The sequence below is a fragment of the Dreissena polymorpha genome, chromosome 8 (assembly GCF_020536995.1).
Source record: "Dreissena polymorpha isolate Duluth1 chromosome 8, UMN_Dpol_1.0, whole genome shotgun sequence".
Lineage (NCBI taxonomy): Eukaryota > Metazoa > Mollusca > Bivalvia > Myida > Dreissenidae > Dreissena > Dreissena polymorpha.
In genome coordinates this window covers 55177385-55249473 of record NC_068362.1, presented here as the reverse complement: position 1 = coordinate 55249473, position 72089 = coordinate 55177385, and the positions used below count along the sequence as shown (strand labels likewise).

General features: G+C 33.6%; 1 protein-coding gene across 1 annotated transcript; it reads right to left on the bottom strand.

The window, feature by feature from the left end:
- Positions 1–38016: 38016 nt before the first annotated feature.
- Positions 38017–41473, bottom strand: LOC127840543 (translation initiation factor IF-2-like). The gene is made up of 3 exons (XM_052368957.1): positions 41466–41473; positions 39530–39899; positions 38017–38655 (listed from the first exon to the last, which is right to left on the bottom strand). Exons 1-3 carry the CDS (start codon positions 41471–41473, stop codon positions 38017–38019), a joined length of 1017 nt encoding a protein of 338 aa, XP_052224917.1.
- Between the last annotated feature and the right edge of the window lie 30616 nt (positions 41474–72089).

Sequence of the window (72089 nt, the reverse complement as noted above, 5' to 3'; positions counted from 1 at the left end):
ACGAGTCCAGGAATTTTGTTAGTAAGCGAGCCTTTGACGAGCTTACTTACGAATTTCCTGGACGAGTTTTATAAAATATGGTATAATATGACAACGAGTGTCAGATCTTTTTTATCACATGCTTTTAAATGAGCAAATTAAATCAATATTTACGCAAACATAACGATAAATCCCTTATGTTGTTTACATTTCGTGACGCCATTTGACGTTGCAACGTCATTTCAGCAAAATAACAAAATGCGATTGGTCAATAAACGAAAACTAAGCCAATGAAAAGGCTTAAAAATGTTGTATTACACATGTGTAATATACAAAAATATGTAATGGTTGTATTACATTGGAAACAGGGTATAGCATGTGATATATACATATATATATATATATATATATATATATATATATATATATATATATATATATATATATATATATATATATATATATATATATAACTTCTACGAACGTCTAACCAAATATTAAACGGGTACGTATTTAGAAATATACCGCTCGTTTAGCTCGATAGTTTGTAATTATTCTTGAGTGTATTTACGTATTGGTAAATAAGTGGCCTGTTAAGAAAATGATATCTACACACGAACGGCTTACATAGTACATGCAGGTAGGGTCCCTCTTAACGTTATGTACGTATGCATGGTTCAAATATTGCAAATCTTTACACTTGCAATCATTGTGGTGTAAATGGTGCTTAAAATATATGATTGATTAAAAATACCACTTTACATCTTAACCAGGCAGGCATATATACGCCACGTTAACACAATCAATGTAGTGAATACTTTAACGTTATTAATTAGTTGAATTCATATTGGCTTTCTTATTGAGCTGAAGACATCCGTTTTGGCCTGAAGCCGCAGGCCGAAAGAAAAGACGACTGTTTGAAGCTCAATAACAAAGCCAATATGAATTCAACTAATTAATTACAATTTTATTAATTAACTTTATAATATGATTCAGCAAGAAAACTTTCTCTTTCGAATTACAGGTTTTTTGCTATGTAATTAAGTATGAAAGTTTGAAAAATAGCAAAATTTCTGTTCTATACAACTTTTTCCCTGTTTTATATCCCATGCAAAATGCTTTGAAAATGTTATGTACACCAAAATACTTTTTGGGACGATTTAACTTTACCGGTACCAACAAAAGAATGGAAAAGCGTATAATTTTATCGTTGCACTGCGCAACACCTAACGCAACACCTAATAATCATTTTTTTATCCTATATATTACTTTAGTATCAGGGGCAACCGCCTACCAACTTCCGCTTTGTCGATCATAGTGGATAACAACTGCATACCGGTTAAGTTCAATCTAGCCTACCTTTTAACAGATATCTTGTTAATTTAAAACGAAAATTAAATATTGTTGCAAGCGGAAACAAATGTTCGATGCATTAAATATCACAATAATAAGTATTATTTCATTAATATTGTAACATGAAGGCGGTATTACTGATTAAGCATAGAAACAATAGCATTTACACGTAGTATATGACGACAGATGCTTTTTAGATATTTCATGATGCAGGAACACTAGTAACAATTTTGCGAAGTTAAGCAAAATTTGCCTGAATAACATTCCAGCCAGACTGGATTCACTACCGTTGTTTTTTATACAACTCAGAAAGACAATAAGGATTGAAAACGTACTTATTGCCATTAGGAATTGCATTTGTAATGTGTAAATCCTCAATGATTTTGAATTAGGTTTTCTTTCGGCGCTAATTGTAGCTTGAAAATATTCAAAGTTGTTATTTATGTACGCTAAAATATTGAACCATACGGTTGTGGTTTCACTGCACTATTGTTATTGTCGAAAAAGGGGGCTGAAAATATTAGGGACTGAGTTCTTTAAGTATACTTTTTAAGGTTTAAACTTGAGCACCAAAACTTTAGCATACAACTTCAAAATGGCGTCCACAATTGTAGATTATCATATAAGGCCGAGTTTTTCTTGGTTTCTGATTTGCTGAATCTCGTATTGGCCGACCTTTTTCCGTATTGGTCGTGTTTTTCTAAATTGGCCGCCTTTTTCTTGTATAAGGCGAGTTTCGATCTTTATTGGCGAGGCTCAACTTGTATTGGGCGAACAAATTGAACGTCTAATATATTCATAAAGTTAATTAATAAAGAATTGTATCAGCAGTTTCAACTGTATACGTTTCTGTTAGTATGACACACCTAAATATGTATTTAATATCCCCACGCTTTTCAAAAAGCGTGGGGATATTGTGGTTATCTCCGCCGTCCGTCTGTCTGTCCGTCTGTCTGTCTGTCCGTCCTGGCCACTATCTCCTCCTACACTATACGCACAAGGACCTTGAAACTTACACACATGGTAGCTATGAGAATATGTTCGACCCTGCACTATTCGGAATTTTGATCTGACCCCTGGGTCAAAAGTTATGGGGGTTTGGGTGGGGCCAGGTCAGAGATTTTCACTTATTTTGATGCCCCCGGTATGGTGCATTGGCCATAACTTTTGCATAATTGAAGATAGCAACTTGATATTTGTCATGCATGTGTATCTCATGGAGCTGCACATTTTGAGTGGCTAAAGGTTAAGCTAAAGGTCATCCTTCAAGGTCAAAGGTTAAAAAAACAAATCCAAGGGAAGTAATAAGCTTTAAAGGTAGGTAGATTAATAACCTGCCAAATGATATACACAATTTAAATAAATTAAAGCGGTGCATAGAGTTACACAGTAGTGGCGCAGAGATGTATTTAGTTATCAATTGTTTGTGTTAACTCATCTGTGAAATGGTTTAGCTCATCCATCTAATGTTTATACAAGGGATTATAAAATATTGGCGCAAAGGGACACCTGTATATGACAGAAGAGATAGAATGCAGTCAAGCATAAAAAGCATGAGAAACTCACGGAATAGAGCCTCAAGAATCTATAACAGGGCTGAAACTTTCACTTTGTTCAATTACAATTTTAGACTCATTACTGAATATCCGTCAAAATGTTCAAGTGGGAAAAATGTGAGAAACAATTTAAAGCAAGATGGACTTTGAACAGGCACTTCAAAGACAGACATGAAATTCAACATTTTCATTGTTGTGTACAACATTGCGTTTCTGAGACGCTACTATTTACTCAACCATTAAACCTCAAAACATAACTTTTCCAAAACAGAAGCAAGAAGATTGGCTATAAGAGAGCATGTTCAGCCATCTCATAAGTCATTCCAGTTAGTATGACATGTAAATAATTGACTACAGTGAATATATTTCATTATTAGATTTTTTAGGAGAGCAGGATAAGGAGAAATTAGGGTATAGATTTCACTCATTTTTTAAGTTATTTTACATTAACTTCTTCATTTCTACACCGAATTACTTCAAATTTATACTGAACATCTCTTATGACAATACGGTCAATCTCAACTATGCATGGCCCCATTACCAACCCTGGGGCACCCCTGAGTCAAACATGCGGCGTGGGGATACGCGTCGGCCTCTGCCGCGCCATTTCTAGTTACATTAGCTTTTAAATATACAAAAGTATGTAATTCTAATTATATCCATGTTTTAACTGTGCTCGTAAGTGTATACTAGAAATCTAAAAAACATATTTCAAACCAATAACTGGATTTTACCATGTTAAAAGTGCCATCAAATTTAAGACATAAATGAGGTCGATGCTTTTTTATTTAATAAGCTTATTGAATATTGCTCACACCAACGGATATATCACGTAGACATGCAGAGTACATTTAAAAAGTAATATGATATTAAAATATATAAATATTTAATTGAACTTCACATACACTTACACAAATATGCGCATGAAAGGTAATGCGCAGTTGTAAAATGCCTTTGGATATTTTATGATTAACTTCATCAATGAACAAATAACCCAAAGTAACTGATGCGTGCTTATTGATCATATCTGCCTAAATATTATGTTAAAATCTAAGGAAACTGTCCAGATATCAAAGTTATCGCACCTTAAACCACAACATAAACGCACAACACAAATATCGGCATAAGTTATCACACACAAAACAAAATGTATCCTATAACAATAGCACGCGCCTTGCACATATCACTTGACACCATACAACGCAATGTATATACATCGAATTACAATTGTCAATGCTCGACAAACGATCTACATGGGAACAAAAGAGTGTTAAACAAATGAGAGTAACATCTAAGCACATATTATTACAAAATTCATGAACGTTAATATGTTTAGCATGAAACTTTAATAAATAAATCGCGCGGATCTATTTTATATTTAGTGGCATACACAAGTTTACTTCGACACACAAAAAATAATGTTTGAATTTATTTGTACTAACATAATTATATTAAAAGCATTAACAAACATTATAATACCCCATTTATAAAATTACTAGAAAATGTCACTATAAACGTTTGGAACATGTTTCCAAAAATACAACTGTATTTACGCGGAATCTATTTAATGATATTATGCTTATAATACGAACCTAATGAAGTTTATCCGTACTCATTTGTTTATAAGCGGCGGTATTCTTCCAACCGCGTAACAGTAAGCACCTTTACTGATTAATGTTTGTTCTGGCTGAAGATAAGGCATCTGCGACATAGGCAATCATGGGACTCATCCCTCCATGAATAAAATAGGTAGGCTGTTAGACATCGCAATACGCATGTGTATATTTGAATTAAGGGGAATAATTGGAGTATATACGCGATATTGTCGATTCTAAACATTAAAATGGCCATCCTTCATTTAATCAAGCATGTGTATCAAGTTTCCGTTATTGCTGTATATGTATTAGTGTTGCCATCGTTCACTCCATTGCCCAGCTTCGTATAAAATTGTTTGTGTTTAGTTATCATTTATGTTATATTACATCGTACACATAGCGATGGCGAGTTGTACAGATATACATCGACAAGAAATGCGCTTTTCCGAACAAATATGATACTAAGTACAGCTGTCATTAGTGGTTCATATTACAAGTGTATGCATTGTTAAACAAGCGTAACTGTATCGGCAAGGCCCAATTGCCGCACATTGTGTTAAACTTATTAAATGCTCGTCGACAGTGAAATACAACCTACAGACATGTGGTCCCTCGATACAGTTATAAATGTAGCAGTATGCACTTCGATTTCATCACTATTGCCAGACCCTAAAAGCCTTTTTTTCATTTAATTCGAGCTGTTATGTGTATATTTTAGAATTGTGCAAAGCAAATTGAAATCTAACTTTGTCGCATTTGGTCGCAATGTACAATGATTGCGTTTAATGCTACACAATATTGAAACTATTTGTTCAATACGGCTTAGAGAAATCGAACATATATGATGCTATTTAATGGGTTAATTTGTGTCCAGCAAATCGTTAATGGGTGACAAATGGCCTGCTTTATCTTAAATTTCGCGTAATTTATGTTCGTAGAGCGTCACTCTAGACAAGTCTATCGCAGTCTGATCAGGAGTTACTCATCCACTATCAAGTCCCTAACGCTGTCTTATTGCATTAGCGCTCATGGCTGCTCCACACAAGACTGAGTTAAATGTGCAGACTGGTCCTCAGTTTCAAAGACCGCATATGACAAAGAACGCATTTTCTGATGACGTGGGCAGATATACTTATACAGTTTGTGACGTTATAATAATTATAATAGCATGTGAGAAAGTCGATACATAGAGCTGCGAAACTCAAATAGCGCCATATGGAAATCTGCAAGAAATTATCCAAAATCATGAAAAGGCCGGACATGCAGCGCATGCAAACATTCTTTGTAACAACTGTACATGCATTCACCAATCAGATGTCTTCGAATAAACGTTCATTATTCAAATGTAAAAAAGTGTTTACACTTCTAATTTCACAAGAGATATCGACATATTCTTACTGAAATGCCATTGTCAGAATTACGACATTTTACCTTCAAGCTCAGAGAACCAGACGCTCATTTTTTGCTTTCAATGGCTAATCAAAAGTGGAGCGAAGAAACTGTACACGTTATATGAATTTGGTTGTGGTTATTTATATGTACATAAGTGTCCAATAATTTAAGATATTTATTGATTATTTATATTATATAAAGACGTTTTTGTCAGAAATAGACATGCAAATTCAATTCGATTCAAATATATACTGTGTAAAAAGACAGAAAACTGTACAAGTAATAATAATGATTATATATAAGTTGATATTAGATGCGCTTTAATGCAGAGCAAATATTAAGTTAATATATGTAACGAATTATTTTTAATATAAGCATAAGCAAATGTATAATTATTTCATAGAAAACATAATACAAAATAACTTTTAAAAAGTGTCGGTTGCTTTAATGGAAACTGTATTCATACTTGTTGTCTGTGAGTGTGATATTTTAATTTTGAACTTGCGTTCGATCAAGCGCGTGTATTGGAAAAAAACTTACAGGCGAATTCTTTTTGCGCAATCACACAAAGTAAAGGTATTATGCATGGAATGATGCATAATGTATAACTTTTTTATGCAAAAGCACACATTAATGAACACTCGTTCCAAGAAAACCATTCGATATGGAAATAAGACGTGCTATATATTCGGAAAGATTAAATTTTGATCGAATTTATTTGACATTCTTCTGCCTACAGACCTTGAGCAGAAAATAGGCTCTGCTCTTAACCAGTAGGGGGTAATTATGATACTATGTTTTATGAAAGAGCCAGATGTAAGGTTTCGTCTGTTTATTGGTTGATTTTGTTAACGTCGTTTTTTATCAGAACGCCATGCAGTTCTAGTTAAAGTGTAACTTCTACTTGCACTGAAGTATTTCCAAATCACTTGCCGCATGTATTAACCTTTGTTAGACAATATGTTTTACCAAAACAACAGAAAGTGAATTCTTATATCAAGGTTACAGCTCCAAGTAAAATGTATCACGCTCAGTATGTACTCAAGTACACATTTAATCAATGCCACTTCTATATTGAGTCAACTTGCACTTTAATATATAAATTAGATGAAATGTACTATTTTCCTGAAGCATTTGATCGCTAAAATGTCAATTATTAAAGTTAACAAGCGAGCTGCAATGCATACTATTTCATTCAACGACAACATTCAAAAATATGTGTGAGAATTTAAATTTCAACTGAGATATTCTGAATATCAAATTGCTATCACATTAAATGAGAACAGACCACTTCTTATAATGCTCAACAATATATTTTTTCTATAGGCTATAGATCCATATTCATATTCATATTCATATTATTATTAGTAGAAGTATTATTATCGTTGTTTTTTTCGCATTGAGAAACTTTTATCCGGCTTAAGAAATTGTGAAAAATCCCTTGGAAAAATATCCCATGGGAACAAAAAATCCCATTGAAAAAAAATGTTTATTTTTTCAAACACGATTAAACGCATTAAATTAACGTAGATTGTTCATCATTTAATAAATATAATGGTTTTGGGAGTTTCATGAATCAATCCCTCAAAATAAGAAAAACAATCCATTGTATTTTTTTCCCATTTTAAAAAATGGGATTTTTGTATTACTAAATATGTATATATATATATATATAATTCGCATAAAACCAATATAAAGTCCCTTAATTACGTTAAAATACTTGGGAACGCAAAAAAACACGTATTTTTAAATATAAAAAATCCCGTGGGATTTTCTCCGATATGCAAATTATGGGAGAAAAAATCCCATTGGAAAAAATCCCATTGGAAAATAAAAAAACAAAAACATGGGAACATGCAAAAATCCCATGGGCACCCAAACTCTGCTAATAAATGTCATAGTGAAGAAAACGCATTTGTGTTGTTTTATCATTAATGGTTGTTTTATTGGTAACATTCGTTGTAGTAGTAGTTCTTTAATAAACATTATAATGATTATACATTTGCATGGCGCTTGGTTAAATATGGTATTGTGTATCATCTAACCATTTGAGCTAATTAAATACATATTATAATACCTTATAATAAATAACAAAGTCATGTGTATTACGGGGTTATGCATGTTGACACCTTTTGGAAATACGAAAATATGTGAACATTTAAGTTAACCGTCGAGTATATGCTTCCCTTATTACTAATTTACATCGTTTCTGACGAAGAATGTTCTTATCGTGTGAATACTATGTTTGAAACTATTTTTTTTTTCTTTTTACTTAAAACCTATAACATACTTTACACAATTGACTACGAAAACATACAGAGAGTAAGCTTGATAGCGAAGAAATCTTCTACAGAGAATTCAACTTTGTTTCTTTAATTCTTTCAAATATGGTTAAATGCTATTTTTCCTATTGTAATCAACTGATGACAGGTTAGATAATTCGTTTTCTGCATGCGACAAAGCAGTCTGTCAACTGATAGATTAATCGAAACGGCATCGGCATCAATCAAAATTGTAAGAGAAGACATCCGCAATCAGCTAATAATTTATAATCACAAATGATCCATTAACGAGTAGCATCATTTGCAGTGATATCTGTATGAAATTGTCGATACATGGTAATAAATAATGGTGCAATTAAATTAACGTCTTGTTTTAAGGAAATACGCATGCATCGAACATGCTACACACAGAAACAGTATCGAAATCATTTGCAATAATATGCGTATGTTCGTGTCAAATTTTGACAGTAGTATGTGTGTTAAGAAATTGTGGAATATATATGTGTCCTGAAGGAATATTAAATAATTATTGTTCTTTTCATTCTACCAGTATTATTTTGACGTTATCGCAAATGATAACCAGCACCTTACTAATCTATAATCTTTGGACTATTAATGATTGTCTCTTTGGTTATATATCTGAGATGCTATTAACGAAGTAATCTGCTGTAACAATCATAAGACAACATATTTTACTATTTTCTGCCCTCTTGTAGACAGCGAGTGGGGTTTTATGGTCAGTTGCAATGTTTAATGTGTGGTTTCTCGTTTGCTTCACTGTTCAATCGAAATTAATTCGGTCAGATGATTGATTAATCGAAACATTATTGGAAATCAACAGGAGAAGACGCCAGCATAAAACATAAATTGTATCATAGAACAGGTAACCCATTTAGAAGTAACATCCTCTTGATATTATATTAATTGGAGAACTGATGGACGACAAACAATGCGACAAAGTGCTATGGTTTTAATCAACTTTATCATGTTCATTTACTTGATTACGAAATTTATGACGTATCTAGTGTGACGTCATTTCACAGACAAAACATACTATCTAGTTTCTGTTAGGATTTTAGGGACAACAATGTTGACATGTAGGTTTTAACAGTAGATCTTTTTTTTAAAATATTTTTAAAGCATCGAACGAATCATAAATGTATTTCGGTTTGTGTGTTTGTCATTCATAATTGTTAACTTCGATAGGAATAAAATATTTCGCTAAGTCTACGGCAGGATTACGATTTCGTAAATCGAATTTTGGGTCAGAGTGGTTTTCACTGGTTAGCATTCGATACAAACGCTATCAAAAGATAGTTTGGTTTAAAATACATTTCGATAATAGGGATGGAAAAACAGAAAATGGATTTCGACAAAGGAATGGAGGAACAGAAAATGGATGTGTATATCGTTGTAAATTTATTGTTATTAAGCAATGGATTGCAGTTGTCATTAAGGTAAATAATATTTAGTTTTTGTTTTGCTGCTGCATTTTATATTACCAAGAAAAATATAACATTCGCGATTCGTTATTTTATGTCTTCTCATATTTTCAATAGGAAAGTATTAAAAGGAACAGCTTAATGTGGATCTATTTTTCACGTGACACAATCGGTAGTTATTCGGTCGTCTGGAATGTTGTGTACATGTAGGCGGCTCGACAAGAATAATTATATTGTTATGTCAATTCATCATTTGTCTTTGATATAATATGTCAACGGCATGAATCAGGATAAATAGAATACACTGGTTGATGCCGAAATGGAGAAAGTTTTTCCGGTTCGGCCCGAAAAAGAAAAATAGTGCTCGCTAAAGCTCGCCCTATTTTCTTTTTCTAAGCCTCACCTGGATAAACTTTCTCCATCTCGGTACCAAACATGTATTCTCTATTTATCAGTCAGCCGATTAATGGCAACATATTGCGTTCTAACAGGCACAAGTAGTATTTACCTGATGCAAATTACAAAAAAATAAGATCCCGTTCTCTATGAACATAGACCATAAATGTCATTGTAGGACTGCGTTCATCTACATAATTGTCTTTGAACTGATTGTGGCAATCATGTGTTCTGGCATTTGATACATTATGTTTTTTCAACTTTCTTTTTGTAAGAAAAACACCTTAAACTTCATTACTATACACTTCTCATTAAACTCGTTCACTAAGAAGTGGAACATCGTACATGAAAATATTAGACGGAGTGTTATACTTTACCCTTAAACATGAGAACATTATAAAATAGTAAAGAGAAGTGCTTATTAAATTTGCAAATGAAAGTGAATTTGAAAACATTATAAACATTACTAACCATGTGTTTCAAATATCTGTTTTACCAAGGTAAAAACGCTTATATTTGTATCATTTGCAAACAGTTATTAATACTTTAAAATAACGAGGATAATTATATTTTAGATAACAAAACGTTCTCAAAATATAAAATGGCATAATTCATGCGAACATCTAATTTGTTATTAACAAAATATGATATTATTAATTTTCCACATATTACACATATAGCATCGATAAACGAACGGTAAAACAGTTGGTCCAATATATATAAATACGTTGGTCAAAGATTTATAAACTTTTTATGTTATAAACAAACAGCTAACATAGTGCATGAGTATGTGCACTGTCTGTCACAAAATACTTTGATATTCCTCGACATTAAAAATCAGAATAAAAGTTGAGCCGTGGGATTCCAAAATGGGTTGCATTTTATTCACGTCCAACGTAGCTCAAGACCAGCCAGCGCATCCGCATGTCCGCCTGTCCGCTTATGAAACCATGAACGACTTACAATCGGAGCGGTGTTTTTTAAGCATGCTGTATTAAATTGTATTGTTTACTTAAACGAAAACGTTTTTGCTATGTTGTAGTTACATTACAAAGTATTGCCGAAATAGTTAAAAAGCCTACATTGCTGTAAAAAGTGAACCAATAAATTTTTAGAACGTTTCCCAAATTCAAGAAATTATATTAAAATTTAAGTCCTTATTTTAATGTTTACCCATGTGTAAGTTTGCCTCGTCCATCAATGCAAGCAATTTGGGCATACGTATTTTGCGAAACCTATCTGGATACAACATGTTATATGTCTCGTCGATTTCAAAATGTGAGTCGTCGATGCATTGCGGCGAATGTGTTAATTAACTACGACTCGACCTTATGGGTTCGTGTTCCTATGTAGTCATATGTTTTACTTTTTGAATCCGTTCAATATCATCAAATGTATAAAATAAATGTGTATGTCGACTTTGCCAATCATAACATCCATGTGTCGAAATTTATTGCTGACAAAGTATGGTATAAACATACCTATTGATCGAAGTATGTTCTATACGAACTAAGACATTTAGGCAGTATACACGTTTTACAAAAACATACATTAATGATTTATCAACTCAGTTCATCTCGACAACCAGGATTAAGTGCAACTTCTAATTTGCCATCAAGCGTTTTATAACGTTCATGAGATGTATTGTCAACCATCAATATTTTAAAGAAAAGGCTCGGACGAGGTATGAGATAAATACTCGATAACTACAGTATCTATCCAAATTCACTATTCTAACAATCTAATGAGCACGAGCACGCATGATAATTGCATATAAACTGCCGAAGTAAACGCTAAATGTTTGAAAACGTTTGTCGATTATTATTATATGTACAACCGAGACTTAAGTTAACACATACATTTAAACTACAAATTTTATTTTTTGCAAACAGACTGAGTAAAATAAAAAGAGCAAAACGAATAGCACCAGTACTACAGCGAATGAATGTTTTAAATAACCAATTGCTTGCATGTCATGATAAACTCAAAATCAATAAAAAAGAAAGATGTCTACCAATTCAGGTCGTACAACTGATAATTGCGCGTCTGCGTTGTTTTTAAATCGTCCGGGTTCTTATTCTACGATTTATAGATGCGACAAATCCGACATATTCATGGGATTTGGCTTAATAATATAATATGGTATAGAACTATCTTATGTATGCAACGCACTATTATTACACAAACGTACAAAACACTTACGATATGAAAAAAAAAGAAATATATTATACATACTGGCTACACAACAAAAGGAGCTGTAGTTTTTTTAACACAATGTGACAATTTACACACAAAGCAAAGTAATACACACCAGTCCACTTAAAGCACAAAACATATACTGATTGAACAATGATTAATGTAAAATGTTGCTTACTTTGGATTAATTGAATGAAAATTAAACGAACACAGGTGTATGTTTTTTAAGTAACGTGTAACATGTATATATAGTGACTGATATTCATCATTAAGCATTATTTACAATTCAATTACTTAGACCCAATCTTTGATTACTGATTTCCTGCGCGCGACATAACATTCGAGCAGAGGTTAAATTGACATTGGAACGGCGTTTTAAGAGGACGGCAGTAATCAGCAGAAATATCGCAGATCAATACAGGTAACCCATGATATCGTGGGCATGTTTATATTCATCAAATAGTTAGTTGGCGACAAATGATACAGTTAAAATAACGCGCATATAGTAATTATTGAAGGCAACATGCGTCGAGTATCTTCGGGGCATAATTTTGTTCAGCAATTATGATTATTAAAATTCGCCTTGGTCATTTTACATTAAATAATCACGTTAGACCTTTAGCAATGTAGGGAAAAAGTTTGTTAACAGAGGTCATTATATATATATATATATATATATATATATATATATATATATATATATATATATATATATATATATATATATATATATATATGTGTGTGTGTGTGTGTGTGTATTAATCATTAAGCGATTCACTACCAATCAATAATGAAATGGCGTTACCCAGGAGATAAACCGATATCGAACCATTATATATTCGTTTATTATCAGGTTCGTGCATGTAACTTTTATACGAATATTTAAATGTGTATAGATGGTGTTTATCATAACATTTTTAAACATGTTTAAACACTGCATACGTACGCAATCATATTCAAGTAACATAAATTAAACTCGTAACTTGGACTAGTGGGACAATACTCTCATGTAGACACTATTTAAATAGACAATTACACGCACATCTGGAGACATGTACACATGAAACAAGAAGCAAATGCAGTGTTATAATATAGCTTAAACTGGGTGCGTTCGGTTTACTTTACAAAACGACCAAAATTTGCATTTTAAATACATATTTTACCCACGCATACATTAAACGTATGATTTTAATGTTGTCTAGCAATTGTTCTGTCTGAGTCCTGAGTATATATTTGAATGCTTTAACAGTTTGCGTGCTGGTAGTGCCTTAGGATTACTCATATTATAATAAGAGAATACTAACGACTTTTGGACCATAGAGGCAAAGCTTTCAAAAACTGTTTTATCAATATGTGGCGTTATTGTACATCGGGTTGAGGTAAGAACTCATATCAAAGCTATACTCAGGAGATTCAAAAATGGCTTAGACATTTAAGATCGCCCCTAATCTCCATAGGAAATACGTTGCATTATACATATTTGTTGTGTACGTAATAAGTATTCATACATATACGGTGTCAAGAGAAAGAAATCCTAAACCTTTATTTATGCGGTCCAGATTAGGGGTTTACGATTATTTACAGAAGCTTGCAAATATTCCGCCAAAGGAGCTATTCATGGCGAAATGGACACATCTACGATAGGGATTTGCATAGGTATTTGAATAAAATATACATTACAAACTATAGCGAGGATTTGCGTTTTGTAGCGAATTGAATCCGACGCATTTAAGCGATTTATCACGATAAGTTAACGTTCAGAAAACGAACGGCATACACTCGTATACGAATCAATCCGAAAGGTAACTACGATGAGCGAATCTATGCGAATCCATCCGAATAATAGCGCTCCTAATTGTTTTAGTAGTTTGTGCAGACATATGCCTATATTTCATATATATAATGTTGAAGGTATCATTATTTCTTCGTCAAAATAGAAGATATACAAACTGCAGTATATTGCTGCTATGGCTCAGAAGAGAAGATCCTGGAACATTTAAGACATTCCTCCGCATCCCTGCTGAAATGTACGATGACATTTTGGGAAGGGTTTCTCATCGCCGCGTGAAGCATAACACTCGGTACAGGGAGCCCTCGGATCCCGGGCTTAAGTTAGCTGCCACTCTACGTAACCTGGTTTCTGATGTCAAGTACTCAGATTTGCATTATTCCTGGCGGGTCGCTGAGAATACCCTCTCTGTAGCGGTCAGAGACGTGTGTCGTGTTATATGTGAAGAATATGTTGATGAGGTTATGACAGCCCCCTCCACTCCTAAAGAATGGAGACAACTGGCTGATGGTTTCCTCAAGAATTGAAACTTTCCAAGCTGCGTTGCTGCTATTGATGGCGAGTTCGTATGGTGTGTTCTGGGTGGTGAGTATAAAGTCTTCATAAATTTAACTGCATTATTTTGTAATTACATAAATTATATACATATAGTGCTGTTTTCAATGTACAGATGTATACTGACAATTTCTTATCATTTTGTATTTTCAGGATACGGTTTAAGTGAAGATTTATAATGAATCAGAATTTCTGGAGATGGTGAAGGATGGTTCCATTGGATTTCCAGACCCACAGCCCTTTCCAAATGATACCGTCTAAATGCCCTATTTCTTGGTTTGAGATGACGCTTTCAGCCTAAGCGAGAACATACAGAAACCTTATGGACATAGAATCCTGGCAAGAGACGAAAACCCTGAACTACCGGTTATCCAGGGCTAGGAGAGTATCAGCAAATGCATTTTGGATTTGGGCCAACCAATTCCAGGTACAGTAAAGTTCCGCTATTAAGACCATGCAAAATAGTGGTCTCAATAGCGAAGTGGTCTTAATATCGGACCATTTTCCTTCATAAATTAACCATTTGGGACTTAAATATTGTCAAAAACCGCATAAGGTTACTACTACTACTACGACTACTACTACTTCTACTACTACTACTACTACTACTACTACTACTACTACTACTACTACTACTACTACTACTACTACTACTACTACTACTACTACTACTACTACTACTGCTGCTGCTGCTGCTGCTGCTGCTGCTACTACTACTACTACTACTACTACTACTAGAGGATACCAGAAATGTCAATATCAGGGGCCACAACACAGCAACCAAAAAGGGCAAGATTGTGAGGATCACTCTGAAGCACTGGGTCAACTCTCCAGCGGGATGTGTGCCATGGCAAGACAGGATGGTGCCACATTAGAGATTGAAATAAAGTGGAATATAAACATATTAGTGGAATAAATTAATAAAGAATATTGTTGTTTTTGTATTGGCCTTATAAAGGGAAGTAATAGTAATAGGAAGACAAGACATTTAGGCAAAATCTTTAATAAAAAAGACTTAATGCATAATCAACATGCATACATACGATACAAAATAACAAAAACAGTGAACATCTACATAATCTCACTGACAAAGTATTTACTTTACTGAGTACATAATGAAAACATCTCAGGCGTAATTGACATGCGTGTATTTAAAATGAAATTAAAGAAACAAATACAGTAAACATTTAGTGACATGATGTAACTGACAAAGTGTCTAAGGTTCGTCCCTGAGTAAATTATGAGAACATCTTCAGGCGTAATCGACATGCGTACATATACACTAATACTAAAGAAACAAATACAGTGAACAGAAAACCTACACTTCAGTACTGACATAATATTATAACCATGTCAAATAAAGAATACGGAATACTTGAACATACACCTAAAATAGTCATGACAAACGATAGAAATATTATCGAAAAAAGTAGTCCATATCAAAACATCCGGATGCAGAAACACCGTTTCGGAAATATTCGACGGTATGCGCAAGTATGCGCAAGGTTGCGCTTACATTCGTATCTTTACGCTCTTAATAGCTCCTAATCGCTAACCGAAAGTACGAATATTTTTTGCGCGACCTAACGCTTTCTAGCGAATTGCAGTAACTGTTCGTCACACTTCGAAAATCATTCACACCAAATAGTTCCTCTACGTTCAGATTTCGTTATAATATTACACAATGCAACGAATTTTCAAACAATTTCGGCAAGAATTCGCTAGAATTCAAAAATAAACTCTTTTCGCCAGGCTTCGTCATATGGATTCGTCTACGTGTGAGGAGGCTTTAAAATGGATGTTGACTTGATAGTTTTAGGGGTTTTAGAAGTGTTCAAACACTGTGTATACACACTGTCTATGTTTACCTGTACTTGTTTTTATCTGAAAAAATGTTACACTAGTGTGTATGGTCTGGTATGCTACTACATTCAAACGTGATATAAATGTATTCATAACAAACATTTTATTTTTAAAGAATAAAGGAAAAGCAATTTAAACATCCTAGAAGAAAACACTAAATTTCAACTAACAGTGGAAACCTACTAAAACATAATATACAATATTGAGCAAGTACCTAACACAATGAAATGTACCAGTTAGCACATTTTAAAGCTTGAGTGTTGTAAATTTATCGATACAGAAGCGGTCGGATGGGGCAATTAATTAGCGGCTAATATATTTGTGTTCAATTTACCATACTTCATAAGATAACATGCGTAGGCATTTTACATGTGCATCATGGTAATTTTATTCAAATTATTCCATTTTTTTAGGTTAGCCAAACTAGTACTTTTGATTATACAGGGAGTGGGGGCAATATTTTCTAAACTTTAATATAGTCTTATTTTTACATAAGAACCCGACCATGATATGTAAGTATAGTATGATGGTGTATTTATGCCAACTTTAGTCACCATCGAATGACTAAATACAAATGTGTATTACACTTACATGAGTAAACATGCGGGTGAAACCCAGTGGTATATACGGTCGGATGAGTCCACAGAACCGAATTTGGAGTAAGCTAGTATTGATTAAATAATATCAACAACACTAATGTTTTCTTCTTGATGATCTTTGCAAAACTCCGACATTTAACACATAAATATCTTAAAATAATACGAATTGATAAACGCGAGATCGGACTGCATATGTAAATTATGTATTGAATATGAACTGTCGAACAATATAATGTCGCACACACTCGTTAATCTATCTTAATATAGCTAGGAAAGGTAATAACTAAATTTAACACATATTATTTCAAACAATTTCGAAACGAAACAATATTGACAATTACAACTAAAAATTTAATTGGTTTTTAAACAGAACTTAATTCATTTGCATTAAATTAGTAAAAAAATTAAGTTTCACTCAAGCGTATCAATATCACAAAAAAATCCATGTTTGCATGCCACATTGCAAAAAATATCAAATAACAGAAAGGTGCCTACAAATTGTTGCCAGTTCAGCTCATAATTGCAAATCAGATTTATTTGTTAAGCATCAGAAGTTTCAATGGTAACAAATTAATTTTTATTTGTCAATGCATTGTGAATATGCTTATAAAACAAATATATATCTGGTACAATATTGATGTTAAAAAACAATATTCGAAATATTATAACATGTTCTCCATAGCGACACGCATGTAATTGATATAAAACAACTAACCGTGTGAACCATCTTGTCTATATTTAAACAAGTTACATTTGTGAAATATATAGTTTCACCTTTTGTTGTATATGTTTAATTAATTTTGATGGAAGCGAAGTTACAATCGATTAATATTTCTTATGCACGTGCTCTAACGCTCCATTAGTAAACAACAAATAAAAACAGTAACCATTATAAAATGTTAAAGTATAATATGCATACAGCATGCTTATGGATCTGAATTGCAATACCTTTAAACATGGACGCTCTCTTCAGAATTTATGTATCACGGTTCCGCGTATGTATATATTCCCATACAAGAATCAAATGTTCATGGTATCCAACAGACGTTCATGGCTTTTTCGGAACTGTCATTATGTTTTCATATATACTCAATTATCTTTTTTTTATCAAAATGTCATCATTGTCAATTGGCAATTTTCAGACACACTCACTGCTTAAATGTTTTCCAATACTAAATTCTGAAACTATGTAGATACATAGTTTTATTATATTCTTCTTTCCTCTTAAGTAGCCAGCTGGCATTTTACGACTAAGTTTGCAATCACTAGATGTCACCTGCTTCAATAGATCTCTGCACGCGACCCTACGTTCTGTCCGGTGGATTGATTATCGAAACAACATCGGACATTAACATCGCTATTTAATAGAAGACATCGGCAATCAGCCTGAATCTCTTATCACATGTTTCCCGTTTAGTAGTAGCATCCATCGCCTGTTTATCTTCACGGAATGATTGATTAACTTGCTCGGCGCACGCCTCCGACATAAATATGCTTTAGTTAAAGGGAATATTCGGCGTAAATACACGAGAATAACCATGTACTTACAACATATTAAGAAGCATCACTAATACTTAACGAGAATACACCTTTACTTACAACATTAGTAGCATCAATAATACTGCGGATAGCAATTAATGCTTCATTTGAAAAGCGCATCTTAATTTGTAATTGTATTTAATACAAACAAAACGTAAATATTCGGGTAACATATACCAACATGAAAGGACTGCAAATTACACATTTTAGTGACTATAAAGTCACGTTGTAGTAGTGATTTTAAGGTAACAAATACACCCATAGACATGTCAACATTATCGACTAAATATTCAAACATGGACACCTCTTTCCCAAACTATGAAATGCCAATACAGTGGTGTTCAGTTTCTAACAACAGGTAACTATTTGCATATTAACGCATATTATCACGGTAAGATCTTTTCGTATTCATATATATGTCAACAAGTAAATCAATAACCTATAGCGTGTTTGTTTTTTCAGGGCAGTGCAATTCAAAACAACACTTGATACGTCCTTGATATGTCAGTGATATTATTTTAAAATTAAACCAGTTGACCACTATAAATATTTATAGTTCAAAACCAATACTTTGACCATAAAACAGATACTATTTTAGAGTTTCAGAAAAGCATTTTTTTCCCATATGGTCTGACGTTGAACATGCCTTCCATTATCGATTATATCGTGTATACATAATTTAATTAATACCTTACTAAACGTGCATGTCAGATGGATTTAGAGTCCGAGTAGGGTAAACATTAACATTAATTAAAAATTACTGGATTAGTAATGCATCACCTGAACAATGTGTAAATATAAAAACTAATTAATAAATAGTGATTAAAAAACCCTGTCCTGACGCAATTTAATACTGTTGGTTTTCACGAAAATGAATTTGACTTCACACGCTAAAGTAATGTCGGTGTAAATTACATGTATATGTGTGTATGCAATATTAAGGTTAATCACACGGTGTACTAGCACTTGAATCATTTCGTTTTATCTGCCTACTAGTGTAGGTATGATAAAAACAAGGCATACACATATGTTTAATTGCGCACACAATTTTGGTCAGAACTACCAATGCAAAATAAAACGTCAGCATATGGATGTTTGGATTGATTCAATGATAATAAATGGATTAACAATAGTAATAAACATTCTAAAAACGAATTCATAATATAAGACACCAATTTTCAAATAATGAATGGTATGACTAGGTGATAACTGATGCAAATTTATCCGCACGCACTTCTAAGCGTTATGCCTCATCATACCTATACTATCTATATGAGAAGTGTATGCTCTGACTGTATTAGGGAATAAGGAACCACCAAAATCAGCAACCAGGAGACACATCTCTCCACTGAATAAAACAGACATCCTTTATTGACAAATCACATACTCATTTGCATATCAAAACGAAAGGTATTGATCGAAATATATACGCGATATTGTTATTTCACTATTTTTGCATGGGAATCCTGTATTTGGTAGAGCATGTTTATAAAGTTACCGACATTGCTGCATTGATTCTGGTGAATCCTATGTTCATGTACTTGTCCACCTCCATAAAGAATTGTTATTATTCTACCACTTAATAGCACTGTCTACCTAACACTGGCAAGTTGTTAATAAAGAATCTATGGTTGGTGCATTTTGATATAAATTGATATCAGACGAGGATTGCAACATTCAAACGTCACCAATCAAAATATCTGTTTATTATGCCACTTTAAAAGCCAATACGAAAATACAAACAAGATAACAAAAAACAGCTTAATTTCATTGATGTGCGGTAGTTAAATATGCAAATGAGACGCGGCCTGATTACATCCAATTACATCAATATTAAGATAAATGCCCTAAAAACGAAGGGTGCTATTATTGTTCTTTTATTCAATACGTTTGCGCACCCAAGCTTAAAAAGTGGCGTAAGAAAAGTCCCAAAGCAAAGTCGTAAAAAGCATTCCATGGACAGCAGAAATTGTAAACAGATTTATTATTACCAGTTAATATATCATTCAATTACGTTTCTGGTGGGGAATGATTCATATTCAGTTGAACTGCATTGTCGGTTGAGCAATTAATATTCAAATATTTTGCCTGACATAATTATCATTCTCAGAATTATGTGGAAAATCTCTTAAAATCTCACTCAAACAGACGCAACGTGTCTATTCTCAAAATCTAATCTATTCGGGAGCGAGTAAGAACTGGATGCGTTATTACACGTTTGGTTTGCGTAAAAATAAGGATCCATGCGTTTTATAGATTTCTCGATTTTTAACCGAGGAAGTTGTCAGAAATAGCGAGACGCATTCATTGCGATTCCATGAGATATGGTATTCAGAGTAGAATGTTAAATGTAATTAATTCGGAAACACACGTGTGCACAATGTGTGACTACGCTAATACAAGTTTTGTTATAATGCAGATCAAAAATAAGGTTTTGCGGGACATGTTAGCAACGACTTACTTTCAAATATTTATGTTTTTTATTAGTTTCTACATAGCGTGTATTACATACTCAAACAGAACCGATGAGGTAGCTGTGGTGTCATCGAACCCCGCCTGTTCATGAAACTCCAATATATATATATATATATATATATATATATATATATATATATATATATATATATATATATATATATACACTTCCTTATATATATAAGTTGTTTGCCATAATCGTTTCATGAGCTGTCATTCTCGTGTTAATTGTACGTTTCTGAAATAAAACATACTCTACACAACAATGCAATGGAATTGAATAGATTTTTTTTCAATTCAACAATAGGATAAATTAATACTTAAAAACTCGTTGCTTCATTTGCCATACATTAGATGTTTACGATGTAGTGTTTGTTTATAAAACGAACGTTACATTTGAAACACTTCACTCAAAAACATACATGGGGACAACACATTTGCACTTGTTATTAATCTAGAAAAATCATACCTCTTTGTGCGGAAATAAGCTCGAGTGTATAGAAATCTGCTACAGAAAATGCAACTTTGCTTCTTCCTTTCTCCGAAATTATGTAATGATGTTTTTGTACTGATATTATCGATGTTCGGCAATAACGAATATAAACCAACACGATTATCTTCCGTTAATGTTTTATCTAAAACATTAATTGAGTGTATCTTAAGAATCAATTGCACTTAAAACCTGGGAACATCAAGTCGTAAAAAAGAGAACAATAAAGTGAAGTGTTAAAGCATTTGCCAAACTTTAGTGCAGTCGTTTAATTAACAATACGACCAAATTCCATGTTTTACTTCAGATTAAAATTCTGGATGGAATTGAGTATTGGCAGACATATTTGATGTTCGTAACATTCATTCTGTGTAATGTAATTCACTAATGCACGGTTTGTTATAAGAAACACATGCTTACTCGGTATATATTATATATCAATAAAAAGCGCGATAAAAAACACGATTGATTTAATTGCGTAACAAGAACATGTGTAAAACGATATTGAGCAAAATGTTACAAAGTTGAAACCATTGTTAACAACTCATGGCCATATGCGATTATATTTAATTCTTAATATCGGCTTTTGTTGTGAATAAATTTATATAACGGTATCTGACAAATTAAGAACCGTTTGATTGTTTGAGATTTAAATGAGAGCAATTGCTTTGCATGTTTATTATAGCATTTATCGTTTAAAACGTGATAGCTTCATATTGTCAGATAAAACAACGTTCTATTTAGATTGAAGGCTTAACTTGAAAATTAATGTGCAAATTAAGTTAAATCTTTAAGAACCCTTCGTAAGGAAAATATACTTGGCACAGGTTTGCTATGCCAAGGCTTGTTATTGAACAAAACCGAAACCTTCAACTTAATAATATATTCTGTAAATACATGTGTTACATATGTATGTAAAGTCGGGTTGCGACTATTGAAAAATGTCTTTTTGGTTATCTATCTTAGATGCTATGTAGGAAGTTATCTGCTGTAAATAAATACAGACGGAATCATAGATTACTATGTTAAGCCCTTTTGTAAACATCGGGTTAGCGTTTATGATCAGTTTTATTTTAAAATGTGTGGTTATCTCGTTCACTACATTCTGTGCGCGGCATAACATTCGATTAGACGATTGATTAATCGAAACAACATTATAAATCAACAGCGCCGATTACGAGAAGATGCCAACAATAAACACAAATCGAATCGTTTCACGCAACAGGTAGCCCATTTAGGAGAAATATCCTTTGAATATTTATATTCATTGGATAATTGATTGGCGACAAATAATGCAGCAACGTGCTATGGTTTTAATGAACTTTCACAAGCGTCGAGAATAATGTTTGCTTAAATGTGTTCAGCAGTAATCTGACTTACGGCAAACGTGTTTTTACGGGAAAAAGATTTTTTTAAATTATGCATTCACACATAAATCAAGAACAAGTGCTCTATGAGTACACACCGTAAGTGTCATGATACGATTTTACGTGTCTAAATATTTTCTCTGAATAACTTGTTGGATAATGTGTTCTATTATTTGAGTAATTGTTTTTATTTAACATATTTAACAAAAACGAAAATTATTACAAAAATGTACACTTCTTAATAAACTCGTTATAAAGCAGTAGACAACCTATCGTAAAGGAATGTTATTTCAATTGATTGCTTCACTTAAACCTGAATCTCTAGTTAGGTAGCATAGCAAATATAAAGTATATCGATAATGCAATTCAAGATAAATATATACGATCTGGTATCAATATTTAAGGAGCTTGATTTATATCTAAAACAAATTGAGACGTTAACGTTTAAACTTACAGAGTGAACCTTTATTTTAATATTTATTACGATAATATATTTATATTATTGTATAATCAGCAAGAAGTATGCAAAAGGTAAGATAGCCGTTACTTTAGCAACCAACATCCGCGTCAGAAGGTACGGTGTCTAAACGTTTCTTTCATTCTTAGATTTTGTTTAAAGATATTCGAATAAAATTATACTAAAAAAATAATCATATATGTAGACAAATTAAATGACTGTATAGCGGACAGGGTAATACTTAAGTGGTTTTAAGTTTTCTTAATTCATCTGATGTACCTATAAACAAATTGATGTAAATTTGCTAAATTAATATTTACTAAAGCGCACACGCTTTCTACTAGGTTGATATACTATCCATAACATTAAATTATAAAGTTTTGCAGAAACAGTAAAACAAAACTCCCGTTCTGTAATGATGATGCAATATATGTTGCTAAAACATATGAGATGAGCTCTAAACTTTAGTCTGTATTATAAGCTAAGTCACGTGTTAGTTTTCTGAGTCAGTGTCTGCAAGTTCATTTTAAATAGGTGTTTTGCCAAACATTTCGTGATGTTATACGTTTAATATCTCGTCGGTTTCAATATATAATATGACGTCGATGTTTGTCGGTGAACAGGTTAAATAAAATACGACTCCAACGTATGGACAAACCGTGTTCATATGTAGTCTAGTTTTTACTTTTAGGACTCGAAAACGATAATTAAACTTATATAAAAGATATCGTGAAGTGGGTATTGCAGTATGCTCAAGACGAACTATGATATGTAAGCTTTTGCAAATTGTAAAAATACATAAACTAGTAAACTATCAATTTATTTAATCCGGCCAATTTGGTGTTAAGCTACTTCAGATTTTTCACAAACGTCTTATAGTCCGATAACGTTTCCTACTTTTATGGTAAAGACTCGAACTGTAAAATAAATATATCGGAAAAGAGATGTAATGAATACACGAGGAATAAAATAAATTGTATAACATATCATGTATAACCACACATTTGTTGATTTGCATATAACTTTTTCAAAATAATCACGAAATGTTTGAATAATTAAAATGTTACACAAATTATTACCTGTACAAATATAGACTAAAGAATAGACATACATTTAAACTTCATTTTTTATTTGTTTTCGAACAGAACTAAAACAAATAAAAATACCACAATGAACTGCATAAGTTCCAAGAGTATCAATAATCCACACATTCTCGGGTAGCATGCGTAATGATTACATCAGTATCAATTACTCTAACGATGTCTGTAATTCATATCGTTAAACTTTTAATTGCGCGTTTTCATTATTTTTTAATCGGCCGAGGATTTATTTGACGATAACTAGATGCCACAAATCAGGTATGTCCATTTGTTGGGGTTCTCCTGTGCGATACGTGTTTATTCGACAAAAGAATCAATACATAATGATAGTGTTGCCTCGAAATATCCGATATATGCAAAACACTATAATTCCACAAGATTATGGAAACACTTATGATAGAAATAATAAACATCGCATTCATTAACAATCTAAGGTTGTTAAACACAAGGTACCAATTTTCCAACACAACAAGGAAATATACATCAGGCAACTTACATCACAAAACGTATAACGTTGGGCTGGTAATTCAAACGAATGCATAAACTGGATTAAATTTATGATGACACACTGAGTTCTCTTTTGTTACATGTATCATTAATTTACGAGTGAAGATCACAATTAGGAATTTTCCCATCATTTTCTAAGGAATGCCACATACCTATGTGGGCTGCATTTAATAAAATCGGATTTTCGTAATGCAAGTTTTAACAATACGTGTTTTTATAAATCCGCACAATAAATGAAAGCCGCATTGCGCATATCATTGCTTGTGGATTGTATTCGATAACTAATGTGTAAACTCATAACTGTTTGTGTTGTGTAGGTTATCAGCACAATTATAGTCATGTTTAATTATAACGTATAATAACATGTATATGTAGGTTTCTATGTATAGCGTCAGTAATTGTTCAGCGCCACTCCGCATCTTAAAATAATAAACGTGCGGACCGCACCGCTCTTATAACTCATTTGAAATATATTTGTCTCATTTATCGAACCAAATGCTATAACTAATTCGACCTAACAATCCTATTTTAAAGGAAAAAATAGGGAATCAAGAAGTCAAATGAATAGTTTTTCTTGCATTAAAACATCTCAAACTTTAACCAAACCTCGTTTTGTTTAAACAAAACAAGCATTATTCTATTGACATACATACAAAATATGCCCCGCCACATTGTAAGCGGCTAGATTTGATCATAGGGTCTTAATTTGAAAACAATCAGGTTATACCACCACTTAATAATTCTTAATATCACATATACAAATTGTATGCTTTATAGTTTGGGGGCGGTTTAAGTTTCGCACAATATGCACATACGATACAAAAGGAGCTGTCGTATTCATTAAAAGTTTACGGATGACGCACGAAGGGAAAACGACAATGTCGAAAAGCTCACCTTGTGTAAAGATGAACTGCAGAATCGGCAAATTATTCTGTTAATATTAAGCCTTCTACTTATGAGCTTCATTACACATTACATTTTCTTATGGAACAGACAATATGTGTGTATTGCTGTATTCGGCGGCCATGTTTTCTCAATTCTGACCACGTGATTCCCCGCATTGTATAAGTGACGTGAAATATGACATCATATTTTTTGTAAAGCTACACTAAAGCATTTATTACATCAAAAGCAAACGACACACTGCTTACAATTAATAATATTTAAATAAACCCACATTTCTTGAAATAAAATTTGCTTTTGTGTGTTGTTAGTTTTCTTTTCTCACGAATTAGGATGTAAGCGATACACACATATTGTCTGTTCCATAAGAAAATGTAATGTATTGCATAATTACATGAGTATCGTATACACGAATGCAGTCGTGTATACGATACTCATGTAATTATGCAATACATTACATTTACAAAAACAATAGCTGTGCCATCTTAGAATATTATAACAACAAACAAGTAATACAAAAACAATGGAAAGTGTAATTTTCTCATGTACTGCTTTTCTGTAAAGTAACTTGTTGGTGTTTTACGGCCGATTGCAATCACTAAGTGCTACACATTGATAACTCATCGTTGCGCGCGACAACATATTCGGTCGGATGATTAATTAAAACGACATTGGGATGGCTTGTTTAAACGAAGTCAGCAATCAAAAGAAAAATCGTACATCAATTCAAGTAACCAATTACGAAGAAAATAATTTGGGTGTTATCTTCATGAAATACTTGGTTGATGACAAATGGATCAGTTTATATAAACGTCGATAGTGTTAATCAAATACCACATGCGTGGAGTATATAACAGGGAGATATATTTCAGCAATGATGATTGTTAAAGTTCATCTATGTCATTTTAATTGTATGTTCATGTTACGCAATGCATGATTTAATGACACAATATTGTGCTTTTATTTATAGCATTGAGCAGTTCAATACCAATCGAAAGTAAGCTCGCGATCTCTAAGAGATAAACGGATATCTACCTCCTTGGTAATTATAAGGTTCTTGCATGTTAATGTTTTGATGTGCATATGTAAATATTATTAGTATTTAACACACATAAAAACATAATATTAATGTGTAAATAATAATTAATTTTCAATTTGTTTTTCGACTCAGGCAGTATGGGGCCTAATTATTATGTTGTACCCATGCATGTTTACTATTTTTACAAATGGCTTACATTATTAATTGACTATGCTGGCGAACAGGATAGGCTATTTAGGTGTGCTTTGGATATATTATATGTAATAATTGTTTCGATCTAAGCAATTACTTAATATCTGTAATCTATACTACAGACGTAAAAATGTCATCTATTACTTGGTAGAACATGCTGTGAAAATGCTTACTTCCTTCGTAAAAACTGTCATTGAACAAATCGTAAAGAATACAAATGCAACCAACAATAGAAGCGATCTAAATAATTTGATAATTAGGCATATATACGAGGTCTTACACTTCGCTTGAAAATTACAAGAACACATATACTGGTATTTGTGAATATATAGTATGCAGAATTCATGCAAGTGAACCTGAATTGCATTTCCGTAAATAATAGACGCTTCTTTAAATAATTCGTTTATCCCGGTTTCACGTTTTGATATATATCCATACACAAATCGAATGTCCATGCTATCCTAAAAACGTAAATTGCTTTTCTTTCGGGTCTGTCAATGATTGTGTATATACTGAAATACCATTTTTAAAGTAAGCGGAAATCGAGAATTTTCAAAAACGCTTTAATGTTTTTCCAAAACTGACTTCTTAAACATGGTATATTCATAGTTTTAAAATGTTATATTTTTCTCGTGTGTAGCCTGTTGATTTATTACGACTAATTTCAATCACTAGATGTCACTGGGCCTAATCGTTCTCTGCACGCGACCCAACGTTTTGTCCAGCGGATTGATTTCGAAACGACATCGGACATTAACATCGCTATTTAATAGAAGACATCGGCAATCAGCCTGAATCTCTTATCACACGCTAGCTATTAAGTAGTAGCCTCCATCGCCTTTTTATCTTCAATGAATGATTGATTGTATTCCGTGTCGTCCACCCACGACATAAATATGTTTCAGTTAAAGAGAATGTTTGACATCCAAACACGAGTAAAAAGCTGTACTAGCATCATTAAAATATAATATCATCACTAATAAACGTTGAGTGTAACAGTTCATGCTTCATGTGGACGGTCACTTTGCATTATTGAAAACCGATAAACAAATATGTTCAATGTTGACATTATTGATAAGATGGTCAATCGTGCACAATTCTTTATAGTTAATACTACTTAAGGATGAGAAAACATGTTATTATATTGGTTACCATAAAAACAATATAAATATTTAAAATCATTGAAATTTTGAGTAAACAAATAACATTTTCATTTGTCGTGTATTTAATAACTTATATAACAAAACAATCAATATCAAATGCTGACACAAAGTCAACATGTCTATCTCAATAGATATGGACACTTTTGAAAATGTTCTCTGGATTAGTTTGCATTATATTTTGATCAGATAAGATAACTAACAATGTCTTAATGTTAACAAACGTAGAGACACATCAACATATGTCTTTAAAAAAAACGTTATGTGCAAAAAATGCATCTCCTTTTTCCAAATATATCAGTGATTGTTTACAAAGTTTCTCAATGCTAAAGTTGTACTATGATCAGGGAATTCACAAAATAATTAATTTAAAAAGAGGCGAAACAAAAAATATTTATTAAAAACAGGTGTTTCTAAAATATCATCTTTGACAGACGTGAACATTAATTATCAAACACAAATACACACCCTTATTAAAAATTGCATTTATCAATCTCTAAGCAATTAAGGTAAAATAGTTATTCGATAATTATATAAATGTATTAAGAAATCAAACGGATCCAAAATTAAAGTACATACACGGACAACCACAATGTTCTCTGTTTTGTTTAATTTTCATGTAAGAGTTCAATTATTGTTCTTCAGTTTAATAAAATAATTGTTTAAGCGTCTCAGACGAACTTGGTCATACATAAATGAACTTAAATGTTGAAGTTCATCATTTATTGCGATAAGTGCAGATAACTGGCAAGCAAAATACAATTTAATACACACCAACTGAACACAACGATTCCACATTGTTATTAGGCATGCAATATAATTGAAATAAACATCATGGAATGATGTAAAGCTTGTTATAATTTCAGATGAAAGCCAAACAAAAAAGACGAATACGTATGAATGCTATTTGCCTTGTCGAAGATTCGTTTTGTTCATATGTTCAGCTTTTTTTTTATTGATACAGAACTGAAGTAAAGTATATTGTGTTAAATTTAGACAAGCATGCTTTGTTTTGTCAAATTAGAATATAAACATGCCAGTTTGCATTTCGTCATGATTTCCTTCGTGGGTTAAATATGGTCCACCTGAAGGGCCCTGCCACTTTTCCCAAAAATATGGTAACACACTTTTTGCACTGAATATGATCTTATTCAAACTGTGAAAACTAAGCTTTTAACATACTTCAACGAGACTGTCCTGCGATCGTAATAACATGTTAAATGGTGATGAATACAAATACACATTTTATTTAAAGTCGGTTTGTACATAACAAGTATAACATTAGCGATGTATCGCTATTGACCGACATGAACGCTTACAAATAGCAGTATTATCTAATAAATCGGACACATGTGCATGGTCAATAATTGCATATTTGGACATATTTATATCATTTTCTGAGATTATGCCGTTTAAATAATCGAAAATGCGATTGTCATTTCATTAATCAGTCGACTAAGTTAGTCGGTGTACAATTAAATTCCGACAGTGTGCTCAAAACAAGCATTTCATAAAAGATGCATGTGGCCTTGAACATTCCTATACATACATGTATATCATAAACTAACGGTCTGATTACTTAACTTCGCGAATTTAACTCTGAACGGTTATCAATATGTTACATTGAACATATTTTACCCATTAAGTATTTCTCTATATTCCCACTATATTTAGCGGAGACCAATCTTCATATTTTCATAAATGACCTATGCAGCCTTCACTCACTTCATCATAAATAAATACGGGAAAATACTTCATAAAGACCTATCGAGGTGTGAAATATGGAGAAACTGCCTGAATTCTTCATAAGGACCAATCAATATTCGAAACATGGAGAAACTGCACTGCATACGAGTCAAGTCTTCAAAAAGACCAATCAAGCTGTGAATTATGGAGATACTGCACTGAATGTGCTCAGCAGACATCAACTTGTCCCTGCGAATTTGAACTTTGACCGGCTTATCCCCAAACCCTTTGGGTCATGTTTGTTATTACTATGTGCAAAATAAAAGCTCTATACAAAAATGCCAATGAGATATGAAACGCATGTGTTTTAAGAAAACATAATGTATTAGAAAAACAAACTAACGGGCGACTTATGACCCAGTGATCAGGGAAAAATGCAAAGCGCCTTTGAACGTACATCTCGAGAATGAAAAGGGCGCTATATAAATGTGGTATAAAAAAAAATAATAACGGACTGGCGGATGGACAGGGCTCACGAAAGCACAAGTTACAGGATAAGCATACTTATGATTCAGCTCCGAACAATTGTGCAATACTTTCTGTTAGCAATGTTGACTGTTGCCATCTGCTAGAACAATTACACGATTATTATCAATACAATATGCACACAAAAAACTCGTATGTCGTGTGTGTATTCTGATTCTCACTAATGACTGCACACATGGTTTATTAATAAACACTTCTAACACAAATAAAAATAGCCTACGTACCACAGCACATTTTTAACAAGAGGGCCATGATGGCCCTGTATCGCTCCACTGTTTTTTTTGTGCAAAAAAAGCGTGCAATGCGCATGGGTTGAAATGTACCCAAGTAAGTGACTTTCTCTTTTCATCCCTCGTCCCACTGGGCGCTTAAAGTTGGAAGGGCGAGCATTTTTATATATGGAAAACGTTACTACGGTGTTAACTAAACAGACTAAAAAGCCCGGGATTTGTTGCACAGGTCATTTGCTTATAACGTAGGAACATTTATCTCTCCAAAAAAATATTGCCGTTCTATTTCATACATTATTAGAAGCTGCAGATCAAATCTACGCATGTTATACAAGATTAAATAAAGTTCCTTCATTCAATCATGAATCTTTTTCCAAAAAAATCCAAAAAGTGTTTGTAGGTTTCAAAGTTTCTGTTATTTATATAGTTGATGACATAATTATGCAAAATACCTAAGGACGTAGATCACCTGAACTTTACTTCATTCTTTAGGCATAAGTGAGTGTAGCAGGATTGTTAACGTGGATAAGAAATTGTTTATTTTACAAAGAAGATATTTGCCTGAGGAAAAAATAAAGTAACGAGTTTTAAAGGTTCATGAGGTGCCGAAAGGCAGTAGGAATGATAACTTTGTAGATGTTGTTTGTTAAAAAGTAAATGTTTATGAGACAAAAAATTGAATTATAATTCATCAAGATGTTGTGATCATGGCAACACTACTTGCATATGGCGTGAGGTTTAAAGAGATGGCATGACAAACAATTAGCTTGACCTAACTTTCCTTTATGTTTTCCATCTGCTGTTGGTTTCCTGTCATGTTTGTTTTTGAAAAATACTAGGATTGTCATATATTGAAATAAGGTATCAGATCTACTCTCTGATAATATGCTAGTAATAGACTTTGCGGCAGTCATGTTATAAACAAGGGGATTGTTTACGACATAGGAAGAATATACTTTAATAGATAAATCGTTTTTAAGTAGGATTTTTCTTACCTTTTTGCTACTGAATATTAAAATCACTTATTTCAATGTTGTTAAGTTTATCTTGAACAAATATTGTTTGCAATCTGTTTATAAATCATAAAATAATGACACTCAAAAAAAAACAAAAAAAAATATTGTTTGAATTTTCAACCATTTTATCTTTTCAAATTTAATAACCCCTGTTGAGACATATAGTGGGTGTGGGGTGGGGACACATGGCACACAAAGTCCATTGATGAATTTAATCCATTTATTCACGACGTAGACCAATATAGTCTAATGACACGAGGACCTGTACAAAGACAAAAACAACAAGTTTACAAACTGAGCAAAACATGTAATATTATAAAATACAGAAGAATTTAATATCAAAGTAATTAACACACATTTCATAACACAATGAAATAAAACATTCTATCAATATGAACATATCTTAACTCACCAGGTTGGAATAAAAGTTGACCACAATTAATGGAGTTACGTCCACGAGACAGTCTTGGCAAATGCAAGCTAGGTCAATTAATTCATATTGAAATCAAACAGTTTCATTGAATGACCAATGAGAATCTTGCATTTTAGAGATTTATGATACTGATTGGACAACTATTGCATCAGACTGCATGGGTGAATGCACATTGGACAGAGGACATAATTCCCACGAAAAGTAAATGTGTATCATATGAAAAGGGAGATAACAAATTGTACTATAGATTAAAAAAAAGCAAAAAGTTATGCGCACAGCAAGTCCTAAATTCTATCTTTAATTTTAATATTGCAGTTTTAGTTTGGCTAGTTTAACATATACAATTTATTTTTTTAAATACAATAGTTGTTGTTTTATTCTGTATAAGGAAATGCAGCATATACCATAAATGGTCTGACCAAACACTATCTATAACATCAGAACAACCAAGTTTCATGTTTGTATACACGTGATCTATCAATGATCCAGATGAATGTGTAGGTTTTTGCACAAGTTGCGTGCAGCCAAACGTGTTTAGCATATAGGTTGACATATCTTCATTTGTGTACAAGATTATATTCAGATCACCTTGTATTATGAGACATTCTTGTTGCTTAAGTGCAAGTTTCGTATATAGAAATGTTTTGAGGTGTTCAACTGAAGAAGTTGGTGAGTTATATAGAGCAACAATATTGGTACTTTATTTGTTAAACAGAACAGTTGTGAAGACCATTTCTATGTCTTCTGTGGTAACAGAATAAGAGTTTGTGACTAAAATGTCATCTTTCACATACACAAGAACACCTCTGTGAGGTCGAGTATTACCAACTTGTACACCATCTGCTCTGAACATTTGATAGCCTGTTTGCTGATAATTGTCTTCTGAATCAGTATGTGTAAGCCATGTTTCTACTAAGCATAGTATAAATGATGCTTAAACATTTGGATTAGCGAAGAACTCATCTTTATGACTTCTAAGAGACCGGATGTTTTTGAACAAACACGTTAAATGTGTTTGATTCAAGCAGTTAACAGGTGTGTAGCACAGCTGCATTTTTTTGTTTTCGCGCAAACGAGTAATTTCTTTTATAACTTTTTCTGAAACTGAAATTTTCCTTTCATTAAGTTCTAAAATATGCAGCCCTTTTAGAGTTTTCGCTCTACTTATAGCAACATAATGTGCATGAGTGAACACTCGATTCCCACTCATGTCAATGACAACTTCACTTAGTGTGTCTCCTTGCGACTTGTGAACAGTCTTCGCTGTTGACTGTCTTAATGGAATTTGTACCCTCATAAATATCTTTCGAAGGTACAGAAAGCTTCTTTTGCAGTCAAATATAGGAGTCCAAGATGGATCAACAGATCTATCATATAAATGATGATACTTGGCACGCCACATTGAACCAATCTCATTACTGTTGAACACAACCCATATTATACTTGGTCTTGTTGTATTTTGTTGTCTGTAATCAATCTTTTTTACTGTACATGACGATCCATTGACTAAACCATCGTCTACATCTAGATTAAGACACAGGTCATAAGTTATGCCTTCAGCTATCCCTACTGTTTTGCACAACCCAGCAGTGTGTGTTGAATCATTAGGTATTCTGGAAACAAGTTGCTCTTTAACTGCTGGAGAATCATCACTGATGACTTGATCATAGGCAGAGATAGAAACCTTTGACCTGTTTGTACCCTGGTTAAGGTTTGCATTAAAAGCATTTACACGTTCATTTGTGTTAAACAAATGCACAGCTTTCTCTGGATATTCAGAATTTGAGGTATTTTTCAGTCTGCTTTTTAGTACATTTGTGTCACATTGTGTATGTTTTCCTTCTCGAAGTCTATTAAGTAGTTCTGCAAATTGTTTATCATTTTTCTGTCGCATAATATCTTCAAGTTCATGCATGTCAACTGCATCCTTCCATAGATTTGTTGCTAATGGCCCAAAGTTTGCTTTCAAATTCTCAAAAATCCAACCATCCATGACAGGTTTCAACTGGAAAAGGTCACCAATGTAAATCATGTGTACTCCACCAAATGGTAAAGCACTACCTTTAATTTGCTTCAGTCTTTCATTAACCAGTTTGAGCATATTGTTTCCTACCATGGAAACCTCATCTATCATGACAATTGCAATATGCCTGTATTTAGTTCTCAGAGTGTTTAAGATGTCACTACTCAATGGGGTACAATTATATCCTTGACTTGCTGGAATTCTGAATGCAGAATGAAGAGTTACTCCACTTATGTGAAAAGCAGCTTTTCCAGTTGGAGCACACATGAGAACTTTACAGTTTTCTGGATCATCGCCTGGGTCTGAAGTCAAACAGCGCTGTAATGCTTCAAACAATGCAGTTACTAGCACAGATTTCCCCACTCCTGCACCACCTGACACAAACAATTGCAACTTGTCCTTATTGATTTTAACAGTCTGAAGAACATGTGTAAAGAACTCTCTTTGTTTGACATTTATGGATTGTATAAGTTCTCTGTACTTTAAATCAGGCAAAGTTTTTTTGCGAGTACTAATGTCTACAGAGGCAACTGAAAGCCCAAGATCTTGCGCAATATCAGATTGCCTTTGAGTTTCTGGCCTATCTGGGTTAAAATATATGAAGCATTCACTGTCTCTATTACCAGCTTCTACATCATCTTGATTAATCTGCTCTGTTCCAGGTGCTAAGTTATCAAAATTATTTTCATCATTTTGGGCCATTTCAAAGGCTTCATCTAGTGCTTCAGCATTTTTTTCATATTCTCTCGCCTTCATCTCTATGAAATGTTAAAGAGACATATATTTTGCTTGAAATGAGCCAAATCCACATATCAAATCTGATTCTTCTTTTCTCCATGGTGTAAACAACATAAGCCTTTCCCTGTAGAAATTTTCACTGTCAACTTTTTGTGAAAAGCGCACATACCTAATGACCTTCTTTCGTTTACTTTGAACTATGGTAAAACCACCTTTAAGTTAAAGTCTACCTCCTGGAAGTGAGTTACTAAGTAAATTCTGGCCATTAGTATCTCCACTGACTTCATTTACGTCTTGCAAATGTGTATCATCATGTTCATTTTGATCAACCCCTGTCTCATTATAGTTTTCAGATTCACATTCAGTACAAGTACTTTTAATATCTGTATGTTTAATTTCAAGTTGGGAAACATAATCTGCTAGACACCAATTTTCAAGAGACTTTGGTCTTTTGGAATACCTTTTAATGATATTGTCTGCCTCATTGTCTGTAGAACTGCCAGGTAGGTTTTCTAAAGCTTCCTTTGATTTCAACAAAAATGTTCTATCTGTAGGCGGTGATGTATTTATAAATGCAACTTTCCTTGTTGCTTTTGCAAGAGGCAATTATAAAAGCAAATAACAAGTTTCCTGTGCACTGACTTCAACACTGTTAAGGAATTTGTTTCCAATGTGTCTTACTTGCTGTCTGAGTTCCATATTTCCCTGCCTGGCTTCTTTACATGCTTCATCCATCAGTATGCTCATACCTCTTTGAGCTTTGCTTAAATAAGAAACAATGTAAACTGCACATGCATAAGGATCCAAGACAAATTGCAAGTCATGATTTGCTCCCCATGCATTTAAAATAGGTTTCATGTATGCATTTACTCTGGCTTCTTGTACACTCCTCTTGAGGAAAACATTGGGAGATGTCAAAGAACTTCGTACGGCTTCAAGGTATTTCTGTTCATCCACTCCAACAAGAGATGAGAACTCTTCATTGGTAAGATTTTCTTTCACTTCATCTAATTCTTTCTGAATTTTACCAAATATGACATTCAGCTGTTTCATGTCAGATGACTCATCCAAAGGCTCGAGAATAGTAGTTTGTTTCATGGGTGGAATAGGGAAACCAAATCTGCAAATAGCTTTTTGTTGTTCCCTACATGATTTAAAATGTTTGTGGATCTGTAAGTTCACAAGTTCATCATTGTCATCCTTTTGACAAGATACATATGTATCAATAAATGTTGTCACTTCTTCGGCTGAATTTGTCTTGTATTGAGGAGCATGCTCAATCCATACCAGTATATGTATATGAGGTGATCCTCTCTGTTGGAATTCAACCCGATAAAAGAAGTCAGCAATTTTTCCAAGAGGCTCATGATGGCTTTTTAGAACTCTATTGATAAATTGTTGAACTCTATTATCAAAATATCGTACACAAGTAACTGGGTCTTTTTGTACAAGTTTAGTTTTGTCAGTCCAAGACATAGCCTCAATATCATCATGAGATAATGTTTTCCCGTTGTTAAGTTTTGACAGTATATTCAGTAAATCATGCCACCGGGTATCTGCGGAAGAAAGAGACATAAACCATGTTGGTAGTCCCAGTTGCCTTATCATTGCAAAAACTTCTCTTTTTTAGCATCAAAATATGGTGGGGAGATCCTTAAGCGTCGGAAAATGTAGTAACCCTCATCCAGTCTTACCATTTTGTTAGTACAATCATTATCAAGCATTTCTGAAGCTGTTAATTGCTTTCCCTTTGTTTTACATCTCCTCAGAGCAAGGTGAACCTTATCAGAAACCTGTTTTAACTGAACCTTTTTCAACTCGAAAAATATATTGGGAACATTCGATGATACTCTTCGGTCCATATGCCTTAGATCAAGTTTGCAAATGTCACTGTAATGTATAGGAACGTCTCTTTCTTCATTTGCTGCTCTTGACTTTCCACAAAATATTGTAGGAAATGACATATACTCGGCATCCTTATCTTGATACAAGCTCAAAGGTGTCTGACCTTCTCCAGGTGCAAATGTATACACATGATCATTTGAGGGATCTGCAGAATCAAGCAATGTATCACTATTACCAACAATATTTTCAGTTTCATTGATTTCACTAAAATGATCGGAATCATAATTCAAGCCTTCATTTTCTTGAGTTCCTGATGCCATTTCTTCACTGAACTCTGTTCCAAGGAACTCCCTGACAGTCTCACTGCAATCTGATGTTATGGTGTTTGCCCAACCGTCATCAATTGAAACACGAGAATTTTTATACATATCACTATGTCTAATCAACCAATGCAGTGCTGTAAGGGTCTTACGTTTTCAGTGAAATCACATTTTTTGTAACATAATTTTTTCTTCAGTTTCACAGGAATTGTTAAATCAGAGTCAAAAGTTCTTGGTAAGCTTTGTATCACAGGTTGAATATCCACTGGTACATTTACAACATTTCCTTAAATAGACAAATGGCCTCCTCTTGGCAACTCTCTGATCTGCATGAATGGAATCCTTAAAGAAACTAATCTTTCTTCAAGCTGATGCAGTTCAAGTTCCTTTGGTTTTAACGGGAATGCATTCTTATTCTTGACAGACATACATGGAACTTTGTTCTTTTTTACATATTTTATACAAGTATTGCAGACCCATTCACAATTGTCAAATGATAAATGACCTGTAAAGAATTCTTTCATTACCGATGCAGATATTTTCCCATTGAGTGTGTTTGTTTTTATTACAGAATGCTTAAACCAAGTTTGATGACAGCATGTGCACACAAAAACAGGACCTTCAGCAATAATGCTTTTAAATTTGTTTATACAACTGCTTATGTTATTCCCAAGTAATCCAGCTTTTCTGTTATATTTCTCTTTCCAGTGAACATTTAACGACGCTCTTTTGCTTCTCCGAGAATTTTTATTATGAAGCTTTTCTCGAGATTTATAAGCTAAATCTACACGTCTGGACTGTTTTTTCAGTCTTTCTCCAACAAGATACAATTCATTTTTTCGACAATTCTTCATTGATAACAGTTTTTTTTGTTTATCTTTATCTCTATATTTGGGAATAAGCCTTGCTTCTCGCATTGATTCTTTAGTCATAAGCCGCTCTTTCTCAAGTCTTTAAGGATTCTGCCTTGCTTTCCTTATTGAGTTTTTGGTCATATATCGCTCTTTCTCTGGTCTTCCGGGCACCTGCCTTGCTTTTCTCTTTGATTCTTTAGTCATAAGCCGCTCTTTCTCTGGTCTTTCAGGCGTCTGCCTTGCTTTTCTCATTGATTCTTTGGTCATAGAGCGCTCTTTCTCTGGTCTTTCAGGCACCTGCCTTGCTTTTCTCATTGATTCTTTTGTCATAAGCCGCTCTTTCTCTGGTCTTTCAGGCTTCTGCCTTGCTTTTCTCATTGATTCTTTAGTCATAAGCCGCTCTTTCTCTGGTCTTTCAGGCTTCTGCCTTGCTTTTCTCATTGATTCTTTGGTCATAGAGTGCTCTTTCTTTGGTCTTTCAGGCACCAGCCTTGCTTTTCTCATCGATTTTTTGGTCATAAGCCGCTCTTTCTCTTGTCTTACAGGCTCCTGCCTTAATTTTGTCATACACTGTTTTGTCAACAATCTATCTGTCAACTGCTGTTGATGACTTAATCGTCGTGACTGCATATAGGTTTTCATAGAATCATTTGTTTTTCGTATTTTGCATGCAACTGTTTCTATAGGTTCTATCTCTTGCTGTTTGCAGAAGTCCCGTTTCCTTCTCTGTTTTGAAAACTGATCATGGAAATAACTTTGTAATCGTATAGATGAACAATGTTGATGTGTCGGCAGCATTAGGAAATGAATGACTAGTACATTGATTCATTTGTTTACAAGAAAATGTAACAGGCAATAAATCAAATTGTCCATTTAAGTCAATAAGCATACTTTTGTATAAGGCATACATGAATGTTATCAGATCAGTAAAGGAACTAAAAGAAATTAACACTGACTTTCCATCAATATCTGACAATCCAGATGGACTATGTGAATGTGAGTCAAATAAGTAATATAGATTTTCACTTTTAAATACAGAAGAACAAACTGAACCAATCATTACAAGTAAGTACGGTGATTTCTGAAATCCTGATTGAAGAGACTGATGCAATGATGGCAATTCTGCAGTAGCTTGTTGAATACAAACTCCAGACAATACTTCACATTTTTCAATATGAACATTTTTGTTTAAAATGTTCACAACAGTTGGTATCTCATCAAAATTCAAGAGGGCACTTTTGAACTTTCCCTTCTCTTTCAGTCCTGTTATAATTGTCTTATACAAACAATCACCATCTATAAGAACGTCATCCAAATTTTGTTTTGAAGAGAGTTGTGCAATATTTGCATAAATCAAAGAACAAAGTGCGTTGGCAGTACACTGATTTCCTCGAGACTCAATAATAAAATTGTGATCGGCCTGATGAAATGATCCAAAGATGACTGTATGTGTCTTAAATGTTTCTAAAACATTTCTATTGTGCATGTAGTTCTGTTTTTTTGCTCCATATGATTCCGTTTCTCCATTAGTTAAATAACTTTCAGAAAAATCTAATTCAGTTAAAAACTCAACACCTGTTTGCGTGACTGTATTGATAGATGGATGTGATACCTCTGGGATAAAATTCTCATTTTCCTCTTCTGTAATGAAATCTGCTTTGGTTTCTTTGTTGCATTGATCAGACAAATTCATTTTCAAATCAATTAAAGAGTTCAGACACATCTCAGAAACGCTCAAAACATCAAAAGCATCAGATGGCTTCTGGGGCCGGGCAAGGCCGCCGTCTGATTTCAAAGATACGCCCTGAGCATCAGATGGTTTGTGTGAGTGGGCAAGCCCGCCATCTGATATATGAGATACGCCCTCTGAATCAGCGGCTATCAACTGAGAGTCTGAATGGCCCTCTTGAGCCTGCCTCCGGAGAACATCCTGCCTTGCTTGTGAAACTTTCCAGGTCTTCTTCCGAGGCATATCAAGGAAACTGCAAAAAAAGCACATTTCATAAATAATTTGGAAGTAATTAAAATTTATTTTTCCTTCAGCAATTTAGCAAACATATTTGGAAAGGATGAAAATAAGAAAGAGTAATTCCTCCTTTTTCAAAAATGCTTCCTTTCTTTCAGAAAACTGCAATATATTGCTTTGGTTTGTTAATGTTTCACATTGTTTTCAACTATCTTTTAGTTATATCATGGTGTCAATTCACATATATCCATGAATTCTGGGTTGCAAACCATTGCTAGACAAGGGAGCATTAGTGATTTATTGCAAGCAGCTTTACAAAAAAAAAATTTTTGTAAAAAAAGATTCAATTTGGAAAAGTCTTACAAATTATTGTTAGACTGAAGTAAATAGTTATTAAAATCCCAAAATGAGAAATGCACCGAAGTCAGGTGCCAAACTGTCAGTAAATTTGCCATTGATATTTGAAAAGACTGCCAAAGAACGAACTCAAACTGTACTATTAATACACTACCAGTATTAAAGGGGCCTCTTCACAGATTTTGAAATGTTTTGAAGTTTGTCATTAAATGCTTTATATTGATAAATGTAAACATCGGATTTTAAAAGATCCAGTAAAAAATCAAAAAAGAAATTAAAAAAGGAAAAACAAGATGTGTTTGTGAAACACAATGTCCCCCTATATGACCTTTGAACTTGAAGGATGACCTTGACCTTGACCCTTTACCACTCAAAATGTGCAGCTCAATGAGATACACATGCATTTCAAATATAAAATTGCTGGCTTCAATATTGCAGAAGTTACATTAAATGAGCAATTTTGACCCATATATTTGACCTAGAAGGATGACCTTGAACTTTCACCACTCAAAATGTGCAGCTCCATGAGATACACATGCATGCCAAATATCAAGTTGCTATCTTCAATATTGCAAAAGTATTCATAAAATAAGCGATTTGGGCCACATATATTTGACCTCTGACCTTGAAGGATGACCTTGACCTTGAACCACTCAAAATGTGCAGCTCCATGAGATACACATGCATGCCAAATATCAAGTTGCTATCTTCAATATTGCAAAAGTACTCATAAAATGAGCGGTTTTGGCCACATATATTTGACATCTGACCTTGAAGGATGACCTTGACCTTAACCTTTCACCACTCAAAATGTGCAGCTCCATGAGATACACATGCATGTCAAATATCAAGTTGCTATCTTGAATAATGAAATACTGCAAAAGTGTACATTAAATGAGCGATTTTGACCCATATATTTGACCTTTGACCTTGAAGGATGACTTTGAACTTTCACCACTCAAAATGTGCAGCTCCATGAGATACATATGCATGCCAAATATCAAGTTGCTATCTTCAATATTGCAAAAGTAATTGCAAATGTTAAAGTTGGCGCAAACCAACCAACCAACAAACCAACCAACCAACAGACCAACCAACCAACAGATCAACAGACAGGGCAAAAACAATGTCCCCCACTACTATAGTGGGGGACATAAAAAGTAGCCCGCAGCAGGGCTCAAACCAGTCAACCCCGGAATACTGGAGTAAAAGCTCATTAGCCTACTGAGCCATTCTGCCAAAGCATACATGAGAAGCGCATTTTATGCCTTATATAAGCAATCTTTGTAGTTTCACAAATTTAAACGATAACAACAGAACTCTCCAAATTATTCATTTGTCTAGTGTTGCAACGTTTTATATTTTTTAGGTTTTTAAATCGTCAAAAGATGAATATAATGGCTATATTAGATCATGAATAATGTTCCGTAATACTGTTTCCTCACAAATATGATAAGTAAAACGAAAACTTGCAAATCTGAAACAACTTTTTTCAATTTTGTCAATTTACCAAACCGTGAAAAGGTCCCTTTAAGGTAAAAGTTTCCACAAATGCTTTTATGAAGCCTGGTGAAAAATTCATTGAAACTACCTAGCTTCAACAGTTGTCAAATAATAAATTGCAAAGTGCCCAGTGTAGACTGAACATATACTTTATTTATTCAAAATTGAAGGGTAGTGCATCAAATTGTTGGTCATCATCATATTGAAAGCATGAAATAAATATTTGAACAAGAAATGTTTCCACACAACTCGGATGTCTCCAACTGTTACTTTGTCACTACATAAAAGTATAACTGTGTAAATGTTTTTGTGACCTAGTTTTAGGCCCGTCATGGCCCATGTTTAAACTTGGCCTACAGATCATCTAGATAAAACATGTAACCAAGTTTGGTGAAGATCAGATAAAAACTACTTGAAATAGAGAGCAGACACCATGCTGAATGTTTAAAATGAAATTAGTTACCCTGCGACCTAGTTTTTGACCAGGCATGACCCATATTCAAAACTGACCTAGATATTCTCTAGATGCAACTTCTGACCAAGTTTGGTGAAGATCTGATGAGCACTATTTGAATAAGAGAGCAGAAACCATGCTAAATCGTTGAAATGCATAATGAATACGTGACCCTGTAACCTAGTTTTTGACCCAGCATGACCCATATTTGAACTTGACCTAGATATCATTGAGACCGCGACCTTGACTTTTGACCTAATGACCTGAAAATCAATAGGGGTCATGATCAATGTACCTATGAAGTTTCGTAATACTAGGCATAAGCGTTCTTGAGTTATCATCCATAAACTATTTTACTATTTCGGGTCACTGTGACCTTGACCTTCGACCTAGTGACCTGAAAATTAATAGGGGTCATCTGCAAATCATGCTCAATGTACCTATATAGTTTCATGATCCTAGGCATAAGTGTTCTTGAGTCATCATTTAGAAACCATTTTAGTATTTTGGGTCACCGTGACCTTGACCTTTGACCTAGTGACCTAAAAATAAATAGGGGTCATCTGTGAATCATGATAAATGAACCTTTATAGTTTTAGATCCTAGGCATAAGCGTTATTGAGTTATCATCCATAAACCATTTTACTATTTCGGGTCACTGTGACCTTGACCTTTGACCTAGTGACCTGAAAATCAATAGGGGTCATCTGCGAGTCATGATCAAAGTACTTATGAAGTTTCATGATCCTAGGCATAAGCGTTCTTGAGTTATCATCGGGAAACCATTTTACTATTTTGGGTGATTGTGACCTTTGACCTAGTGACCTACAAATCAATAGGGGTCATCTGAGAGTCGTGATCAATGTACCTGTGAAGTTTCATGATCCTAGGGCATAAGCGTTCTTGAGTGATCATCTGCAAACCATTTTGCTATTTCGGGTCACCGTGACCTTGACCTAGTGACCTGAAAATCAATAGGGGTCATCTGCGAGTCATGATCAATGTACCAATGAAGATTCATGATCGTAGCATGCTTGAGTTATCATCTGGAAACCATCTGGTGAACGGACGTACGGGCATATGGACAGACATGAGCAAAACAATATACCCCCTCTTCTTCAAAGGGGGGCATAAAAATGGTTAACCCACTACAAAATGAAACCATGCTTGTATATTTCTCAAGAACATGGATTTGAAAACATTGTGTGGGAAAAGGAAAAAAAAATTAGAATAAGCCATTCCCCTTTCCACATCATGTTTTCTTATCTATTAAAGAACTGCGAGTCATTAGAATCAGTATACATTTACGCTTTCAATACATGAAGCCTAAAATATGTTGTTTGATAAAGTGGTTAAAATGAACTTACCTTTGTTACTTGTATTAACAGGAATAGTGTTGACACCCTCAAACTAGACTTATATTCGCCACCAAGACCACTCCACAAGAACGGGTTAAAAAATATACCCAGCACAGAGTCGCTATGTCTCTATAAAGAGTCCAAAATCTCTTCCAATGGAGCTGTTTAAATTAGTTGTCACAAATCACACAAAATAGTCACAATCCAATCAACACACAAAACACAAATATAACTTTTCAAATGTCATTAAGGGTTAATAAATCGTCCTTATGTTTCTCACCTATAATAGAAAAGAAAACATATATGAATGCAAAATGCCAAACTTAACTCTTTGATACCTGTAGACGCATTTATACATTGTCTTGCTGCAGAAAATGTCTGAAAACCTTGTGACAATATGAGAAATTGCTTATGTATAATTTCCACCATTGTCACAATGTTTTCCAGGTAAAATAATTTAAAAAAAGTGCAGATTGTTTCAATGTCTTCTGCTACAGAATTATTGCAGGTACAAATGAGTTAATGCAAACAATGACAAAATCCGCACCATCAAATTTATTTTAAAAAAGCACAAAACTCAGCAATTTTTATCAGAAGAAAAAGAGGGAAAAAAACATATATCACAAGTTTGTATAACACAATAAAGGAATTTACAATTTCATGAAATAAATGTTAACTAGAAAACATTCTTTTTCCACAGCCTTACTATTGTCTTCCAAGGCTATTTTTTTTAAATGCAGAATAATAGTTAAACATTAACAAATTCGTGAATTACCAATGGCACTTTAACAGTATCTACCTGGTACAGGGTTGAGTTGACGCATGCAAACCCCATGTCTTAGCATTTTTATGTACATGTGCTATTTATCATTAGCAGCTGTTAAGTTTTAGTGGGTTAATGAGAACAAGAAGCCCTGAATAACCCACCATGGAAAACACTGATTTAACAAAAAGTAATGTCTAAAGGTGAGCTTAGAATTAGTATCAATGAAATTGGGCAAGCAGTGAACAAACTTGATAGAAAATCATCTAAGGACTATTCCTGCCAAATATTGATGCAATGTGACCATTTGTTTTAAAGAACAAGAGACCTGTTCGTCAGAAACACAATGCCCCCTATTGCGCTGCTTTGAAATAAAATTGCTATTTATCATTTGGCAGGTATAGAAATATCTTTAAAGCTTCTTCCCTTTATTTTTGTACAATCCAACCTGGGTGGGGGGGTCACAGTCAAATATGACCAAGTCAGACATCACTGACAACAAAGGCCTGTGGTTTAACAAAGAGATCATAGCCAGAGTTCACCAGGTATCTATGGACATAAGTTCACAGGTATGTAATGAACACAACTATTAACAAATTTGTACATGAAAGAAATGGTACTTATATCATTAAAAAACAAGATGTGTTTGTGAAACACAATGTCCCCCTATATGACGTTTGACCTTGAAGGATTACATTGACCTTGACCCTTCACCACTCAAAATGACCAGCTCCATGAGATACACATGCATGTCAAATATAAAATTGCTAGCTTCAATATTGCAGAAGTTACATTAAATGATCAATTTTGACCCATATATTTGACCTAGAAGGATGACCTTGACCTTCTACCACTCAAAATGTGCAGCTCCACGAGATACACATGCATGCCAAATATCAAGTTGCTATCTTCAATATTGCAAAAGTATTCATAAAATAAGCGATTTGGGCCACATATATTTGACCTCTGACCTTGAAGGATGACCTTGACCTTTCACCACTCAAAATGTGCAGCTCCATGGGATACACATGCATGCCAAATATCAAGTTGCTATCTTCAATATTGCAAAAGTATTCATAAAATGAGCGATTTTGGCCACATATATTTGACCTCTGACCTTGAAGGATGACCTTGACCTTGACCTTTCACCACTCAAAATGTGCAACTCCATGAGATACACATTCATGCCGAATATCAAGTTGCTATATTCAACTATAGCAAAAGTTATTGCAAAATGTTAAAGTTGGCGCAAACAGACCAACCAACCAACCAACCAACGTTATTGCCAATGCTCAAGTTTTTTTTCGGACGGACGGACACACTGATGGACAGTTCAACTGCTATATGCTACCCTACCGGGGGCATAAAAAGATTTTCTAAGTTTTCTATAATATTATTGACATTAAGAAAAATAAGCCCCACCCCTGGCCACCATTTTAGTTGAGATACCAACACAATTTAACAAACTTGATTTATGGTCACCTAAGGACTCTTCCTGCCAAATGTTGCTGAAATTTGTCCGGTGGTTTCGGAAAAAATTTGTTAAGATTTTGCTATGAATGCATATGTAGCACAAAAACGTAAACATGCAAGTTCAACGATGCTCTGCAACCAAGTCTTTAGAGGAATTAGATTTCCTTCTTTTTTCTTTTCACCTCAAGGAACAGACCTAAATTCAAAGTTTATAGACTAGGTGTTTTTTTTTGTTTGTTTTTTCACAAAACAGGCCCTATTTTTGCCTATATTCAATTTTGCTATGCCTGGGGACAGGGTCAATTTTGACCCCAGATGCATTATTTGAACAAATTTAAAACAGGTTGACTCCAGAAACATTCATGTGAAGTTGCATCCAAATTGAAACAGTAGATTATGAGATTTTTTAGAAAAAGTTAACGCACGGATGCAGGACACAGGGCCATGACATAAGCCCCGCTGGCTTTCAGCCAGTGGAGCGTAAAACAATTGTATAGTATTGGAGATCTAGTGCACACAAACTATGCACTCAATATTAGGGCTGTAACGACACATTTGAATATTCGAAAAAATCGAATACGGCTGTGGATGAATCATATTCATAATTCGCCACCTCTGCAATTGAATATTTGGCGAATACAAACCACATGGTCTTGAGTTTGAAAGTTTAACCATCTTAACTTAACTTACAAATGAAGGTTCATACAATGAATTTTTTTATTTAAATGTTCTTCTCCTTATTCCGGTGTAATTCATCATGTTTACCACACCCACTAAGTTACACAGTGAGATTATCAACAATAATGGCGGGCACCGGTTGAATATTTACGACAATGAATTGAAAAATCTTTCGATGGTTGGTTGTTTAATGTTTATTTAGGCAAATATGAGTGATTTGATGCTCAAACATACACACAAAGGATTAGCAGATGGAATTCCTTTTTTGTTTATCTTTACTACTAATACTAGCGTAGATATTTCGTCAGTTGCAGTTCATGTCCGTGCCATCTGCAAACAAATCGGAAATAAACAAATGAAATACCGGGGAAAATCGGTACCGAGCGAAAATTCCCGAAGTGCCGACTATTTTATTATCATGAAAATAAAATAGCGAAAACGAAGAGTACGAAATCAGGGTACGAAACATTCTTGGCTGAAACGTTTACTTATACGGGTTACTTAGAAATTTCTGTACGAACAAGGTAATAACGAGATCATATTTCAACAAGACAAATGTTAAATAACTTACAACGTGAGGGGATAAGGGTTGAGACAATATTTTCAGTAATTGCGGGAAAAATGCAACCGCTTCAAGTAGGTACGTGCGTATTCTTTTCAAACGGCGCATGCGCATACAATGACAAGTATTTTTAGCATTGTCCACAATAAAATACTATTTCAGTATGTAACCACCTGAAAATCGCCTAAGTTTACATATTTACTATTTTTTTCAAATCGTGAAGGTGAAGGCCAACGATCTGCATCATCCCGAGATTATTCTCATTAGATTATTGCTCCTCGCTTGACCGCGTTCTAAATGGGGCTCCAAGTGGGGAAGTTATTTTTTTAAGAACAGATTGCAATATCCTCCGAGACACCATTGAGTGTGTATTTAATGATGGTAACGATTTATTTCCAAATAAGAGCAGAGCTGTAAATAATTTTAACCATGGTTACTTTCAACGAAACCATGCAAACGTGTTAATTGAACTATAATTACCCCGTAGACACATACCAAAAGTGGTCCTTCTACGAGTCTACGTACTTGAACAAATACAGAATTGTCTCGCGCGTCCTGCATATTGAGTACAATACCCTGCCGGGTACCTCTCAGTGCTCTGAATTAAATAGAGCGTGGCCTTCCAAAGAAATACTTTTGCCACTTGCAAACAGTTTCTAAACTTTTTTGTTTTAAGTGCTGGCGATCTATAATGCAATAATACTCGGTGCAATGATATTTTTGCCACAATTTAAGCAATATCTACATCTGTGTGGGACATTTCTTGTTTAAATCGCATTTTCTCGACAAAATAGTCAGCAATTGTAAACGCTCGATCTACTTGAATAGAATCACGTGAAATATTTGGCGAGAGCGAAAATGACATATTTAATTGAGCACGAATCCAATAAGGAGACACACAAGTATGAGAACGAGGCACAATATATTTACCTTTCAATATCTTGCATTTCACATCTTCAGTTTAATGCTATTTCAGTTAACTGAACAGCGTGACAAACATAATAAAGCAGAATATCCACATGAATCTGATTAAACACAGATCCACTAACATATAAATGAAATCATGTTTGTCTATTTCCAAGTTCGAAAGATACTCTTCTAAATTATTTATCTTCGCGAGTAGAGTGAACTCCAATTTGCAAACACCGACTTCCGCGACGCAAATTCACTTTGCACATTTCTAAACACAATATGTGTATCTTGTATCTAAAACGTAATCTTTTTCGTTGACAAAAACACATTTCATTATTCCTATCAAACTATATGATGTCAGTCGTTAATTCCATTGCTATTTGTCATTCAGTAATCTTAATTTTCGCTTCGCAACGAATCAGCTCAGAAATACCAAACACATTTTAAGAAACCGATTTTAATTGGAAGATTGGAAGAAACTACAGCCATCTATACCGCTCGTTTTAAAAATGCTTAGACAGAATCTACCAGTGTAAAATGCGGAAAGATTTCGCGGGCCACGGTTATTTAAAGAGTATGTTCATTTTTGTGACCCCCGGAACAGGGTCAAATTTGACCCCAGGGGCATAATTTGAACAAACAAAGTAGAAAACTATTCGATGTCACTACATACCAAATTTGGTAGCCGTAGGCCCTACGGTTATGGACAAGAAGGTTTTTAAAGTTTGCACAAAGTAGACCCTATATAAGCATATGTTCATTTTTGTGATCCCCGGGGCAGGGTCAAATTTGACTCCAGGGGCATAATTTGAACAAATTTGGTAGGGGACTATAAGATGTCTCTACATACCAAATTTGATAGCCCTAAGGTCAATGGTTATAGACGAGAGGATTTTGAAAGTTTTCACAAAATAGGCCTTATATAAGGACATTGTAATTTTGTGAACACCAGGGCAGGGTCGAATTTGACCCCAGGGGCATAATCTGAACAAATTTGAAAGAAGTTCACCACAAGGACATTCCTAGGAAATTTCACCAGAATTAGACCAGTAGTTTAGGAAAAGAAGATGTTTAAAGGAAAAGTTAACGCACGGACGCACACACGACGGACACAGGACCATGACATAAGCCCCGCTGGCCTTTGGCCAGTGAAGCTAAAAAAGACATAAAATTAACATGTCATCCAAAATATTTTCATCCGGATATATGGTCACTTTCGACATATTTAAATAAACCCCGACTTTTTTCAGTTTATAAGAAAAACATTCATAACACATGTTCCTACTTCAACGCCTTTGTAAGCAGTCACCATCTGACCTAAAATGGCACTAAATGACAGGGTTTAATCTCATGTTTACAAGATGCTGATGTTGTTGTTGGTGACAGCCAAGCGGCCGCAGTAATCTCCACTAGTAAACATCATATGTTCAGTTTGTGACCCCCAGGGCCAGGTCAAATTTGAGCCCAGGGGAATAATTTGAACAAATTTGGTAGAAGACTATTAGATATCACTACATACCAAATTTATTAGCCCTAGGCTCTATAATTAAGAACAAGAAGATTTTTTAAGTTTGCACAAAATAGGCCTTATTTAAGCATATGTTCATTTTTGTGACCCCTGGGGCAAGGTCAAATTTGTTCCCAGGGGCATAATTTTAAAAAAACTAAGTAGAGAACTATTAGATGTCACTACCTACCAAATTTGATAGAAATAGGCCCAATGGTTATGGACAAGAAGATTTTTATAGTTTGCACAAAATTGGCCCAATATAAGCATATGTTCAATTTTGTGACCCCTGGGGAACGGTCAAATTTGATCCCAGGGGCTTAATTTGAACAAACTTGGTAGAGGACTATTAGATGTCATTACATACCAAATTTGATAGCCCTATGCCATAAGGTTATGGACAAGAAGATTTTTAAAGTTTGCACAAAATAGGACTTATATAAGCAAATTTTCGATTTTTTGACCCCCCAGGGCGGGGTCAAATTTGACCCCAGGGGTATAATTTGATCAAACTTGGTAGAGGATTATTAGATGTCACTACATACCAAATTCGGTAGCCCTAGGCCCAATGGTTATGGACAAGAAGATTTTTAAAGTTTTCACAAAATAGGCCTTATATAAGCAAATTTTCAATTTTTTGACCCCCCGGGGCAGGGTTCAATTTGACCCCAGGGGCTTAAGTTGAACAAACTTGGTAGAGGACAATAATATGTCACTACATACCAAATTTGGTAGCATTTGGTCCAATGGTTATGGACAAGAAGATTTTTAAAGTTTTCACAAAATAGGCCTTATATAAGCAAATGTTCAATTTTTTGACCCCCCCGGGGCAGGGTCAAATGTGACCCCAGGGGCATAATTTGAACAAACTTGGTAGAAGACTATAAGATGTCACTACATAGAAAATTTGGTAGCCCTAGGCATAATGGTTATGGACAAGAAGATTTTTAAAGTTTGCACAAAATAGGCCTTATGTAAACAAATTTTCAATTTTTAACCCCCCGGGGCAGGTTCAAATTTGACCCCAGGGGCATAGTTTGAACAAACTTGGTAGAAAACTATAAGATGTCACTACATAGCAAATTTGGTAGCCCTAGGACCAATGGTTATGGACGAGAAGATTTTTAATGTTTGCACAAAATAGGCCTTATATAGCAAATTTTCAATTTCTTAACCCCCTGGGGCAGGGTCAAATTTGACCCCAGGGGCATAATTTGAACAAATTTGGTAGAGGACTATAAGATGTCACTACATACCAAATTTGGTAGCCCTACGCCATACGGTTATGGACAAGAAGATTTTTATAGTTTGCACAAAATAGGCCTTATATAAGCAAATTGACAATTTTTTTGACACCCCGGGGCAGGGTCAAATTTGACCCCAGGGGCATAATTTGAACAAACTTGGTAGAGGACTTTAAGATGTCACTACATACCAAGTTTGGTAGCCCTAGGCCCAATGGTTCTTGACAAGAAGATTTATAAAGTTTGCACAAAATAGGCCTTATAAAAGCAAATTTTCAATTTTTTGACCCCCAGTGGCAAAGTCAAATTTGACCCCAGGGGCATAATTTTAACAAATTTGAAAGAGGTTCACCACAGGAACATTCCTGAGAATTTTCATCGAAATTGGACCAGTAGTTTAGGAGAAGAAGATGTTTAAAGAAAAAGTTAACGCACGCACGCACGCACGCACGGACGCACGCACACACGACGGACACAGGACCATGACATAAGCCCCGCTGGCCTTTGGCCAGTGGAGCTAAAAACCGTTATCGAAGGTGTATGGAACAGGTACAGTTTATCAAAATAAACCGATGCAAATGCAAACTGCAATCGACTGATTACAAGTTTCACCAGTGGCATGCCCTGATGTAATAAAATGCAATCGATTGAATTCCGGAAACCAGATAATCTCATTAAGTACAACCATGCGCTTTGCCATGGCAGGTCACATCGGTCGAAGTTTCGAGAATAGTGTTTTTGCTAATTTGTATTACTCGATTCGGGGATAATTATGTTATTAAAAAAGCGTCGTATGTATTGATTGATAGAGATCTTATTGTAAATTAAGTATAATATGTATGAATAAGGGTAACGTTTGCCATTTATTCAAACTTATTTTAATTAATTAATTATTAATTATATATATAAAATAATTAATAAGACTAACACTGTGAATGTCTTTTGAAGCGGATATTGTTTTGGTATTTAATCTATTTGAACAAATAATACACACAACACACATAGCTCTTTTGTGAAGGCTCTTTCAAACGTCTAATGGTATTATGAAATTCTAATACAACGAATGTATGTTTTGCCATCGACGCAATCGTTTACTCTTTCACATATGTGTCTCGGTCATACATACTTAAATCGACAATATGTATTTAATGCGGATTTCTTAATGTTAAACATACTTACATTTCTTCTGTCACGCCATGTTTCTATGGAAATTAATCCGTGATAAAACACAGATACTAGACGTAAATAATGTCGAAACGAAGCCAACAACGCTATTTAAAAGTAGACACAGACGGACGTAAATAATCTTTTATCACATACCGCGATGTAATGATTAACATAATCTGCATTGGCATACCAATTTACATTTTTAATCCAACCTTGGGTTCGGCTCCCACTGAGGGAATGCTTTCGTGCCTCGATCGCAGATGGGTTTTTTTAAATCATTATCTTGCTTAAATTAACAATCCGTAATTAACGTAGAAAAACATCACATATTTTGTTCGAGTTTCAAATGTGTATTTTAAATCTAAACTTTACATTGAAAATTGAACAAAGAAATTAATACGTGTTATGGAATGTATCGATCATTATTGGAACTATTTAAGTTTACTTAAGGCTCCACACATGTCGTGTTGATTATTTTTATCGCAAATGTATATTGTATCAATAAAATAAAGAAATAAATAAATCAGTTGAGTAAATATTGAGAATAACACAACTTTTTTAAAAGGCAATACACTTTGATTTAATCATTAAAATGTTATTTACAAATAATACAATACAACTTGATTTTAAGGCAAAAACAGATATGCACTTTTCAATAAAAAAAATCTACCATCTTAGTCATTTTCGCTATTGAATATTTCCTATACTAATTCATTTAACATCACACAATTTATTTCCGGTTAGTGATCTTTTAATTGAGGTCGCAAGTGATTTTCAAATAAAGATATTAATAAAAAAATTCATTTATGTTTTAGACTAAACCAGAAACTTTTTATTTTAAAAAAAGTTCGCCTCTTCCTGAAATCTTACTGAGTGTCGCTTATAAATACTTCCGGACACATTTTATATAAAATCACAAACTTTATTTTAGCTATAGATTTGTGTATTACATGAAAAATGATAAGTACATAAAAAACAGTAATAACGAAAGCATACATGTTTATAAAAACAAAGATATGTAGTATTTTTTTATTTTTTTTAATCTACCTCGGTTTTGAATCTTATAAATTTTCTTAATAAGTATCACCGGAAATTTAGAAGTTGTAAAAACGAAAAAATAATGTTCTAAACAAAGGCAGATATCTGATTTCAATACAATTGTGTACTACGGCCTTAAATATTTCAAAGTTTCGCTTATGAATATCTCCGGAACGAATAACGCTAAAAATCGCAAAGTTTACTTCAGACTTTAGATGCTGATATAACCTTTACAATTATCTTCATGTATTTGCATTCAATAAATAATTAATTGTGTTTTAAGCAAAGGCACAACTGACAGGAGTACTTTAAAACACCCAGTTATAATAATAATTTTGGCCTTAAACATAAAGTGTTGTCACTAATTATCGTTTTATTGATACATATGCTAGAAGTTTAGCGTGTATTATTTTAAGTCAACTTTTATTTTTAACGATGTGAAGTATAATTCATTAATGTTTCTAATCTGGGTTTATTGTGAGATATTTGAACGCTGTAGTCTACCAGATTTTTCAGTACCGTAATGGCAGCGGGTCACGTAATAGCCAATATGGCGGCGGTCAATTTATCGATTCTGTGATTGCCTGTAATTGAAGTGTATAGAATAGAATATAGAGTATCACTTAGTTTGTCGCTAGTTAACGATGTGCACCATTTTGACGCTTTTCATGAGAAATTATACTTCTATATAAGGTGGTAAATTGATAATGGGTTCGGCATTGTGGTATTTTGAACCGCTTTGAAGTTCGAGCATATGTTATACATGTAACTATTAGCAAACTTTAATACATTTAAGCATTTCCAGACGCGGCGTTAAAATGTATGATTTTGTTATCAATTGTATGATGTTACATCTGTAATATTAAACATAGTTTGTTACGCCTTAGGGTGTATAGACGACCCACACAACTGAAATGTTAATTGACTACACAAATGGAATTTGTCAAAGCAAATATTATGAGATTTCCATTCCTTAGACCATAGCTTTTGCAAGCCTACCAATCGTTGGAGATATTAAAATGTGGACTAAATCCGATAATCTGGAAATAAAGAATCGGTATAAATAACCAAGCGATTGTCTCGGTATATGTTTAAATATGAAATAAAATAATCATTGAATTAAGTATAGAAGATGTTACACACATATCAATGTATTACGAGTAATACACCAGATATTGAACGTAGTAGTATACATATCTAAGTATCCCGCGATTATGAAACTCCATGGACGGTAATGTAATGTATTGTATACATGACGATGGTCTTGGTAACCGTTATGACAATTCGTTGAACATTATGTATCACGCTACATGGGGTAAGATATTCAGTGTACCGATCGCACAGTAACTTCGTTTTGCGATAAGTATAAACGGTTTATTAAGTATTCTGTACTTTTCAAAACCGACATGATATGTAAAATTCTTTTAGACATGTTAAGTTAAAAAAATGGCTTGCAAACGATTTGAAATATTAAGCCACTTTTGTTTAAAACACGTATAAACTCAACTCAACTCAGTTTATTCACTCAATAAAGGCCATTGGCCTAAAATACACAGTATTTGATACAAAAGATAACACATGTTTGTAGTTGCGAACACATCATTTTAATTATAAAATAGTTCAACATATTAAATTGTGTTCATGTTATATTAAACACATGTTTGTATTTGCGAACACATCATTTTAATTATAAAATAGTTCAACATATTAAATTGTGTTCATGTTATATTTAAATATATCAGCTTATTCAACTTTGTTCAAAAGATGATACACATACAAACATAATTTCAATAGTGTGTCATTATCTGTTTTTCTCAACAGATTATAAAATTTATGTACAGTATTTCCACCCATGTATCAGTATATATAACTTATCCACGGACAACGTCATATTTACTACATTGAAAACACGCATTTTATTCACAATCAATATTAGATAATACCAACATCAATATTAAATTTTTGATTGGAGCACCTACAACTTGGCAAAGGCTATCTGATATTTTAGCGGAATTTCCTATTGCAAATATCTGTCGGTGTCAAGTAGAGATTTATAGTTCTTATAATGGTTAAAGCTAGATGCATTGCTTATGTCATTGTGCCACTCTTGGTTGACGCAATGAATTACACGCTGACAAAAAATGTAAGAACATAAATCTACGTTGCTAACATCCTGAGAGATCCAGACGAACCCGAAACCATTTCTAAATATTAAGGATTTTACATTCGTTGCCCAGCAAGTACACCCGGCGTTATCTTTGATATTAACATAGTATAGCATTGTTTAGGAAATCTGTCATTAGGCATCATTAACAGTTTATACCAATATATAATGTAATTAACAAAATATGTAACAGATAAGGGTAGTCGGCCAAATTCGCTAAGGGCGATACAGGTATTAGTATTTTTCCATACATGCAAATGGCATATCCCCATATCTGTGAGCCGTAAAACAATATTGGCTTTACCATGCTATCAAAAAGTAAAAAAGAGTTCTTTAATAGGGAAGTTTCTAAAAGTCCCTTTATAGCTATAAATTGAGAAAATTGCTGTTTGAGCTTGTGAACTCAGTTTATCGTGCGCCGCGTTCCACGATAATTTGGGTGTAAACAACAATCCCATGTATTTATAAGCGGAAGTGGTATTTATTGTCGTTCCCCGATATGTCCAGCGCTCGTAATTTATTAAAGGTCCGCCATTTCTAAAACAATATTTTTTGTTTTATATAAATAATTTCCATTCCCGCGTTAATGTAAAATTGATCAACAACGTTTAACTGTAGTTGATGTTTAAAGGCCGTTTCCGCACAACTAGAAATATTGTCCGCAAACATGAGGCACAAAAGATCAGGTGTTTCATTTGAAATAAAAAGTCCAGACCGCAATGTTTACGTAGCATTACTGATAAGTCATCTATAATTAGAGCAAATATGGTAGAACTAGTCTTGTCGCCCTGACGGGTACCAATATTACATTAAAAAACTCTGATATATACTAATTTGACAATTGATCTATACTTCGCAGAAGAATTAGTTACGGCTGGATTATGTACTTTAACACAGTAATAGAGTGAGCTGTACATATTTTTAATACGTTCATGAATTTACATTTATTTCCCTTTGTGTTAATGTGCTTGACATAACATTGTGGTTTATTTTATCAAATGCCCTTTTCTACAGTCTATATATAAGCAATAGAATGACCTCTCTTTCTCACAAATTATTTTGAGCCATCGCCTGAAGGCAAAAAAATATCTATAGCTAAACAGCCGGCCCGAAACCCCGTATGAGATTCATCAAATTTATTGTTTCCGTTTGCCCATTCATATAATCGTGTATTTAATATACCGGAAAATAGTGTGTACATATTACAAGTTAAAGAGAGTCTACGGTAAATTCCAAGAATATGTGTAGGTCCAGAATTGTATACTGAACATATTATACTCTGACCCCAATGCTTTGCATTGACCGTTCCAAGGCGGTGAACCCAGCTTTATTCATATTTTATGTTTATGTTGGTTTGTATTGTGCTGTATTGTGCTGTTTGTACTGTTTGGGCAATCGGTCACTTGCCTTAAATAAAGGACCAACTAATTGTTTTTAATGAAATACTGCTCCAGCAGCTGGAGTTTCACTTCTTTATATTGAGTAAATAACCATAATTAAAAATTCTATTAAAAAGTAATACTAAGAAAACAGTGCATAGTAAAATCCAAACTCACAGTACGGCACAAACGGATTAATACAATTCACACGCACACTGTGTTTTAAATATATTGATTAAATAACGCCATAAATATATGCGGATTCTTACAGAACATTTCAAGTTCGACCAAACGTTTTTGCCGCTGGATTAGAATCGTTAGTTCAATTGGATTGCCAGTGCCCTGTTTATCCTTTATTTTCAGATGCCATACTCCATAACGATAGACGAATATATACACATTGAATAGTACGTATTGGCCAGTATTGGTGGTGTCGCAAACACATAAACATACTGCTCAGTTTGAATGCAACATGGTTGCAATTCGTCTTGGTGTACACAATTTTGACATCAGAAAAAGTGGACGCTTTAAATGAAAACAAAAGATTAAATAAATTGTGGTTGTCCTTGTCCTACACTTAAATACACGCGAGGGTAACTTTATTAACTGTTGCATTCCTCGAATATAAACGTGCTTTGTTTAACTCGATAAAAGACTATCGACCGAGACTAAAGGGTTTTTATGTTTTACAAAATGCAGTGTTCAACTTCAATGGATACATTTTTAATAATACTATGATTAACTCATGGTTTAACCTTGACATTTAACACAATTAACAAAAACAAAAGCCATACATGGCTTTTCATAAAGTGATATAATCACTGGCCCTGAGATTGGAACAGGATTTGTATTTGAAAAAAAAACAATTACCGGTATCAAACATTGTATTGTTAATCGATTGTAATATGCATATTTAAATAACACAAGTGGTTTTAAAACCACTGTGTTTTTCTGGTGATACTGGTGCCTTTGAAACGAACACGTACAGGTTTCAGAATGGATAATATAGAAAAGAAAGGTTTACTAAAGTTAGTATGCTCAGACGATTGAAAGCTGTACACCTCAAGTTTGTTCAATACTAGGTGTTCGTTGTTTTATTATTCGCTCCATCCCAAAAGTAACAATGAATTAGAAGGATACATTGCCATTTTCCAAGTCCAATTAAAAAATCGTCCTGCGACACACGAAACAGCAATGATAATTTAGATTGATAAGACTTAGTAATACCACTAAGAGTGTAGTTACATTGTTTAAAATGCAATCCGATTTTGGTATAACGAGTCTCCTTGGCAATGACAAGTCTGTACATATTATCAGCATATCTTGCAAACGATATATGTCTGTAAATATTCGACCTTTACTTCACACCTTTAAGGTAATGGTCGTTTAAGTGTGCATCACAAGTATTGATTATGTAAACCGTTCATATAAACACGACAATTCCTGAACAGATGTCCATACTAAAAACTAAAAGAACCGGTGACAAACTCTAAATTTAATGTAATGAACATATGGAAAAACACTTAAATATAAAATAAACAAAATTTAACTTCTTATAACTTCGAATAATAACATATGTTAAAATCGTACCATTTGCACCAAAATATAGTCCTTTGGGTTAACACAAATCAACACGGCTAGATGTTTTTTATGTAAAAAGCGACACATTGTTTATACGATTTTAAACATAAAATATCGGTGCAAGGTAAGAAAATAAGCGCATCAAAACGAAAAACCTCACGTGTATAATAAACCTAAAATAGAAGTATTGTTTAAACGACTCGAACCCAGCGTTCAATATTCAGAATTGCTTGATAACTTTTAACATTGACAATATTGTTTCCACGAACAGGAACGCTCTTATTTGTTTGTAATAAAGATACTACGTTCTACCGCACAGCCTTATTCAAAGATGTCTTACATAATCGCCGAAAGCATTAATGGTGTAATGGAAAGGCTTTTAAATCACTACTGGAAAAATACCAGTTAATTTAGCAGTATTACTTGTCGACATCCCGATATTACCATTAATAAAATTAAAATAACACAGTGAATTTGAGTACTACATTATGAATATTGGGAAAGAGAAACAATACCTTATATTATACCTAATAAGTTATTGTTAAAACTGTACATATTACATTTGATTCTAGCCATAAAAGATGAGGTTCTCAAAATGTGTTAGGGAAATATACAAGGAGAAGTCTTTGACATTGATGAAAGACAGAAAAGTCAAACAAATAAAGGAAGCATTGGATGCCTATGCTTAAACGAAGAATATTATAATTTCTGACAAACACATGAGCACGATTAAACAGCTCAACATATATTTTGTAACATTTAGTAATAAACAACGATATTGGTAAAACAATTGTCACTGGTCTAAGAAAACAACAAACAGCCGTTCACATGAAAGTTATAAACTTATAGGTAATCTTATCTAAATGTATAGCAAAAATGTTTTTTTAAATGATGTTTAAGAAAGATTACAATTGTAGTCGTTTTGTTGAACCCTGTTAATGTGATAATTGCACAATTACGCATTATTAATTGACCGTAAACATATATTTTATATACAGCGCAATCAATGAATAATTTACCAAACCGAAAAATCAATTACCGTCACCAATAGTGTGAATGTCTTCATACCATACATGAAACAAAAAGCACAGCTTGAAGAAATTTATACAACGAAACTTTGCTACATATTTTATAATACAGAATCGTTTGCGTTCTCTTTTTCGTATAGTGTTAATGTTTTCTCATGAACGTTTTACCAGCGAACTTAAACTTAACATTTGCAGAATAAATTTTGAGTGTTAATTGCGAATCTATAAATGTTAAACATTTGTATCAAATTGTTTGTATTGTAAAGTCTGGTTTATTTTTACCGTTTGAAGACATTAATGTTGATTGCAAGAAATATGTCGTATATTCAAACCTTAAGTGATATAAACGCCTACTTACCTGGTATAAACTTATATCTTGCACCACTGTATCCGTTCTTATAGAAGTATAATTAACACAAAACACGCGTATTAATAAATAAATTACGAGCAGTTGTACATTACAGCACAATTATTAATGTCGATAGCCGTGTTTATATGGATAAATAGCTCATCAACACAACTGTTCTAGAACATGCAAACACATCCTGTGTGCATTGACTATGTTTTACTCCGAACTATGATTTGCCCCTTTCTGATTTTTTTAAATTCACATTTACGCAAACATATCCAGTATTATTTCGTTTATCACAACAAGTTTATTTATATGTACAATAAAGAAGAAAGGATATAATGCAACCAGACACCTATACGTTTTAATATATATTTCAATAACATTACCCTGATACTTATGTATTGTGACATCTGTATGCCTACAATACATGTTTGGATCGTTTCGTATAGCCATACTCGTTTGTTTCGCCCTGTTTCGCATTCTTACAGTTGTATTTGTCTGACTTAAGCGTTTAATACACATGCTGCCTATAATAAAACAAAACAGAAGTGTTATCTTATTTAGCTATGTTAAGCTGCAACATCAAGAATACAATAGAAATCAGGCGAATGGTACGTTTGAAAATAATTAAACATTGCAGTCATGATTTTGATATCACAAAGAGTGAACATCAAAATTAAAGGTAAACATTAAATATGTGTGTTAAGTGCTGATATTACGCGCAAGAGTGATGATATGTTATTGTTCATAAATGAGCATGATGTAATAAATTGTAGTCTTTAACAACTGACTCGCCAATAAGACATATGCTAACAAATACATTTAGTAAATGTCTATCTAACAAGTTATGCTCTCTTAATTATAATATATCGAAATTAGCTGTTATATATCACTTTTGAACATATTTGCTTCCGGTTTATAAAGCACCGATGACAAAACAAGTCGGACACTTACATTGTGTAATGCACCTAGCAGATCCACTATAATATTACTATTGTTTGTTACATATATTCTGACAGCATTCTAGTTTAAATTCATATAGAATTACAATATTCCAGCTAAACCGTTTAGCTTTGCTCAATGCGTTTGTTATGTGGTAATGAATGAATTCTTGTGCTGCTGCAATATAATAATATATTGGGGTCACCAGCGTTATTTGAACATAAAAATCATGACTATTAGCCATTTTGCTAAAATGTATTACGTTTTTATCTTAGCTCTATCATTTAAAAAATGATAAAATGCCAATCAGATGATATGTTTAATTATATCAATTTAAAACAAATAATATACCGTCAAACTAACCCTATTATTTGTTCACAATACAGTCCACGGATTAACACAGATTATAACATGTATAACGCATATACAATCTTCTTTACCATGCATGCACATACAAATGGTACAAATGACTAATCAACCTAAATATGAATGTTTTAATCTGTCAGGTTGATTACACTTTTAATCCATTTTAATAAATTTCATTGTAAAAAGTGGGGCAAACATCCTAGTAAATTATCATTGGGTTCTCACTATTCAAATAAGACAGAACAACACCCATGAGATGGTATTCACCATGAATTATGTCCAAATATTCAAAATACACTCCAATAAGCTAATTGAAATTTGTTTAAGCTCCAACACACACCATTCACTGTGTTATTTGCCGTGTCAAATAACATTACCCGTTGCTGTCAATGGCAATGCACGAAAGATCAACTGCTAACAAATTATCGTCTGTTTTTTCTATATCGTCGTAATCTGATGTTAAAAAGTACCCATGTCTGATTGAATGCATTCTATATACATACATAAGTATGTCCATAAGTATGTTCGTTGTTGTTTAACGTGTAGAATTTAAGAACATAAACCTATTTGTCCATTTAAACAAAAATGTTAAGCGTTTATCTTTTTTTATCATCGCTGTAAATAAATGCATTTCTGCTATAATTCAGCAAATAAACATTAAGATAAACCGCTGTTTCATATGAACTTGTCATAAACCTATGATCGTGACAAATAAACAGAAGCCGTCAGTTTCATTGACTTAAGTTATTCTACCCAAACATCGTCGTTGCATAGGCAACAGCTTTTGTATTGAATCCAATGTTGTTTTATATTTGTAGTATAAACTTCAAACAGGAACATGAAAGTGTTTATAAAAACAGATGTTCATAGATGAAAAAACTTCTGGACGATTATTGAATAGGCATATACTAAGTATGACAAATATATATTTGTTTCCCTAATGTTTCTATTTATTCGAGTATCATCACAATTTATGCCTTATTCGATAATTTCAATTAGGTGGATAAATAGAAAGTATTTTACATTGAACTTTAAAAGGACGTTATTTTAAAACAGGTATGGGAGCTAGCATTTATTAAAACCACATTTTTGAGTTTTGCATTCGTACGATGTGATTATTCTGCTAGTTTATAAAACTACTGCATGTAGTTTCTAAAGGCTTGGATCGGCTATATGGTTGCTATATTGCGAAAACTTATTGAAGCAGGAACATTTAATGTTAAACATGCCTCAGATTGTACGTGATGTTTTCCTATGATGTCATGAGAAAACAATAAAGACCCTCGATTAGTTTGTTTATTAAATCGTATTTATTATAAAGACAGTCTCATGAGCGTTTCACCAAAATGACTCTCGAACGTGATGCTAGGTAGCACAGCTTTAACGTTAATAATTGTTACAAGTACATACAATATGAGCAAAGCTGGACGACTGATTCTAGTCAGGTACCTATACACCGTTTTGTTGAAATATGCCTATGTATAGAAACTGTTTATACGCGTTGACTATAGTGTTATGTATGAACTTGTGTGTGGCTGCTATGTCCTTTTCTAACGTGTCGCGCTGTTTAGGACTTGGAATTTGCTACGAATAGACAACGTCTTGCTGACTGCACATTTTATGTGCGTGATTTTCACCATCGTTGGGTTTAAGAGTAAACATATTCTTCAAAGAAAGTTCTCAACTTTGTATGAACAATTTTTTTATTAATGCGCGTTATTGGTATCCGACATAATACACACATGCATTCTATCTGGAATCTAAATTAGACTACACATTTAACAAAGATTAATGGAAATATACATTGAAATATATTTAGTATAAATATAACCATAAGGTTCAAAAGGGCGTTTACATGTGAGAATGTATGTGAGGTATTAAAATGAAACACATGATATATAAAATAACATATAAATATAGTAATTTGTTCTTTAAAACACGATGTTGATATGAATTACGACATATAAATCACACATTCATAAAACATGAAGGAGTTAACGATTCAACGACGTAACAACAAACATTCAAATTTGGATGATACATATTTTTAAAATGTAAAATACTTAATCAGCATGAAATATTTTCCCCAAGCAAAACATTGCTTATAGTTGTTGTTTTTTTTATTTTACAGTGAAGGGATTTTAAATATGTCGACGACGTTTTGTACGATGTTATTGAAAGATTCGCAATATATATGCTGAAAATAAAATAAATCTTATATACAATTGATATTAATTGTATGAGAAAGCATAGGTTTAAATAACGTACAGTACTTTAAGGGTTGGTGATGTTAATGTATTTATGGTCATGGCACAAATTAAAAACACAATCTCTGATATATACATACACAACAGGCCTGCGGCTTGCGAAACTTATTAATACTACAAAACACTATATGTTGTTTGGAAAATCAGAAATTCTGTAATGATCTGAATTGTTAAACCAATTGTAAGTAAAATATTACCATAGAACGATTCAGAGTTTCAGTTTATTGACCAGCTAAGTTTACTTCATGGAAGCCGAAAAAACTACTTAAAACGAGAGGAACTGCAAAAAATGTCATGCACGTGAGGTCCGAAACACATGACACTTGCAATTGAAATAAATGTATGTGTACTAGTATTTTTAAATGCAAAAATCCGGTCAACATAAAATCGCTGTACCGTATTTCGTTAAAACCTTACGATTATGAACTCAAGCTTACATTTATATCGAAAGATTTCTTGTCTCAGGAACATTAAGTGATGACATTGATACACATTTTGTGGCATTAATGATCTAATCGAGGTTCGTAAGATACTCTGGCAATAACAGTTGAGTGCAGTCGGTTGTAAAACTGTTATTTATCCATGGATTATTATCACTAAAACTAGACAACAGAGTAAAGGGGTTTTCCAAACATTCAATATCCTCTTAGACGATAATCAATGCGCATTCTTTTTTCACACATCATGCGAGGACGAGAAATTACAGGTGATAAGTTTATCAGATTTCTCAAAACACCCTGACAAACTTGTTAGAACGATTGCCTTATGTGGGTGGAATCTTATCTTTTATTCAATGTATCTGTCAGACACGCATAACTTTTGCCTGTAAATGTTCACATTGGTGAGATATTGTGTCTGTAAATATTAATTGACAGTATGTTATGTTTCGCGGAAACTTATATACAGTTTGAGGTTTTCTACATTATGAATACGTTTTACACGCAGGTGTGTATTCCAGATAGACGCAACACTCTATGTTCAATGCTTTTTGAAATAAACATTATTCTTTTCAATACACGGTATACACACGGTTTGCAATTTATTGGAACAAGTTTTGAATATCATACATGGACATGTACGCAAGTAAAATGCTCTTACTCTTTTCAAAATTCATTTTACAACGTTCGTCCATGATAATCAGTTAAATATTATTTTATAAATTTGTGTTTGGTTTGAATCGCATTAGGTAATGTTGACTACCTCTACATGGTTTGAGACAGTCGTTTTTAATATGAGTTGTCATATAATACCAATGATATGTTAACAATGTATTCAATCATTTTTTTAAATGGACAATAATGTAGCAGGACACTCAGTTCGTATGTATGTAATTGGAAAATATGTGGCGTAATTATGTGTGTGATTGGGTTTGACAATGTACGACCTAATTCAGTAACCTACTCTAAAAACGATATAGCACACAGACACAGGTGCGTCTTTATAATTGATATTTACTCTGTTTGTATTGTTCATCAGCGCATGCTTCATTGTACACATTTAGCTCTAATATCAGTATCTTCAAATTACTAGATGAGTTTATGGATATATGCTTTTTTAGATTATCTTTATAAAACTGTGGTATTATTTTCAGCTTTTTTATAATCATATAATGACACAATAAACAAATAACTCCTACACAATACTGTTGGGAAAACAGCAGGTGATTCATAATGTGTACTTAATTAACAAAGGACGCATACAACCCGTTGAACTTTTCATTGAAAATGTGTTGTGTTGATTTAATGTACTGCATTCAAGCCATACATACAATACGGACGGGAAGGAGGCCCTGTAAATATAAGGCACCACTCTGCACTTTAGTGCTAGGTGCATTAGGACTGGAATTCTGGGCTCATCCCACTCACACCAAATTTGATTACATGTAATATTGTTAAGCCGCGGCAGAAGATCAGGGACATGTGTTAGTAAATAGATTTAGCAAATCAACTTTATATTCACGCTTAAAACGAGCTTCAGTACAGCTCACGCAAAACAAACATATTCCGCGATCCGCGGAGTCAGACGCCATCTTGTGTTCGGGGAGTCGACTCGGAATCGACTATCTGGTCGCCGAGTAGCCGCGTCTGTCCGCCGAGGCACTCCGCATCTCGTCTCCGCGACACGCCTCGGCATGATGCCGAGGAATTTGTTGATGATGTCGAGTCATTCGGCGGACAATCGTATTAATTATAATTAACAATGTACATGTACCTCGGATTAGAAATGGACTCCGAGTTTCGCATCATAAAATTTATTACATTGAGCGTTACTACGTTGCGAAACATTCACTACATAATACATTGGCAATAAGGTTATGCATTATCTGTCCAAATTATCTTTATTAACTGTTTCTTTACCCTTTCCCTGATAGATGCGTATAATCCCGAGTCTATCGTTTCCCCGATACATGCGTTTATGACTGTCATTATCGATTACCACATACATGCGAATTTTTCCGTCTCTATCCATTACCCGCTAATCCCGTGTATTCCATTTTCAAGTGCAAATTCTGATTATTACTGACGAGAAAAGTGCTCAAGAAAACTCATTAAAGCGGGTATATACGATTTTGTCAAATATTTATGAATTTATATAAAATATGTAAAGAAAACTTATTATATATATATATATATATATATCAATAAATTAAAATAAAAGTTAAGAAGAGCATGTGTCGAAAAATGCGAAATAAGCCGGATATTTAATTCTGAAATTGAAAACGGCTGTACAGCCGAATTCGCCAGCATGTATATCAAAAATGTACGATGTGAATCTAAACTTAGTTTAACGGTTTATTTGAATTCCTGCAACGATATCTATTCATACGACACACGAACACTAACTCCAATCCTAATACAAAGACGAATGCTTCGGTTATTGTAGGAAAATATGTTCGTCACAATCGGCTCGGGCCGCTAATGTGTCTTTGCTGCATTTTATGAAATTCGGCTTTAATGTATCATTTTTCTTGTCTATTTTGTGTAATTGTAACATATTTTATCAATATATGACAATTAAACACATATAAAAAATCGTATATACCCGCTTTAAAGGGGCCTTTTCACAGATTTTGGCATTTTTTAACTTATTCATTAAATGCTTTATATTGATAAATGTAAACATGGGATCGTAAAAGCTCCAGTAAAAAAATCAAGAATAAAATTAAAAAAAGGAAAAGAACATTGCTCGGAGCAGGTTTCGAACCAGTAACCCCTGGAGTCCTGCCAGAGTCCTGAAGTAAAAACGCTTTAGCCTACTGAGCTATTCCGCCGAGTACACATTTTTTACGTATTTTATACAGTATATAAGCAATCTTCGTAGTTATACAAAATTTAACGACAAAAACAGAACTCTCTAAATTATTCAATCGTTTCGCGTTGCAACGCTTTATAATTTTTAGGTTTTATAATCGTCAAAAGATGCATATAATGGCTATATTAAAGCATGGTAAATGTTCAGTATTACTGTTTCCTCACAAATATCATAACTAACACGAAAATTTGCGAATCTGAAACAACTTTTTTCAATTGTGTCAATTTACCAAAGCGTGAAAAGATCCCTTTAACACAGACATCCAACATTTTTCTAAAATATCAAATGAATTTCGGCATATGTTTCTAATTAAATATTTGATGACATACCCGGTAGGTGTCCAATCGGAACAAGGGTAACACAAATAAATACATGATATTTTCGTGTCCAGTGTTTGTCTAAAAAAAAAGCGCGCGAAAATAGGCGTGGGTGAATTTATTGATACACAAAACTACGTAGCGCAGACAACATTGTAAAACTACGTAGTGAATTTCCATTTGAGTATCGGGGTATCTCGCAAATTATTTTGACATTTTCCTGAATAAAATAAAAGTTCAAAACGCTGTATCATTTTCATATTTTAGTTCGTTCAATATTGCAACAATTACTGTATTGTATCTGATTGCACACAAAGTGCCGTGTAAAGTTAATATTCTCTTACAACGACCAATAAAAAACTTCATCTATATTTAGATTTTATGCAACATGTTTAAGTCATTTTATGAAAATTGGGAGAAAGGAAAAGCGATTTTTCGAAAATAAACCAACGTTTTTTTTTTCCATTTAATTTGTCATAATTATATATATTTTGTTTCGTCTGTGTATGTTTGATTGGTTCTCATTTGTTTTAAGCAAATCTTATGAAAACAAATATCGTAATGGTAAATGTTTAAAGCAAGTCCCGTTTCCGAGATCATATACGAGAATTACTTCGATATGTTTACTGATAAATTATGGTTTAGACAGACGACACGTGCTTATCTAAAGTGTGTGTTTTTTGTAATACACGGGATATTGATTATCGGTGCTTGATTGAGCAATAAAACAAAGACGCAGTCGGCGGTTTTTAGAAGGCCTTTTGTACTGACCAACATAATAATTAATAGTGCGCGTGCTTATCTAACATTTAGGGATAAAACACACGTGAGACTAGACACTTTGTGCTTGTTTGGGCCATAACCGGTGGTTATTTTCAGTAGCACACGTGTCCAGAAACTAACGAGTTCGGGTAATAAAGCACTGAGATTATGATCTGAAAACTGCATGGAGTCTGAAATGAAACAAAATGCCGACAAATCAAAAGATAAACCGCCTGATGTTTCAGTACAAAAAAATGCCGACAAATCAAAAGATTAACCGCCTAATGTTTCAGTATAAAATTCGATATTTTAAGGCGGGGTTCTCACTGCATTTCCTTTTGCACTCGCATACGCTTGTATTACTTGTTGTATCCTCGTATTATTTGCACAGATTTATTAAAATTACAATGAAAATGCTCACGCTTTCCAGGCAGATAACGTGATATTACACAAGTCATCTTTATTTTCGCGCAATTTCTAAGAGAACAGCAGATTTACACGTGTATTTAATTGTCACAATAATGATACTGTTTTGCGTCGCAATATTATTTTGGTAGTCACATTTATGCCGAGTTTAATGTTTCAATATATTGCCCGATATTTTCGTTTATTAAATTTATATTTAGATGCAACATGTACATGGCCATTTCTGAAAATCGGGACGAAGTGAAAGTTATCATTTTTGAATATCAACGAATATAAGTTTTTATTAAAATTGTCAACATTATTTATATTTGTTTTCTATGTGTGTAGTTGTTTGGTTCTCATATCGTCGCTGTCGTTCTCAAACCTCGTAGCTACACTGCCAAGTTTTCAGGAGAGAGAAAAAACCGTCTCATTTTTTTATAACGTTGTTTTAGAAATTGAAATTCTGTAAAAATACCAAACAAATGAAGCTGCAAAATACATTATAAGCCGTAGACGCATAAGTCATACTGATAAGTCATACTGATGTTCAGAAACGGTAGCTACGATATTTTGTCACCACAGTTGTGTCATTTTCTATAAGCACGTAGCGTCCGTGGAATGAGGTACGACAATTCGTCCTGATAGGAAACCTCGTAAATGCAAATATAAAAACGTTTGGTCAAAATTGTCCAAACGAAATGACATACCTATAGGTGAAATGACGTCGCTACGACTTTTCGCCGGAAAAAAAGCTAACAATCAAGCTACAACATTTTGTCACGTGCATTTTTCAAGGGCTCTGATTGGCGTAAAGCTGCGAGATATAGCACAAAACACGCGCCAGACTTCATATATTCGGAAAAGACAAAAAAACATTTTTGAAAATTTTGGAGCTACGATGTTTGAGAACGACAGCGACGATATGTTTTTTTAGCAAATTTTATGATACTCAATATGTTATTTTCGATGTTTAAAGCAAATCTTGTTTCCGAGATCATGTTCGGTATTAAACTGTGTAAGGTTCATTGATATGGTTATAATGACCTACAAAATCATTATGTATGAAGTTCCGTATGCAGAGAAGCTGACCAAAGGTTTACACAATCACGCAGAAGTAAACATATCAACGTATTATTTGTACTAATAATAATCGTTTATGTAAAAAATATTTTACATGTGTTATAGTATACAATAAATATTTGTATTTTTTTCTGCGAACCGCCGCGTGTAAAGACGCGGCGTGATGCCGCGGATCGATGCCGAGGCAGGAACAGACGCGGCGTAACTCCGCGAATTATCGCGGAGTGCCTCGGCATAATGCCGAGGGAATACTCGTTGTGGATGCGGAGTAATTTCGAAAACAAAAGAGTGTGTCCGCGGCGTAGCCGCGGATTTTGTTGGTTTTGCGTGAGCTGTACTGAACACGTGTTATTTAATACATTTTAAGTCCTTATACCCGCTTGTCGCGAGATACGTATTACATAATAGTTAAGTGGAGACTGACCCACTACTTTCATACTCGGCTAGTTCGTTTGACGAAGTAAATAAAATAAAATATGATAAATGAGACATACGAAATACATACGGCGACTTAGCAACCATTCACCAAGTTAGATTCAGTTTATTTATAATGCATACTTGATGCTGGTCGAATCGAGCCATAAAATGGAAAATGATTAGTTGTAGCAGTGAACTTCTTTCTTATGGTTCGAATAAATTTGCGTAAACGGGCATTCTACTCGCAATTTGTCAGATGCGAATAGTCAGCCTGAAAATCACATATTCAAAATCCAGGCAATGTGTACTGTGCCCTGAAAACACAGCATCAAAGAAATACATATTGAGCGTCCCTATATAATCATCCCGACAATTGAAATCGCGGATTTGATAGCGCGCTATTCGTGGCGAAATTCATGATTTTGTAAAAAGAGTCATTTGCATCGGTAACTGGCCATTTAATACCATGTTTAAACAAATACGTGCCTCAATCCATTATCTAAAAACTATTATTTCACTTTCTTAAAGCGAGATTATACGATTTGTATATGTGTTAAATTGTAATATATTGCTAAACATATGTAACAATAACACAAGATAGGCAAGAAAAAATTATTCAATGGAGACGAATTTTATAAAATGCAGCTAAGTCAAATTAGCGCCCCGAGCCGATTCTGACGAAGATATTTCGTACATATTCTCGTACAATAACCGAGGCATTCGTCTTTTTATTAGGATCGGAGTTAGTGTTCGTGTGTAGTATGAATAGATATCTTTGCAGGAAATTAAAATGAGCCGTAAAACTAAATTTAGTGTCACATCGTACATACAAGATATACATGCTGGAAAATTTGACTGTACAGACATTTTAAATTTCACAATTAAATATCCGGCATTTTTGATCCATGCTCTTCTTAACTTTTATTTCAATTTATATTGAAATATATGTATAATACGTTTTTTCTACACATTTTATATAATTTAATAAATATTTGACAAAATCGTATAATCTCGCTTTAAGAAAATGCATCATTAACGGGTCATCTAATTCAATAATGAAGATCGTGAAAATGGGTTATGCGTCTCGCATAATTTTTATCTGTTTTGTTCCAAACATTTATTTCATTTTGTTGTAATACACGTGAGTATTTGCATTCCCATGTGTTATATTTTAAGGTAGTTCATATCTGTACTATACTATCTTTCAAATGAAACATGTCGTATTATGTATGTACAGCTAAATATATTTAAACTCACAGAACGTTGAACCATAACATGTATACTCGATCAATGGACAATAGGTAATAATTTCACTGCATTCTTTATGATTCACCGTAAATGATGGCATAATTCTTTCCTAGTCTATGCAATATGAGTACCAATATGTTACGCAGTTTCGTTACCCTTTCTCTTACACCTGACACCAAATTTCTTGACCGAATATTACACGATTTATGTCTAATGTTTGTTCTTTTCTCTCTCCCAGCCTGATGATAATGGAACACGATGAATCTCGCCAGCAACACGATTTACGGATTAGGATTCGTCCGGTTATTCAGGTCATTTATAAAGCACTGAGCTATTGATGGATTCGCTCTGTACCGCAATGTATCTATTGTGAAAAGAAATCGATCAATGCCATTCGGTCTATACTTACACTGTTTTAAATGACAAGAATATGTTGGCAGAACAGGGAAATGGCAGTATGTAAATGAGCACTGTATTTTTTTAATCTAAATATAGTCATTAGGAATGATGGATTTAGTTCAAACAAGACGCATGTATATCCGTGTTTTAAACCCTACATGACGTTCGACATATCGGCAGAAAACAGAATGGTTGCTGCCCAAAAATGTCACATTATGCAATCCGTACTCACATTGAAAGCATAAGAGATCGAAGCATAGTATAATTGTTCACAAAATATGCATCACGAAAGCATCAAGATTTGTATTTCTCGAAGTAAACAAAATAATGTGTTATCGAACGTAGTTGCATAATGTTTAAATACAGGACATATACATGTTGCAATTTGCAATACGTATGAATGAGAAGCTAGTAGTGTTCATCTTTGATTGCTTTTACCTACTTTATTTTAAGCAAAAGTAAACACAACGATCAATACTGAGCATAAAACCCATGTGCTTAATTTAAATTAATTGATACATGTTTTACTGCATTATATTGTATTTTATAGACAAAAACAAGCAATCGCATGTATGAGGTACATCTTTATTAAGCAAACGTTGGTATACACATTTATCGCGGACAGAGAAAAGAGAAAAAAATCATTTCTCATGTAATTGATACTGTTAAATGTGTGAAAACAGTAAAATTATGTCGATATTAACTGTTCAAGTGGCATTAATTGATGTCAGTAATAACCATCTCTGTAAGTCATGTCACTTAAAGAGACTCAGCGTAAAACGGAAATAAACACACAATCAACTTGAATAATTTACAAATGTATAGATATACAACTCTTAAGGGTGTTAAGTTAATAAATTGTATGTACACTCAGTGAAAAACGTATTCCATTTAGCCTAACACAGTTTTGTTAATTATTTCGTTTAACGTAACATTAGGCTTTCCAAAACTAGTTTCGCGTTCATTTAATATTGGTCTTATTAAGAACGGAATATACACTACTGTGTTATGACTTAAGTATACCCACTATGAATATATCAAATAACACCTGAGTATAAACATCTACATCAAGCTGATCCTAAACATGTTTACGCTCAAAATCATGGTACATGTTTTTGCAATCTACCGATTTTTACATATGTGTTATTCATTTTTGAAGTGAATAAGG

What these genes read in the sequence shown, in the direction of transcription:
- LOC127840543 (XM_052368957.1), bottom strand. An exon ending in ATGAGAATTTTATCCCAGAG is followed by an intron (nt 38,656 to 39,529) that starts GTATCACATCCA and finishes TTCCATGATCAG; the next exon opens with TTTTCAAAACAGAGAAGGAA.